A 67,773-nucleotide genomic window follows, 5' to 3' on the forward strand; every position below is an offset into this window, starting at 1 on the left:
AAAAAAAAAGATCCTGCTTTCATGGTGTTTTGCGGTAAAATGGGCTCCTTAGATTAGCCCTCCTTAGGTTAGCATGTAAAGCCTTTCATCACCCACATTACATAACCTCACCCAACTCATTTTTCTCATCTTTTCTGTTGCACACTCCCTTTCCAACATTTAGTCGCACCAAACTTCTGGCCATCCCTTAAATCCACTAGACTTTTTCAAGACTTTGTACCTTTATACAGGCTATTTTCTTTATTTAGAAAGCCTTCCTTTCCCTCATCTTTCGGGATTTCAATCAAATACTACCAAAAACTGTGAAACAGTCTGATTCCTCTAGGCTGATAGTCCTTTCTATTGCTTCTACTGAGCTATTATAAAAACACGTTTATTCACTTTAAATATATTTATCTGTTCATCTCTCTTATTAATCTGTGACTTCCTTGAGGGCAAATGCCCATGCCTTATTTATTTTTGTATTCCTAGCACCTACCCTAGTGCCTGACATATGGATTGTGAATAAAAGCTTGTGACATAGCCTGAGTATTTTATTCACAAGTCACATTTTGGTGACTCAAGATGAATATGCATGGTACATAAGCTTATAATTTTGACAGGAATTTTAAATTAAATCTATGAATGGTTTTTCAAATAAAATATGGATTGCATACATTTTTAACTACACAATACTCAATTCAATTATTAATAAATAGCCATTCTCCAAACGCAACTGAAAAACTAATCCTGGTTTGCACAGCGTTCTTGATTTTGTGTGTGCTCAGATGTGATTCGAGTTTCTTGGTTTTGGCTCAGTCACAGGTGACCTTGACTGAAGTTGGTGTTCTGTGAAATTGCTTATTTTAAGCAAGGGAACATTGCTGTCCATCTATTAATGCCAAATTTGTTACCAGCTGACAGCTGTCAGGCTACTTGTTTCTTTCTTATCTAGTTACAGTCATGACTGCCTGGATTGAAATCCCAGCTTCCTCACTAGCTGACTTTGGGCAGTCTACTTGTCTGAGACTGTTTCCTCATCTATAACGTGAAGATAATTATAGTACCTTCTTTAGAGGGCTGTTCTGAGGATTAAATGAGTTAGTACACTTGAAATGCTTGCAACAGTGCCTGGCATAGGGTGAGTGATCAAATGTATTGCTGTATTAACAACACCCTATCTCATACATTCATTCACTAGGCTTATTTTTGCACTGTGAGATTGTATAAATGCATTCTCTTGGGATTACTGGGATCTGAATTTAAAACTCTGGCTGAAGAGTACTTACAAATGTTCTAACAGTGGTTGACATTTCAGCACAAATTAATTTTAATTTTTAAGTAATCAATATACAACCTTTCATCCAATCACACCCTTTTCTCTTAACTGGGGTCACATTGAGATGAAACAACGTCAAACAAAACAAAATCGTATTAAAATTATACCAGAACCCGCCCCCTCCCCTCCCCGCCCCAATTTACGCCTCTCGTTGCTCTTTTACCCCCCCCCTCTTAAAAAATAAGGGAGTGCTGTCTACTCCCCATGGATATTTTTAGCTTCTAACTTTAGGCTGTGGGATTAAAATACCAAACAAACTAGTAATCCTCATCTGTTTCATAAAAGTGTATCGGGATGATGAAATAAACTAACGAGTGTGAAGAAAAAAAAAAAAAAACACCTCTGCGTTTCATAAAGTCTCAGAAACGATTGATAGTAGCAGCGGTTGGCCGAGGAATAAAAGTGTCGTAAAAAGCGACCGCAGGGCGTTAAGGCTGTGAAAGTAATTTGACCCTCGGAGGTTCCCGTAGTCTAGCTCCTGGCTGTGCGTCCCACGTGCTGCTTCCGGTCCTACCCTGAAGCACGATTCCCGGCAGGATCTGGGACGGGTGGTGATTGTCATCGTTGTAGGTTTTTTTTGTTTTTTCTTTAAAACTGCCCGCCGCGGAGCTCGTCAGCAGCCAAAATGTCCAGCAGAAACAACAACAAACTGCCCAGCAACCTGCCGCAGTTACAGAACCTGATCAAGCGGGACCCGCCGGCCTACGTGGAGGAGGTGGGAGTGCGCCGCGGCGACGCTGGAGGCCGAGGCGCGCCTGGTTGAAACACGCGTGGGGTTGGGGGGGGCGTGCCGTGGAGTTGGGGTCCCTGGCTGGCCGCGTGTGCTCCTGAAAGGGACACGCCTTCAGGCTCGTTGTCCACCTCTTGGAAATCTGTCCCTTCGGATTTTTCTACCTGCTCTGTAGACCTCGCTGCCACGGACCTTTAAATACCTCATTTTGCTTTAGAGAGACAGATGGCGCGCTTCCAACCTCCAACTTCCTGTAGGTTTCTCTGCCTTTTCAGAAACTCCTAACTTGAATTAACTGGTAACACTTCATGTGTCATTTCTCAGGATGCTTTCACCCTACGTCTGTTTGCCCCGAGAGAGCCCGCGCTCTGCGGTAGGTTGTGTTGGGAAGGAGGTGACATTCTCAAGTATAAGGGATAGACACAGGAGCTTAGTATCGTTTGTTAAATCAGGATTCAGTCGTATCGGAAGCTGCCATGACCTGGATATCAGAATTTGCTTCGGAAAAAGATGAGGTTAAAAACTAAGGTTAGGTTCAGATTGCGAGGGACTTTGTATACTGATTTCATACAAATTGTGAACCTTGAGGGTGTTTGAGCCGAGGAGCGACAAATTGAAAGTGGTGATTTTGATACTATATTAATTTGGCAGATGTGTTCTTCAGGCACCCATTGTCTGCGGGGCGTTAATGAGACATCTGCTAGGCATCTGCTGCCATTGTTGGTGCTTCTTCCTCACTAGATTGTAATTTGTTCAATGGCTAACCCAATTACTCATCTTTTGCTCTTCTCATTTTTCTCCTCCCCCAACTTTTCACTTAGAAATATTTAATTGAATGCTTTTTGCCAAATAGCAGTTTCAGTGGTTTAGGTCACCAATATATATAGAAAGCCTTTCCAAGGAAAATAAAGAGTAAGAAACAAATTCAAGAAATTTAAGTAACAGGTGAGACGCTCAGATGTGTAAAGGACAACCATTGATGAAGTAATAGCTGTAGCTGTACAGTGCTGTATTTAAGAACATTGTTTTCAGAGCTAACTAATCCTGACCCTGCTGTTGAGCAATTGTGTTGCTTGGGAGCATTAATCACTGAGCCTTTTTAATATGTAAGAAAGACATAATTCTTCAGAGAATTGCTCTTTCATTCACTTGGTGAAGGCATATGCAAATCCACACATACTGGTATTATACTTACTGTGTGTCAGTATAATTCTAGGCACTGGGGATACAATGATAAATAAGACAGATATGAGAGCCTTCTTCTCTTGGACTTATGTTCTAGATGGCAGACATAGAGTAGTAAGGATTCTGAAGGAAGTAAAGTTGTGTATGAATATGCCTTGATAGTGGTGGCTGGGCTGGGGTGGGATTGGGGAAGAAGTGGGACAAGTATCTGGCCGGAAGCACACTGAGTTCTGGGGTACTCTTCTCACTCTTGTCAATGGCAGTAGGGAGTCAAGAGAGATAGGGTCTTATCTGAAGCATGTAGAGGCTGCATGCAGGTCTCTATCTTAAGTCCTATTCTTGGAGAAAGCTGAAGGCCTACCAGTTTTGTTGGGGAATCAAGAGTTAGTATGTTTTTTAACCATGTTAAGTTTGAAATGTCTGGTAGACATCCAAACAGATATATCAGACAATTAATTGGATATATGGATTTGGAGTTCACTAATCATTTAGGGCTTGCAATATTAAGAAATATTCATTCTCATAGTGTCTGTCTCTTGCTCTCTCACTCTCTTCGTTCACGCACACACTCAAAGCTGTGGTCTATGGGTGAAGAGTAGATACATGGAACTAATTGATGTCTGGTGTTTCAACATTGTTAGGTTGTTGTTAGGATTAAACATAATTAAATGAGAATGGACACAGTGAGCTTGGCATATAGCAAGTGATGAACAAATGGAAGCTATTATCATTATTTCTGTGTGTCTATTGCTTTTGGCTGTTAATACATCCTATCTATAACTCCAGGATAAAATCTTAATCGGTATTTAAAAGAAGGAGGGAATTTTGACTGGAGTGCTTCATGTACATAAGAAATACATAATTTACATTTTCTGACATGGTGTTTTTCTGCTGATATAAGTGCTCTGTATGCGCAGACAATGTAATAGGGGTCATTTGGATAGTAAATGTCAGAATAGGGCCAGAACCTGAGTTTTTGCCTCTTGGCTTCACTCTTTACACCACACCACCTACATTTCTAATGATAAAGGAAGGGATCTTTGGATTACCTGTGATGTACATAAAGTTTTCAACACTTATTTTGAAAATGCAGGTAAGGAGTTTCTACATACTTTTGCCACATTTTCTCCATATCACTATCAAAGACTTAAATAATTTTTCATTCTGTACTGAGCAAGTCATATAATAAAAGGTGACTAACTTAAATTTTATTTTTCTACAGTTTCTACAGCAGTATAATCACTACAAATCCAATGTGGAGATTTTCAGATTACAACCAAATAAACCCAGCAAAGAACTGGCAGAGCTGGTGATGTTTATGGCACAGGTAAGAAGATAATTTCTGTGTAAAACCAAGACCAGTTATTACACATAGTTTGCAGGATATTTTTCCAGTAATACCCAACCTTATTCCATTCAGGAATGAAAGCTTCATTTAAAAGAATTTTCCCCTTTTTAAAAAAAAAAAAAAAATTGTTTTTATTATTTTTTAAATTTTTACTTTATTAAATATTTATTTTTATTGATTTCAGAGAGGAAGGGCTGAGGTAGAGAGAGAAAAATATCAATGATCAGAGAAAATCATTGATCAGCTGCCTCCCACACACCCACACTGGGATCAATCCCACAACCTGGGCATGTGCCCTGACCGGAAATCGAATGGTGATCTTCTGGTTCATAGGTCGAGGCTCAACCATTGAGCTACCACGGCCAGGCAATTTTCCCTCTTGGCAAATTTATTTTCTCTGTGTGGTGAGTTGGAAGATTTTGCTAGAGCTTTTCACAAACCCATCCAGAACAAAACTTTCAGACTATTTGTTTTCTTCAAAATCATTATAAAATCAGATTCTAAATCATGTCACACATATTTTAATAAGACTAAGGAAATATGAAAGGAGTTGGAGAAATTTACATGTAGAAGAAAAGGATATGATTTGGAACCATCTACCTCTATGAAATAGCCTTTATTCCCCTTTTGCAGAATTTTGCAGAAAATCTGAAATATATGCACATGAATTATAGGAGAGAAAGACAGACTTCAGAAGAGTCTTTGTTTTGTTACAGATTGGTCACTGCTACCCAGAACATTTAAGTAACTTTCCTCAAGAGGTGAAAGATCTTCTTTCCTACAATCACACTGTCTTGGATCCAGATCTTCGAATGGTAGAGCCAGTATTTGGATTGATAACTTGTGCTGTTTTGTGTGTATTCTTATAATATGTGTGTAAATGAAAATAGCCTCTCAGCTAAAATCTTTTTAAATTGTATAACAAAATGTGTCACCCCTTCCTTAAAATCCTTCTGTGGCTTATTTATACTTAGAACTAGAGGCCCGATGCACGAAATTCGTGCAAGGGCTTTGGCCCCGACCCCCGCCTGCTGCCACCACCACCACCACCACCACCATGGCCGGGGGGCCTCTGCCTCAGCCCCCGCCTGCTGTGGCTTTGGAAGGAAGGAAGGAAGGAAGGACATCCAGAAGGACGTCCAGTCTAATTAGCATATTATGCTTTTATTATTATAGATAAAACTCAAACGTATTATCGTAGCCTGTAAGTTCTTACATGATCTGCTTCCTGCTTGTATGTGCGTGCATGCGTGTGTGTGTGTGTGTGTGTGTGTGTGTGTGTGTGTGTGTCTATAATCTCATTGTCTCTTCAGTTATATTCTTTCTGATCTTTCAGCATGCTAACCCTCCCAGGATGTTCTTTTCCCTCTTGAATAGGTGATTCCTTCTAGTCATTCAAATCTCATATGTCTGAAGAACTTTAATTTCAACTTATGGTTTGTGAAATGCTTAATTTAACAAATTTATCCATTAAATAGCCAGTTTGAACATTTAAATATTGTTACTCTAGTGGTTGACATTGGGTCCTGGCCAAGATCCCCTTTATCAAGCCAGTGCATCCATTTCCCCTACCTAATGGCCCTCAGCTGCCTGTTCTCTGGAGCATTGTTGTCAGCTAAATGGGAGACCTAGTACCTGAGAGGTTGACCTTGCAGCTCACAGCTGGTACCTGACCAACCCAGTGGTATAAAACCTTGACCCTGTCCCTCAAGGTGGGTCCCACTCTCTGTTGCAGTTTGTACTCCAGGGCTTGTGATCTGACTAGAGCTAGTCTCAGCCAGGGACACATCCTTGCTCAGCTTTTCTCTGCCTTATTTTGCTGCCTTACTTCCCTTCTAGACAAACCACTGTGATGAATCGGGCTCTACTTCTAGGGAACTCAACGTTAGGCATTTTAAAATTGTATACATCAGCTTTCCAAACTCCTTTACAGCAAGTAGAACTTACATAAATATTATGATCACAAAACATTGATATCTTATACAAAAATTTATAAAAATGTTAAGTCCATATATTTAACTCTGTTTATACTTCTCTAAGATTTTATTAATTTGATTAGGCCCAAACAGAAAAGATTGTCATTTCAGACAAACCAGGGTTGCAGGTTTAGGGTTGTCAACTGGTTAACCCTTAGGGTTATAGGACCTGACAGCACAGCCCAGGAGGCTTCAAACTCCAACCATTAAGTCAGAAGCCTTTTACTTATGTCATGGAGCTTTTCAAGTTCCTCTGGGTTGTACAGATTTGAGATTTTGAGCATGGAGACTCAGTGTCTTTCCAAGTAATTAGGTTTTCTTTCTTTAAGTTTTGTGTGGTACCAAACCAAACTGGTCTGCAAGCATCCTATATAATAAAAGGCTAATATGCAAATTGTCCCCTTGACCGGGAGTTCGACCAGGGGGTGGGGCCGGCCAGCCAACTGCCTGTGGCCCCTCCACCCCCCCACCCCCGCCCTCATTGGGGTGGGCCGGCTGGACTCCACCCATGCACGAATTCGTGCACCAGGCCTCTAGTTATTAAATAAACAAATGTGTGTGTATGTTTCTTTATAGTATTTTATGATGATTAGTAGGTTTTTAAAACACTAATTAAAATTTCTCTTTGCTAGGAAAGAAGGGATTGAATCTGTAATTAGCATTTCTTTTTAGAAGAATCATTTAGAACATACTGATGGATCCTCTTTTTTATTTTTTTTAATGTATTTTTATTGATTTCAGAGAAGAAGGGAGAGGGAGAGAGAGCTGAAAACATCAATGATGAAAGAGAATCATTGATTGGCTGCCTCCTGCACACCCCCCACTGGGGATGGAGCCTGAAACCTGGGCATAAGCCCTTGACTGGAATCGAACCTGGGACCTCCAATCCGCCGGCCAACACTCTATCCACTGAGCCAAACCAGCCAGGACGATCCTCTTTTTAATTGGCTATTGTGATGGCCACCTTCACACTGTCACCACCTGTCGGGTGGGAGCTTCTTCTTTCAGCAATACCCATGATGTTTTTAAAGCATCCTTGCATTCTGGCAGAAATAGTTCCAAACCCTTTCTTACTGTTTGTCCTGCCTCGAGACTTATAGTCAGCTATTCTCCAAGGATTATTTGTTCCATCGAATGGAGAAGAGAATTAGAGGAAAAATTTTGAGTGATAAGCGTACTCATAAAAGTTGGTGGTAAGCAAGAGTACTACAACTTGTTGTAGTACTAACAATACTTCAAAAAGAATGCCTTGTAAGGTCACAAATTCAGATTGATTATTCCAGTTTAGTGTATTATGTTATTATTGTTAACCCACCTTTCTTATCTTTGTGGATTCATTGATTACTGGGGTTTTGTCAGATGCTGACCTCCCTGTGTAAAGTAGCCACAATGTATAAATTATATCACCTTGTTTTACTTCCTTTGTGACATTTATTATCTGAGATACTCCTGTTTATGTGCTTACTTGCTTGTCTGTCCTCTCTTTGCTATACTCCCCAGTGTGTAAGGCCCATGAGGGCAGAGACTCTGTTCTGATGCCTGATTAAGAGGCTCTTTTGTGATATACATGCTTCATTTTCTTAACTTAATCATTATCTTATAGTATATTTTCTTTTCCTTCCTGAGACATTTTGCAAAGCTTTGATCTTGCTGAGAAATAAGAATCTCATCAATCCATCAAGTTTACTAGAACTCTTCTTTGAACTTCTGCGTTGCCATGATAAGCTTCTGCGAAAGGTAAAGAGCAAAATTGCTTTTTTCATATATCTCATTTTCCCTTGTAGTAACATAAAACTTGTAGAGTGAAGTTTTGATGCTTCACATTATTGGATATAGTTAAGAATAATTTTAATAGGAAAAAAATCGACCATTTTTTGCTGCAATATGGTGGTAATAGTTAAATATTTATTGAATGCTTACTTTTTGCCAGGTACCATTCTCAGAGCTTTTAAATATTTATTTGTTTACTCGTTTAATGATATAGGATTTAGTAGTAGTAGTATTTTACAGATGAAAAGGTTGAGGTAGAGTAACATGCCCAGAGTCACACAGATTCTGAGTGGTGGGGCAAGAATATAAACCCAGGCAGTCTGGCTCAGAACCCAAGTCCTTTTCGCTGCACTGTACTGACTAACTAAATCAGAGCATGGACTGGACACTCATAGCTATAACTGCCCCAACCTCAGCCCCCAAGAAACTAGTAACTTTTTTTGTTATTACTGTTTTCCTATGACTTTGAATTTGCTTATATAAAATCAGAAGCTGAAGGTTTATAAAAGAAATTTAAGCAAAAAAAATTTAAGTTCACATTTTCAAAGTGTTTAGAGACTGCCACCATTTGATTTTAGCAATTGTACTTCTTGGTCTAACTTGTGGGATAAAAGTTGTTTATAGGAACATGTTTTGGGCACCAGTGATACATGTATTGCCAATATGATCTTGCATGAAGTTAGGGGCTCAGAAAATGGAGCAACTTTTCTTTTTTTAAAATAGCAATTTATGGAGATATAATTCATACACAATTTATCCATTTAAATGTACAATTCAGTGGTTTTTAGTATACTCACAGAGTTTGCAAGTATCACAACAATCAATTTTAGAACATTTTTATCACCCTCAAAAGAAATCCCATTCCCATTAGCAATCATTCCCCATCTTCCCATCTCTCCCAATCCCTAGGCAGCCACCCATCTATTTTTGGTCATTATAAATTTGCCTACTCTGGATATTTCATATAAACGGACTCATACAGTATATAGCTTTTTGTGTCCGGCTTCTTAGCATAAAGTTTTCAAGGTTTATCCATGTTGTAGCATATATCAGTATTTCTTCATTCTTTTTTGTTGCCAAATACTATTCCATTGTATGATTATACCACATTCATAGGTTATTGGACATTTGGGTTGTTTTCACTTTTTGACTATTTCAGAGTGGAATTATTGGGTTATATGGTAACTCCATAATTAACCTTTTCAGGGCAGTTTTCCTTTTGCATTTTAGCTGCTGCTTTTTATTTTGTTTTTGGTCTTTTTGTGATAAAATGTAAAGTAGATAATATTAAATCCTCTTGTACATTTGTACTTATCTCCAAATTAAGCAAAGTTTGAAATGTTGGTTAATATTTGTATATATGTTTTTGTTTCTTTTCCTCAGACTTTATACACGCACATTGTGACTGATATCAAGAATATAAATGCAAAACACAAGAACAATAAAGTGAATGTAGTAAGTATCCTTTTGTTTTCCATGTTGCAGCATTGTACCATCAGTATATTAAAGCTTCTTTCTCCTCTTTTTCTTTAGGTGTTGCAGAATTTCATGTACACCATTCTAAGAGACAGCAATGCAACTGCAGCTAAGATATCCTTGGATGTGATGATTGAACTCTACAGAAGAAACATCTGGTAATATATATGTATTTGTCGCTTGAGAAATAGAATCTTTGGTTTATTTGTAATTACTACAGAGCACATGCACAATTATTTTTCTTGATCTTGAGTAAGAATGGAAGTAAAAATGCAGAGGCATCAACACTGGATACCATTTGTTGAGCACATACACCTTATATTACATTGTTCTCCCTTCAAAACAAAGTAATGCAGCTTGTCTGGAATTATTCACATTTGATAGGTATTGACGCTAAAGTTCATAGAGTTTAAGTTTAGTAACTAATAAAGGGAAGAGCTAAAATTCAAGCCCAGATTTGTCTTGACTCTGAAATCTGTGCTCTTTCTACTTTGCCACTCTGGCAGTTTTCAAGTCAATTTATCCTATTTTTGTAAAATGTCATGTTTTATGAACTTTGGTTTGTTGGTATAGTGCCGCCAACTCATGTCTTTTGCTTTTCTTATTTATTTATTTATTTATTTACGTACTATAAAAGTAGTAATATTCATTGCAACAGAAAATTTGAAGAAGCCAGAAAAGTTTTTTTTTATTATTATTATTGATTTTTTACAGAGAGGAAGGGAGAAGGATGGAGAGTTAGAAACATCGATGAGAGAGAAACATCGATTAGCTGTCTCCTGCACACCTCCTACTGGGGATGTGCCCAAAACCAAGGTACATGCCCTTGACCGGAATCGAACCCAGGACCCCTCAGTCCGCAGGCTGACGCTCCATCCACTGAGCCAAACCAGTCAGGCCAGAAAAGTCTTTTTAAAATATTATTGATAGTCTCACCACCCAGAGACAATCACTGTTAATAATTTATAATTCCTCCTGTCTTTAGCATGAATTTTTACTGTTAGAATGTTGCTATATTAATAGATTTTTATTTGTTTCACTTCTCTTCAATAGGCTCCTATACCATTAAAATTTTCCGAAGGGCATCTTTTTGTTTTTTGGGGGGTTTTTTAGAGAGGAAAGGGAAGAGAGACAAGCATCGATTTGTTCCACTTTTTATGCTTTCATTAGTTGATTCTTGTATGTCAAACTCAAAGGCTAACACGGGCCAAGTAAACAAGGTTTAAGTTTATGTGGGCTGCAAACAAACAAAAGCTTCAATTTTCATAGAAATGTAGGTTGATTTCAATAGAAACATGCTGAATACAAAGGGCTGAAATAAATGAGTAATCGTTAACATAAAATAATAGAATATTTTAATAAAAATTAATATTTTTTTCTTGAACATTAACTTACCAGACATTGAGTAACTATACAAATTAATAAGCGTAATGCAAATAAACCTATTTTTCTTGTTTTCCGAAAGCGAAATATTTCCTGTTGCGCAAACCAATCAAGTCAGTCCAAGACTAATAACATGGCAGTTGGCTGCTAAAATATTTGCTGCTAGTATTAGTGGAGAAAAATGGTGCGTCTGTGCATAAGGCGCATAAGGGAAATGAATGCAATGCGATTATAGTAATCAGTCAGTAGCGAATGTTGTAGTTTGTTATTAATAATTATGTATGACAGGATATTGTAAAAATTAAGTTACGAAATTTTTATTAAACGTTTCTTACATGCCGTTATATTGGCTGGGCTGCCAAAATATGCATTGTGGGCTGCATGTGGCCCGTGGGCCACGAGTTTGACATGCTTGATGTATGTGCCCTGCCCAGGGATCCAACTCGCAATCTTGGTGTATCGGGATGACGCTCTAACCAACTGAGCTACCCAGCCAGGGCCATCAGTGCGTCTTAATGACTGCGTAATTTTCTGAAGTAAGACTGAGCTTAAATTTAATTAGTATTAAATTAAGTAATCAAACTGTGGTTGACCAGCAACTTATAACTTTTTAAAATTATTATATCTATGAATTCTAACATGTCAGAAATATTTATTATATTATTTATTTTGTGGCATTGTCTGTGCTGACAAATACAATAGAATGAAAACTTACTTTATAACATTCATTTGTCTTCCCCCAGGAATGATGCCAAAACTGTCAATGTGATAACAACTGCGTGTTTCTCTAAGGTCACCAAGGTGAGCACCTGTATGGCTGTGTGAAGGCACTGTCTGTGAGTGGTCTGCTTCTCCACAGAGAGTGACGGAGAATGGTATATGAGGAAGAGGGAGTCTGTAGTTTATTTTACTGGTGCTCTGTGTATACGCCATTTCCTGGTTCATCAACCTGTGCTTTAGAGGAGTCAAACAAAATTATCATGAAGGGTTTTCCCCCTTTTTATTGAATTTATTGGGATCACACTGGTTAATTATAATGGTTTCAGGTGCACAATTCTACATATCATGAGTGTTTTAAAATGCTGTGTATTAAACAATAGTTGATTTTATGTTTTTCCTATAATTGTTGACTATTTTATTGGGCTCAGACACAGCTGAAAGATATTTAAGGATATGTTTGACTTTCTATTAAAAGGACTGTAATGTCACTTATTTGTAGGGGGAAGTAGAAATTTTTTTTAATTGATTTTTTTTTATTTTTAGGGAGAGACACATTGATTTGTTGTTCCACATATTTATGCATTCATTGGTTGATTCTTGTATGTGCCCTGACCAAGAATCAAACCCACAACTGACAGGTATCAGGATGAGGCTCTAACCAACTGAGCCACCCAGCCATGGCATGGAAATTCTTGACAGTCTACTTGAAGGATAACTATGTAGAGCCTAGATGTTTTTATCTAAGATTTTTTTAATTATACATTTTTGGACAAGTAATGTTATAAAAGCTTGTTTTAATTGAGAAAATGAGCCCAAATCCCATTATTTTTAATTTTTTCTTTAGATCCTTTTGTGTACACTTATATAAAGAGTAGACAGAAGTATTTATTCTTTGTTGTAAGGTGGGATGAGTAATTTTTTGTTCTGATTGGTCTTTAGATATTAGTTGCTGCTTTAACATTCTTCCTTGGGAAAGATGAAGAGGAAAAGCAGGACAGTGACTCAGAATCAGAGGTTAGTTTAACCTTTTGCACTCGGATGTCGAGTGTGACTCGACACGGTTAGCATTAAATCCCGAGTAGAATAAAGGAATCGAGAAAAAAGCAAGCTAGTGCAAAGGGTTAACATAGATGCTTCTGAATTTTACAGCTTATGAGATTTCATTATTGCTCTCAGGGAAAATGGTAAAAATCCATGACTGCTTACGTTAGAAAGGAACTTAATGTTACCTTTATCCTTTATTGAGTTCTGCCATGAGGAGATTTTATAGTTTAGAGTTTGTCACTTAACTTCCGTAAGATTGGTTAAGTAACTAATAAAACTTAGATTCATTCACCCTTGTTATTAGTTCTAAAGCAGTTACTATACTTCACTATATAAACTTAGAATGAAAATTGCTGCCTATACATTTTTGAGGTGAGCATCGACATCATAGAACTTCAAAGTGGGGGAATGGAGAGGAATAATATCCTGGCATCTTTAAAAGGAAAAATCAAGATATATGATGTTATGAAATTTTATTAATTAAAAAGTACTTTTAATTAAATTTAAAAGGAGAAAAAATTTCACTTCCCATTTTAGCATTTTTATAAGAATACTGGAATCCTATATAATCCTATATAATAAAAGGCTAATATGCAAATTCTGCCGACTGGGAATTCGACTGCTTGCTATGATGTGCGCTGACCACCAGGGAGTGGCACAAAAGGAAAGAAGGAAGGGAAGGAGGGAGGGAGGGAGGGAGGGAGGAAGGGAGGGAGGAAGCCAGCCAGGCCTAGGGACCCTACTCGTGCGCGAGTTTCGTGCACCGGGCCTCTAGTATATAATAATATCTTGAAATTCATGTTATCTTATTAGTGTATGAGTAATACATTTTTATTGTAAAAAGTTTCAGATACTATAGATAAAATAGAAATTTGCTTGACCCTGTCTTATTTCCACTTCCCCATCCCTTCTTCACAGATAACCATTTTGTTTCACCTTGCAGTTACATATGTAGGTGTGTATATGATTGTCTTATATGCGCAGTAGGTTTTTATTTTTTAATTTTATTTTTTAATATTTTTTATTTATTTCAGAGAGGAAGGGAGATGGATAGAGAGATAGAAACATCAATGATGAGAGAGAATCATTGATCAGCTGCCTCTTATACACCTCACACTGGGGATTGAGCCTGCAATCCACGCATGTGCCCTGACCGAAAATCAAACCGTGACCTCCTGGTTCATAGGTTGATGTTCAACCACTGAGCTATGCCAGCCGGGCCACAGAAGGTTTTTAAAATATATGTAAATAATGCCAAACCAATTTGACTCAATGGATAGAGCGTCGGTCTGCGGACTGAAAGGTCCCAGGTTCGATTCCGGTCAAGGGCATGTACCTTGGTTGCGGGCACATCCCCAGTAGGGGGTGTGCAGGAGGCAGCTGGTCGATGTTTCTCTCTCATCGATGTTTCTAGCTCTCTGTCCCTCTCCCTTCCTCTCTGTAAAAAATTAATAAAATGTATTTAAAAAAAAAAATAAAATATATGTAAATAATATACATATTATTCTGCAGATTGCTTTCTTTGTGTCGATATATACTATGTACCAATGCATTTAGAGCTTATTCTGTTAGTTCTGTTAGTACATGTAAATCTACCCTATGCTTTTTTTTTTTTTAATTGTTGACATTATTACAGAGGTCCTCTATTTCCCCCTTCCCTTTGCCCCCACCTCCCCCCATCCCATACTGTCTGTGTCTGTGGGTTATGCATATATGTTCTTTGGCTAATCTCTTCACCTTCTTTCCAGTCTCCCCCACCTCCACCTCCACCTCCACCCCCTTCTCCTCTGGCCTTTATCAGTCTGTTCCATATATCCATTCCTCTGTTTCTATTTTGTTCCTCTCTGCCATATGCTTTTAACCTCCACATCATATTTCTGAATATGAATGTATTATAGTTTAAACATTTTCCTGTTCATAAATATTTGTTTCCAGTTCATTTTTCAAATTAGAGCAAAGTTGCAGTCTGTCAATATATTATACTTCAATAAAAATTAAAAGGAAAATAAAAATTAAAAGGAAAATTAAAAAAGAAGGATCTCTTATGCTTTGAGACAGCATAGAGGGACCTGGAGAGTATTATGCTAAGTAAAATAAGCTAAAGAAAGACAAGTATCACATGATCTCATATGTGGAATCTAATGAACAAAATCAACTGATGAACAAAATAGATCCAGAGACATAGAAGCATGGAACAGACTGATGAATCTCAGAGGGAAGGCAGGGGTGGGTGGGGAGAGATTAACCAAAAAATTTATATGCATAAACCATGGACACAGACAATAGTGTGATGAAGTCTGGGCAGGGGAGAGGTACGGGGGGTGGAGGAGGTCAATGGGGAAAAAGAGGGACATCTGTAATACTTTCAACAATAAAGATACATTTTTAAAATATTGATATTAAAAAAAAGAAAATACAAAGGTAAAAATCAGTGCTGCAGTCAAATTCTTTGTTTATGCCTGTTTGTGCACATGGGAAATATTTTTTATTGAATTTTAGAAATTCTGTTCATTTTTAATGGCTGTGTTCAAAGAGTGTAATAAGTACAAAGAAGTGGTTGAAAGGATTACTCTTAGCTTCTATGCAGACTTTCCTTATTTACAGTTTTACAAAGTAGGTTTTTATTTAGGATGAAGGACCAACAGCAAGAGACCTGCTAGTGCAATATGCCACAGGGAAGAAAAGCTCCAAGCACAAGAAAAGGTTGGAAAAGGCTATGAAAGTGCTCAAGGTGAGATTTGTACCTGGGAAATGAGGGTAGGAATCATTAGAATGTAGAAAAGGTTTTTAGCAAAAGCTTTTAAGAACTTGAAATAAAGCACATTTCTGAAAGACTTAGAAATGTGTAATGAGTTTTTAAGCACTAATTTGGGATGAATTTAATTTTCAGCTCTAGCAAAATCTGTGACTTGAATAAATTAGATTAAATTTACTTTTCACTTGTTCTGATTGAGATGACTTGTATTAGTATATCTTTGGTAGGCATATCATCTCAAGAGTACACGAATAAAGTACATTTTATATTTTGTAATGATTATTCTGAAAATCATTAATTTGGCCTTTATGTGGTTAATTTTTATATTGCCAAATTCCTTTAAGTTTTACCAGTGAATCTTAAAAGACAAAAACCATCTATACTCTTTTTATGAAAGATTTTTGTCTTCTTTTTAAATAGTGTGGTGGACTTGATGACAGCTTTTAGCACATTAGCACATTTAACCCCAAGGGCCTCATTACTGTAACTCAGAAGGTAAATGTTTTTCCTTTTCCTTTGTTTCAGAAACAAAAGAAGAAGAAAAAACCAGAGGTGTTTAACTTTTCAGCTATTCACTTGATTCATGATCCTCAAGGTACTATAATTATGACTTAACAATTTCTTGTATTGGCCTGATCTCTGCCTAGTTAGTTTCCTACCTTCAGAGTTACCTGGGAATATAAGATCTCTCCTCGGGGCTTAATATACAATCAGTAAATACTTAATTGTTACTAGTTGGTGGTAGCTGTTACTAGTTTATGTTCTGAAATAGTGATTCTCAGTCATAGCAAAATAAGAAAAACATGGAAGAACAGCTCTCTCTGAAATTTTTATTTTAACACAATAATGGTAGGACAGACATTATGCTTGACCAAATGAAAAATTGATGATCTTTTGTCCTTTTTAAAAAAAACTGATCTGTGGAAACCTAAAGTTTGAGAAACCATATTCTATAACACCAGTTCTCAAACTGGAATGCAAATTGGACTCACTTAGAGAATTTGTAAACTATACTGGTAGTTGGGTCCTATTATCCCCCACAGACTTGATTAGTTGGTATTGGGTGCAGTTGGACATTGAGGCTTTTATTTTATTTTTTTAATTAGTATTAATTTCATAGAGGAAGGGAGAAGGAGAGAGAGACAGAAACATCAGTGTTGAGAGAGAATCATTTATTGGTTGCCTCCTACACACCCCACACTGGGGATTGAGCCTGCAACCTGGGCATATGCCGTGACCAGGAATCAAACTGAGATCTCCTGGTTCATAGGTCAATGCTCAACCATTGAACCACACTGGCTGGGCAACATTGGGGCTTTTAAATGCTCTGTACAGTAGTGTTTGCTGGCTCCTCCTCTAGATCAGTGTTTCTCAAACTTGAAGGTGCATATAGAATCACCTGGGGACCCTGTTAAAGTGCAGATTGATTCAGTAGGTGTGGGTTGGGACCTGAGATTCTGTATTTCTAAGAAACTACCATGTGGACCAGCTGCTGGTGCTCTGTGGACCACATGTTGAGAAACTGAAGTTGAAGAACAACTGTTAAATGGAGCACCTATTAAACAGTCACTCAGCATGTTAATGCTAAAAACCTTGAGTGTCCTTAAGACATAACTTGGGGCATTATTGAAGCTGTATTGACCTGTGTGTGAATCTTTTCACCTTCTGTCATACTGCTATTTTTACCATCCTGGTTCAGCAGAGTGATTTCAGGTACAGCCATACCAGAGTCGCTGATCTAACTTTCTCTACATCTGTAAGATAATGTACAGACCATGGACCCATAATGTACTTTTCTGATACTTTCTTTTAGATTTTGCAGAAAAACTACTAAAGCAGCTAGAGAGCTCTAAGGAGAGGTTTGAAGTGAAGATGATGCTTATGAACCTCATTTCCAGATTGGTGGGAATTCACGAGGTTTGAATTACATTGTTTCTCTTGGTGGATATTGGAAATAGAATTATTCTTGCTAAAAAAAAAAAAAAAAAGCCTCTAAGGTAGAAGAGTGGCTTAATTTATACCCCCCAAAACATTTAAATTCATACAATTTAGAGAAGAATAAAACCTTTTACATTAAATTAGACTGCAAGAGCTCCGTGGTGATATAATGTATATATACGGTATATGGTATATACTAGGCGTCCTCAAACTTTTTAAACAGGGGGCCAGTTCACTGTCCCTCAGACCGTTGGAGGGCCGGACTATAGTTTAAAAAGAACTATGAACAAATTCCTATGCACACTGCACATATCTTATTTTGAAGTAAAGAAACAAAATGGCTAAAACACTCGCATGTGGCCCGCGGGCTGTAGTTTGAGGATGCCTGGTATATACGTATGGAAACTTCACACATATTCTTGGACCAAATGGCATTGTAGAACAGATTCCCAAAAATTTAGGCCATGAAGAAATGACCATTGAGGTTGTTCCCCATCATTTTGCTCTTGTGATTAGTGCCACTATTCTGAAAATCATTGAATATGTTGCTTTCTTCAAAAAAATTTTTAATTAAAAAAGTAAAACAGGTTTGGCTTATTTATTGAAAATTAAACAATATAGACATAGATCAACTTAAAAATGAAAGCACTCATTCTCTTTCTCTAAGAAAAACAACAACTTTAGTGAATAAATTTATTTTTCTCTATGGTCTGCAGACTTAAGGCAGGATTACCAAGTCAATTCTTGATATATTTGTGTGGTAATTTTATGTCCTACCTGAATTTGAGTTTGAACCAAAAGTGATTTGTAATTTAAGCATGGTTGATGGAAATACAGAGTTTCACAACTGAATACAATTGGACATCCATCTTTATATTGAATACAAGCCTTCCCTGTTTTCTGGCCATGGTTTTGTTCTGTGGCTAAAATAGAAAAAAATTAATTTATTTTCACATGATGAACTTTGATAAAGACTAGTCCATCTCCAAATTTCCTCTTCTTAAAGTAAAAAATTGCAGTTGCTTACCCTGGCCGGTGTGGCTCAGTTGGTTGGAGCATTGTCCTGTACACCAAAAGGTGGAAGGTTTGATTTCTGGTCAGGGCACATACCCAGGTTGTTGGTTCAACCCCAGATGGGAGGCAACCAATGCATGTTTCTCACATTGATGTTTTTCTTTCTCCCTCCCTCTCTCCTCCTCTCCCTTTCTCTAAAATCAATTTTTAAAATGGCAATTGCTTTAATAACTGGACCCATGTCACCTTGATTAGGTATACTCCAGAGTGGTAGTGTTTATTCTCTAAAATAGAGCTCAGAGTAATTCCTCCAAAGTGGTTGGTCTGGTATCTAATAATAAAACCAGAATTGTGGCATTTTTGGTGATTGGATTATACTAGATGCTATTTAGATTTGAATTTAGTGATATAATTGGATTTGGAAAAGTGAACCTATAGTTTAGCTTTAGTTACAGAAGTTTTAAAGTTTGCATTTTCCCCCCACAGCTTTTTCTTTTCAACTTCTACCCCTTTGTGCAAAGGTTTCTGCAGCCCCACCAAAGAGGTAAGTCACCCACTCACATGTTCCTTTGGTGGTCTAGGGGTTAAAATAAGTTCCATAATTTTTTCTTCTATAATTTGTAAAGATAAAGAGTGAGGAGTGAAATGTGTTCTGTTTCAGAGAAGGGGAGAGAAACTCTTAGGTTTTCTTTCCAGAATCTTCCCTGGGTTAATTGTTCTGCTCATCAACTTTAAAAAACAATTATGGGTGGTGGGGGTGGATAGAGGAATAAATTCTTAAAGCAAGTCTTTTTTTAAAGTAGTCTTCCACCATCGGCAGTTTTGCTTTTCACAGTTTCAGTTACCCGTGGTCCAAAAAAAAATAATTAAATGGAAAATTCTAGAAATAGTTCATAAGTTTATATTGCACACCATTTTGAGTAGCTCCTTCAAAAGTATAACATTAGCACAATATAGCCAATTTCTTCCTTGAAACTTAGGGTGGTCACAATGGAATAAAGTACTCAGATCCTGTATATGCCCAGGTGAAAATAAGAGTTTTAAGGAAAGAGGAAGCAAAATAAGGACAGTAGGGGGTGGTGGGACAGGTTCTATTTTAGATTCTCTCTCTATATAAAAGCCTAAGTGACCGAATGACTGAACGACCAAATGACTGAATGACTGGAGGATCGGACGACCAGTTGCTATGACGAGTACTGACCACCAGGGGGCAGGTGCTCAATGAAGGAGCTACCCTCTGGTGGTCAGTGCGCTCCCACAGCAGGAGTGCCACTCAGCTGACGGACCCATCCCGATGACCCACCAGCCTACTGGCAGCCACTCACTCCCTCAGTAGTCCTGCAGGTCTGATCTCCAGAGAATGGGCCAGACATTGACAGACCAGCGCCGCCGCTGGTGCCACTGGCATGATCCCGACAGTGCCACCGGCCTCCTGGAAGTCAGCCTCAGGCACTGCAGCCACATTCCGCAAGGAAGAAATGATATAAAAGCGGCTGCAGGTGGCTCCCAACAACTGGTGTGAATGTCAGCAGGATGGATTCCGGGCCCACAAGGGTGTTCCCCCACGCCCCCCCCCCCCCAAGAAGGCCGATTGTGTCCTGGCCCCCTCTCCACCCCCCTCTGGATGGGTGACAGACACAGGCTCACAGCTGGCAAGCACCGCTGTGGCAGGGCGAGCCTTTCCCGATGAAGACTGACTGGGCGCAAGCCCGTGGCAGGCACAGTGGGGCCAGGATGAGTGGGAGCTGCAGGTGGCGTTGGACTGCTGGTTTCAGCCCAATTCCCGCAGGCCACGCCGAGGGACCCCACCCGTGCACGAATTCGTGCACCAGGCCTCTAGTGTGGTTAGAAAAGACATTTTGATAAGGCAGCAGTTGAGTAGGGACTTAACGGAAGCACGGGGGCGGAGTGTTCCATGTGGAGTAAGCAGCAGCGTTAGGGCCAGAATGTCCTTGCCATGTTTGCTATAGTCTAGAGAACAGCAATAAACCAACTATGACCTTTCTAACCTCTTGCATTTTTAGAAGTAACAAAGATCCTTCTGTTTGCTGCACAAGCATCTCATCACCTAGTACCCCCAGAGGTGAGAAGTTTTAAACCTTATTTCTGTCTGGATCTAGTGCATAGCAGTGTTACCATTAAGTATATCATGTGACTTTTCCCACAGGGATTGCTGTCCCTCCCACCCACCCCCCCCCCTTTTTTTTTTAAGTGAGTAGAAACGATTTTAACTCTTAGGGAGATATACACAGAAGTTTAGTTATAGAAACTGAAAAAAAAAATTACTATAGAAGTAAGCTTTGTTTTGAACAAGTTGTTGAGAATTCTGATTTTAATTGCCAAGTTTTATGATGGGAGGTCAAGAATATCAGTAAATTTGTAGTGATTATTTTTCAAAGCTGATAATTCCTTTCTTTGATTAAAACAGTATTTGGATTGGATTATCCTGGGTCAAAGCAATTTCTTTAATCCATATTGAAAACTAACATTAATGGAGAGCAAAATTTAATCTGAAGTTAGCCACAGAGACTAAAACCCAAAGTAGAGTATTTTTATCTGTCTTCCTCAGTCTTAATTTTATCAAACTCCCAAACTGAAGGTGGAATGCTGTTTTCCTACTGTGAATAATCTATTGTTTGTCATTCTCAAATATTTGAGTAGGTGCAGATATTTTACCAGCACTCTCCTTTTATTCCCAATTCAGGTCATTCAATCCTTGCTCATGACTGTGGCCAACAATTTTGTTACCGACAAGAACTCTGGGGAAGTCATGACAGTAGGGTATGTAGAATGTGGCTGGAGGCACTGGCTATGTTTTTAATGTGCTAGGTTAGCTTTACATGACCAGGATGGAAGATTTCAGCGGGCAGTGTGGCCTCAAATATACTTTAGTCTTCTCAGGAGGCTTGATATTTTTACTTTATTGGTCAGAATTTTGAGGAGGGAGTCAAGAGAAAAAATATTTGTCTTTCTAATCAACATTTTGTTTTTTTACTAGCTTTACTTTTTCAAATGAATGATTGTTTAGCAATCAGCATTTTTCTCCTGTCTCTACCCTGAATTCAGATCTTTCCCTGGAAAAAATGATTTATTGTCAAATCACTCTTTAATTCCTAGACAGTTCAGTAGCCCTTTTGATTCATTAAAAATGCTTACTGAGTTTGAGTACTCGTTTAACAGTTATCTAATCTGTCCTGATAACTAAGCAGTATGTTAAGAGCTACATTTTATGGACTTATTGCTGGGATAACAGCTCTAAAGATCTTTAGCTTTTCTTACTTGACTTAATCCTCTTTCCCCTTAGAGTTAGCGAGTGAATGCTGGCTTTATTTACTTTATAAAGAAGATACTATTCCTTATACCACTGGTGGGGAAATGGTAGTAAGCTGTCTGGAACAAAGCCCTCTAAGGCTGCCCACTCTCACATTCTCTCCTACGCTGCAGTTTTAGAGACCTAAGCTCTGTAAAACCCAACTTCTATCCCTTTTTAGTCCTTTAGGACACCTTCTTAAATTGAACCATATGAAATTGCTTTTTGGGGTTTTTTAATTGTTTCTTCTTTTTCTAGAATTAATGCTATAAAGGAGATAACAGCTCGATGTCCTCTAGCCATGACTGAAGAACTTCTCCAAGACCTGGCTCAGTATAAAACACACAAAGATAAGAGTAAGTTGCATGTTAGTCTCTGTAGACCAAAGAATATAGGATGATTCATTTTTGTCTCAAAAGACACTTAGCTCTGGAGTTTCTAAATTAAAGGAATTATTTTACAGATGTAATGATGTCTGCTAGAACTTTGATTCAACTCTTCCGAACACTGAATCCTCAGATGTTACAGAAGAAATTCCGGGTAGGTGAAGCATGCATATGTTAATCTAAAGGTTATGGTCTCAGAAGGTGAGAGTGATCCTACAGTTTGAGTTTTAGTTTTTGTGAGGCTTACATTATGAGTATTGGTGATATGCCTGGTTTTATTCTTTAAGCTCAGAATACAATTGATTGAATACCATTGCCTTACATATTTGATGACAACTGAGTCTTATAGGTCAGTCAGGCTGTTTAATCGTTAATCGATTGGAATCCCAAAGATCAATCAGTAGCTGATGCCAGTATTGAATGGGCAATCCCTCTTTGGAGCTGCGAGGGAAGAGAGATGGGTGTATATGACAGAAAAAGAGATGGTGATCTCAAGACTTAAGAATCAGAACGGAGCCCTGGCCAGTGTGGTTAGAGCATCAGCCTGCACATGGAAGGGTCTCGGGTCTGATTCTGGTCAAGGTTGTGGACCTGGGTTGCAGGTTTGATCCTGCCCCCGGTCAGGGTGCATGCAGGAGGCAACCAATCAATCGATGTCTCTTTCTCACATCAATGTCTCCCCCTCCCCCCCCTTTCTCAAAAAACACACAAAAGGAATCCTAATGGATGTTCTCTAATAACTTCCAGTTTCCTGATCTGGATCAGAAGAAAGCAGGAAAATGGTGGACAGAGTTCTGGCTGGGAAATTTACATTGACCTAAGGCATATATGGACTGATCTTTGTCATTTGATTACTTCATTTTTTTGTGATTCTCCCTTCTAAATTCATAATCCTAGGAAATCGTTTTCATGAATAATATTTTACAATCTCTGGACCATATTAAAAACAATTTCTCTTTCCTTTAGGGTAAACCTACAGAGGCCTCCGTAGAAGCAAGAGTACAAGAATATGGAGAATTAGATGCTAAAGATTACATCCCAGGAGCAGAAATTCTAGAAATTGAAAAAGGAGAAGAGAATGCGGAAAACGATGAAGGTTCATTTTTATTTCACCATTATTCAGGACATAGTCACTCCTATATCTGTACTGACCTTGAAATCTTTATACTACTGAACATTCAGCCATGACTATATGCCAGGCACTGTTACAAGCATTGGGGATCAAATGGGCATGGCTCCTGCTCTTAGGGAACTTAATTCTAGTGTAGATGTCTTTTCATGTTCTTCAGGGTGGCTGCCCCTTAATGGTATGCTGGTCACTTGGGAAAGATAATGGTTTTCATTTGTTGCCTGGAAAAAAGAAATGATGAGGTATTTTTTAGTCCTTAGCAATCTTTCAAAATTCTCCTGTTGAAAAAGAATGCTTGTTGAATTTGTTAAAGAATGTTTGAAGATCTCCATTCTGACTTCTAGGATTAGCCTTTCTTATATTGGTTGCTAAAAGTTCTGTCTTTTTCCTGTTCATTCATTCATGATTTCAAAGCTTTTTAAAGCATTAGTTGTGGGCTGGCCACTCTCAATACATAGATGAATGATATGGTTCCTGCCCTGCAGGCATGAAAAAAAGAGCTGACAATAAAGTATTACTAGGGTTTATAATTGGAGTGAGGCATAAGGGCAGGAGAGAGGTCAGGTCAACCTCCTAGGTTCAAAAAAGGCCTCAAGGAGATGGTGACCCATGAGCTGTATTTTGAATTATAAGTGAGGAATGGTAGAACAATGGAGACTTTCCAGGCAAACTGAGCAAAGTCCTGAAGGATTTGGGAAACTTACAGTACAGAATACAAGGTGGACAATAGTTAAATAGTAGACTAGAGTCTGAGTTGGGCCTTATCATGACTGGTTGTGTATTTGCCATACCAAAGAGCTGGGACACTATTATATAGAACACTAGAGGCCCGGTGCACAAATTTGTGCACCAATGGGGTCCCTCGGCCTGGTCTGCGGGATCAGGCTGAAACCCGCTCTCTGACATCCCCTATGAGGTCCCGGATTGCTAGAGGGCACAGGCTAGGCTGAGGGACCCCACAGGTGCATGATCAGGGCCGGCGAGGGACGCGTGAGGTTGGCCAACCAGGGAGGGACAACAGGAAGGCTCCAGGGCATTCCCGGCCCATCTTAATCCTGATTGGACGGACCCCAGCAGCAAGCTAACCTACCAGTCGGAGCGTCTGCCCCCTGGTGGTCAGTGCACGTCATAGCAAGCGGTTGAGTGGCCTTAGCATATCATTAGCATATTATGCTTTGATTGGTTGAATGGACGACCAGACACTTAGCATATTAGGCTTTTATTATATAGGATGAGGAACCACTGAGATTTTAAGTGTCTGATTTTGAAAGCATACTGTGATGTCTCCATTAAGAACACTAATACCCCTTTATTGTGGTGTCTGCAAGGTGTTTTTTGTTTGTTTGTTTTTAATATGTTTTTTATTGATTTTCTAGAGCAAAAGAAAGGGAAAGGGGGAGAGAGAGAAACACATTGATAGGCTGCCTCCTACATGTGCCCTCCTGGGGATCGGGATCACATCCTGGCATGTTCCCTGACTGGGAATAAAACCAGTGACCTTTTAGTGCACAGGATGATGCCCAACCAACTGAGCCACACTAGCCAGGGCTGCAAGGTTTTTTAACATCCAGAATCTTCTACCTCAGTTCTCTGAATGACTGTTCTAACTAGTTTCTAAAAACATTTATTAATGTGCTTAGAAGAGTTGAGTACTTCCTGTGTAGCCAAGATAACTATAAAGTGAAGTTTTGACGTACATGGTTTGGTGGGAAGAATGTGGCCTCTGGAGTCAGACATGATTTTCAGAATTTCAGTGTAGGCTGCATTTTCTGACTGGCCTGGAAGGTGCCTTAACTCAATATTCTGTTCCTTTTCTGTTGAGTCTTGAGGGTTAGAGAAAGTGTAAGATTTCGGCTGAGGGTAGATACTTGGTCATTGCTTAATTCCCATTCCTACAATGAATTAAATTGATGTGGCTTATTTAACAATAAATATTGCTCAGATCTTGGTTTGTAGAGCATCTATTTGAGGTTCATAACCTTACTTTCACTGGATTTATCTCCAGTTGCCATGAGTACTCAACACAAAGCGATAGACTACCTGTGCTCTCTTTCGCACAGATGGGTGGGAAAGTGCCAGTCTCAGTGAGGAGTCGGATGACGACGGGGAGTGGGTTGACGTGCACCACTCTTCTGATGAAGAACAGCAAGAAATCGTAAGTTCAACATTTCCTTCTATCAGTGCATGACTCCGATGTTCATTAAGACTTAATTTATGCTGGGCCTTGCTGGGGGACTGAGCTCTCACCTGAGCTCGTAGCCTTGAAAGCCTTTGTGTCCTTAAAGGCTAAGAAGCTGAGCAGCATGCCTGCGGAGGAGCGGAAAGCCAAAGCTGCAGCCGTCAGCACCAGCCGAGTTTTAACTCAGGAAGACTTCCAGAAAATCCGCCTGGCCCAGATGAGGAAGGAACTCGACGCTGCCCCCGGGAAAGCCCAGAAGAGGAAATATATCGAAATAGACAGTGATGAAGATTCCAGGTACAGCAGCACCTGCCCTAGGTCTTTAGGCAGCTCCATGGTAATGAAAGTATTAGAGAGAGGAATTCCACCCTTGTTTCATGTTATATTTTTTCCTTCATTCCAGGGGCGAGTTGCTTTCCCTTCGGGACATTGAACGCCTTCATAAAAAGCCAAAGTCTGACAAGGAGACAAGACTAGCAACTGCAATGGTGAGTGAGGCATACTGGTCCCTCGACCTTTAAACAGAAAACAAAGAAATGAAATATGACCCAGAACTTGTATAGGCACAGAATGGTAGTATTTTACGTTAATGTTTTGAATAAAGCTGTACTGAACATAGAATAAAATGCACAGGCATGAGGTGCTCAGTTAGATGAGCTTAACAACTAGGCAGACATGTAACTACCATCCAAAACATGATGTAGATAACAGGAAGCACCATTACATGTTCATGGTATCAGAGAGGCTCAGAACACTTACCAAAGCTGTTAGGAAAGCAGGGGAATGTTTGCAGTCATTAATGAAAAGGTAGACAGTTGGAGTCTGCCTCTGGTAGGTATGGTGTGATTGCACCCTGCCCACATTTCCATCTTTATTTTCTGTGCCTTCGCTTGTCTTAGGCATCAGGCCATCCTGGCTCCACATCACCCTCCATTCTGTTTGTACTGAAATCTATTTAGCTAAGTTTAAAAACCCATGTTCTTTCTCCACACCTTTCCATATGCTATTACTCCTATTTCCTGACATGCTCTACCCCTCTCTCTCCTTTCCCCTTACCATGAATGCCTTCATCCTGCAAAAAACAGCTCACAGGTCTCCCTTTCTAAGAAGTTCCTCAGACCTCACCAAGCTGAATTATGACCTTTTTTTTTTCTCTCTTTATTGACTAAGGTTTTACATATGTGTCCTTATCCCCCCATTCTTCCCTCCCCCCACCCCTCCGCCCCACCCACACTCAGGCCCTCACCCCCCTGGTGTCTGTGTCCACTGGTTAGGCTTATATGCATGCATACAAGTCTTTTGGTTGATCTCTCCCCCTCACCCTCACCCTACCCTACCTTCCCTCTGAGGTTTGAGCATCTGATTGATGCTTCTCTGTCTCTGGATCTGTTTTTGTTCATCAGTTTATGTTGTTCAGTTATGACCTTTTTTCCCGCTGAGCTCCTTGCCCCATTACAGTTCATCACGGTCCATTTCCCCTGGACTGAGTCACTGAGGAGCAAGGACTGTGTTCCATTCATCTTTGTGTCCTTGGCATCCAGTAGAGCACCTGGCACAGAGGAGATGTGTATATTGATTAGATAACTCCTGAAGTGTTTTTTGTGTGTGTGCTGATAGGCTGGAAAAACAGACCGAAAAGAATTTATGAGGAAGAAAACCAAAATGAATCCATTTTCCAGTTCCACAAATAAAGAGAAGAAAAAACAGAAGAACTTCATGATGATGCGGTATAGCCATAATGTCCGCTCAAAAAATAAGCGTTCCTTCCGAGAAAAGCAGGTGAGTTCAACTTGAAGCTTGGAATTGTCATTCCAAGACACCTTTACTTTTGGGATGGACTTGTGTCTCCTAAAGACCTTGCATTGTGTGTGTCTTAGGATTAATGGGAGTGTTATTGGAGAGGTGGAAGATAGGGTGTGTCAATCCTAGACCTGACTTGGTTGGGATTCATCTGTCCAAAGGGGAGTCTGTTTTTCTCCTCTAAGTAAAAGGGTGCAGATCGTGCCCTTGCTAAAATTCTCTGACATTTATGTGAGCTATAGTATAAAAATTAATTGAGTAAGAATTTTTGAGTGCTTATTATATGTCTGGTACTTTTTTAAAAGCAATAATTATATGTGGTTAGCTCAGAAACAGTTTTAGTGAAGCACACAAACTAAATGGTTCGGTTGTTGGTATGTGCCCTTTTGCAAAGCCTTTATGCTTACAGGCCTTTGGGATTTCATTTTATCTATTTTTGATCTTTTATGGTTAGTTTTATGCTGGGCTTACTTATTTCAGTAATTCACTGTAGTAAAACAAATTTATATTTTAATGTATGTTTCTACTGGGGGTATACCAGAGTGTATCAAACTGTATTCTGAAGAATCTCCAGGATATCCAGTCAAGGGTAAACTAGTCCCACATTCCGAACCAGTGTTCCAAAATGCTCGGCCTGAATGTAATGACCAGCTCTCCAGGCCAGTGCTCTGTGTGGGAACCAAGCCAGTATTAACTTAATTGAGGCACCATTTGTCTGTTTACTTAATTTTTCTAGTTCTAAACTATGTTATGTAAATAGTAAAGTGACAGCATTTTTAATAGAAGTTGTTGAAATTGAGGTAAAAGGAAAGCTGCCATTTAATATTTACAATTTCCCAGTTCAATTTAAATTCATAGTCGAATTTATTCCATTAGTTTATCCGTCACCAGCCCTTTGTAAGAGCTTAGGGTTGAGGAAATAGTAATAGTTTATAGGCCTTGCTTCATTACAAGGTTTTTGTGGCTTTGCTACATTTTAGCTACTTCCTCTCCTTTTTAGCATGCCTTTTTTGGCATAATAACAGAAGCTTGGCCTTGTTCCTTGTCAGCATGTTTGTTTAATCAGCATACAGCAATATGAGCAGGTACTGTGATTAAACCTATTTTACAGATGAGAAAATAATTCATAGATAGATGAGTCTGAGAAATACCTTCTTAGCTATGGAAATTAAGTTAAAATAAACTTGATTTTTTCTGCCTCAAGTGTGCTAGCTATTCTGCCTATCTAACAAAGAAATACCAACACACAGATAAGAGCTAAAGGCAAGGAGCCAATAACTTAAAATCATAAAATTTAAAAACTTAGAACATTTAGATGTAGAGCCAGGCAGCTTCCTCTTCTCCCTCCCCCCAAATGAACACGTATCCTTGAAAATTCAAAAACTACAGATCTTCAAAAGTTTCTGGGAATCCAAGAGCAGTACTTGGGAATTAATGGAATAGTATTCATTACACACTTAAGATGTGTACATTGACCTTGGTTGTCTTTTTTTCAACTTTGGGTTATTCTTAATGCTCCATCTCTGCATTCTGTAGCTGCTCCTGTTTTGAGCTTTTGTCCCATGGGGTGGGAACAGTATTCAAAGAGCTTTGCCTATTTCCTAGCAGTAAGGAGGCCCTAGCTTGGTTACAGATCTGATCTGTTATGGAATATTTCACTATTTGTAGTTTTGGGGAATGACTTATTGACTTAGTGATTCCATTTTGGTACACTTTCATATAACTACCTTAGTATAATTGGGTACCCAAGACTTACCATGTATAGTTGTCTTTTTCTTATCTTCCAGTTGGCCCTACGAGATGCACTTTTGAAAAAGAGAAAAAGAATGAAGTAACCTGGACAAGCAACTTTGCCACTCCAAAGAGAATGCTAAATTTGTGTCATTACTCTGAAAATTAATAAACTGAGAATGTTTACATTAAAAAGTCCAGAAACACTGTACTGTGAAAACCAAAGTAAATTTGGTAGCAATTTGGTGTTTTTATTTTGGAGATGGATAATGGTGGGAATATTTGAAATGTAAACAGTAGTGATGTTGTAAAATCATTTTCATTTAGCACTCATGTAAGAATAAACTATTCAGTGCCTATTATCCTTATCGATGTAAAAATGACCATAATCCCTCATTAAAGGCATCCACAGCCTTTTGGAGGATGTGGGGGACAGAGGTGTATATATGTATTTATGTGCAGTGTAAATGGTTCTCTGGTAGAGATAGGTCCATCTTCCTGTGGGGTCATGGAGATCTTGTAGACGAGCTCTGCAGGGGGCGGGGATTACGTATTCTCTTCCAATGAAACAGGACAGTGTTACAAGAGTAAGAGGTTCTTACTTGTAAATAGGCTTACCTGCTGAAAACAGGTCCCTGCTGTACAGATTTTGGGTAGACTATTTAGCTCTTTTAGTCCATCCAAAAGATTTAAATATTTTTGGAATGCCAGGTTAAAACCTTGCTTTTTATATTGCCTTAAGTATAAATAGTAATCTTGGAGTGTCTTTATCATTTGGGCAGCTCACGTCTCCATAGAGGAAAAAAAATCAAATTAGTTTCCTTAGCCTTTTTTCACCTTTAATATTTTCAGCCTTGTGTCCAAAGAAAGGTTTCTAATATCAAATAGATCTTCTTGTATGTGCCGAGCGGCTGCATTGGTCTCCCTTCCCTAGGTGTGCTTGAGTAGATTTCAGGGGCATGAAAGCAGGTCAGTCTCTCTGTTTGCAAGTTGTTGCATTTGGAAAGTTTGTTGCCTTTTACCTCAGATTTCTTAGATAATGTAGATGATAAAATTACTCTATATTGCTTTCAAGTAAACAATTTTCTGCCCACTCTGAATCAGGGAGCAGCTTCTAAAACTACTTCTCTCCTTCCCTTTCAGTATCTTCTGTTCACTTTCTAAATTCACTTGAGTTTTATTTGAAGGAAACTGATTTTCCCCAAAATACTGGGGATTAGTTGTGAAGACCTGGAGGTTTAATGACTCATTGCACTGGCCTAGTGAGGGGAGCTGTCAGAATCAGCCTGGGCACCTGCAGTATTTCATAGAACGTGTCCCATGCGAATTTGAATGGTTCAGACTGGAAACTGCTCTCTTTGCATTTTTGAACTGAGTGTCTTGTGTGTCCAGCTCCAGAGAGGGGTAAGTAAAACCAAAATGGCATAGCAGCCAGGATCCACCGCTTTGCTGCCTGAATTGTGATGGTACCTGAAAATGTCTGCCTTCCGCTAGACTTTCCCACCCACCTAGGGCCGAGCCACCAAAGTCCATGTGTTCTGTCTTCTGGTCTAATGTGGCTTCACCCTGCTCTCAACTGAAATTTATATGCAAAATAGAAAACTAGCTGGCTTACAAAGGTGCAGTCTTAACTCTTTTATTTCTTCATTCCCATAGTATCTTACCTCGCTATGGTTCCTTTTATTATTTTATAAATCTCGAGAATATTTTGTTGGTTTACTGTAAATTTGAAGATCAGGCCCTCACAAGGGTGGCTGCTGCCAGCAAAGGCAGAGTAGCTTTTCAGGGTGACTTTTACCTTGAAGAAGCCACCAGGGTCTCAGTTTCAGCTTTTCAGTCTCACCTTTTTGTCAGCACTGAGAATGGATCCATTTCTGGGATGAACTCATATTGTCCAAGCTCATATATATTTACATAAAGTGATGTATAAGTCTGGAATGCTAATGTATTATGTCCGTGATCTTAGCAAATTCCATTGGAAAATACGCTCCCCAAAAGGCAGAGGCTGTTCCTGCTCTATCCCCAGGCTCAGTAAATATTTGAAACATGACCTACCTCATTGATTGTTTTGAGGTTCTGAGAACTAATAGCTATTTATAAGAACTTAGCACAGTTTTTGCACAAAGTAAGCATTCAGTAAATTTCTCATCAAAGGTTAGATATCGATTAAGTTTTTATTTTATCTTTTGCTTAATTTATTATTGAAATGACAATTGCAGTTGCTACAAGTTTTTGTTTTATCCCTCATCCATTTTGGGGGGAACTAGTTTGAAATACAATGATATATATTGAATGCTCACTATATGCAAAGCACCCTGCTAGATGCTGTGTGGGTTGCAAACACAATGTTTGTGTCATACAGAAACTTTGAAACCCATGAAGGAAATAGACTTTAAAAATGACTATGTAATACAGAGCTATCAAAAAAGGCCCACAGCTTAGGGCGGGGCATCCTGACGAAGGGGCAGTTCAGCTGGCAGGAGGGTTTGCTGACAGGCATGCTTAGGATGAACAGGGCAGCAGTAGGAAATGGGTTCTTGAATCATCAAAGAAAAAAGGTTTAAAAATTGGTACAACTTTTTAAAGGTTATTGTTAATTAAATTTTGTTTTTGTTACTTCATATTCTAATTCTTTGAAAATGTATAATGTATGTAGAGTGTTGTATGGCAGCTCTGTATTAACCAGACTGTTTAATCAGTTGGAATGCTCTGTTCTTCAAACTATATTAAAACTGTTTTAAAACTATTTTAAACACTTTAAACCTGTTCTACTAAGTGACATCCTTTCATTGTATTAAAACTAAAAATTAACTCTTGCTTACATATTTTTAGAATGTATAATGAGATTTTTAGAAGATATTGAATAGGAATAGGAAGGTAAATTGCTGACATGGATTGTTTTCTCTTAGTACAGTTTTTGGTCTGTACATCTTTAAAATGGAGCAAGAATGGAAAGCATAGGTCATTCTGTACTATTTAATACCACATATATTAGAACACTCCTTATGGGATCATTTTATTTCCTCCTGCAAATTCTGCTTTTATTTGTCAGTTTGATCTCAATATGGAAATGATTAAACTGGTTTATCCACACGGTGGAATATTATGTAGCCTTTAAAATGTTTACAATAGGTAATGCTTATAAATGAAATGAACAAAACACAAAGTATTTGTAATATAATCCAATTACACATGAGAGAATAGGGACTAATAAAAGTCCAAGAAACATACCAAATATTAAACATGGTTTTCTTTGATGTTGATTGGAATCGTGTGAGGGTTTTTTTCTTTCTACTTTACTTTCTGAATCTTTTACAGTGTACATGTTTTTATGTTGTATAAGAAACAACTTTATTTGAGGCCAGAGAATAAAGGTGCCTTAAGACACTCCTGTGATTTTTTATTTTTTTTGGACCATTTGGAGGGGAATGTACTTAAACCAAGGCCAGGATTAATGTGCAGATAACGCCAGAGGAGTTGTGTTCTCCCCTTCTTAGCCACTCTTCCTCTTGTTTACTCACAGGGTGCTAGATGGGACCCTTTTTCTCCATCTGCCAATCCCCAATGTTAGCGAAAGTGCTATCCTATCCTATATAATAAAAGCCTAATATGCAAATCAACCAAACGGCAGGACAACCGGTCGCTATGATGTCGCCCCCTCCTGATCACCCTGCTGGTCACCCCACAGAGGGAGGCAACCTGTGGTGGCAGTTGGGAGCGGGGCCAGCAAGCGGGCGGTGCCAGGCCGGCCAAGGCGGATGCCAGTGGGGGCCCCTGGTCACCCCACAGATCAGCCCTGATCGCCTGCCAAGCCTAGGGACCCTACCCATGCATGAACTTCATGCACTGGGCCTCTAGTGTTAGTATAATTCTCAGGGAAAATAATTTGTAGTATGTGCCAAGACCTAAAAAATAGTCATAACTGTTGACTGAAACCTACATCTGAAAGTCTAGTCTAAGAAAATGTTCCAAAATATGGCAAGAGATGTATTTGGGGCTGTTCTGCTGCAAGTAACTGAATACACATCTAAAAATAGTATAACCAAGTTTTGGAGAATCACATGAGAAGTCTGGAGGTAGACAGTTGCTGGTCTGAGCTGTCATGCCCTCAGGATCTTAGGCTCTGATTTGTCATTCTTGGCGTGTTGAAACCAGACTCTGGATTCAAATGCTGACTGGCTTAACTGTAGGACCACATTTTAATCTACATTTCTGTGCTGCAGTGTCCTTATCTGTAAAAATGGAGATAATGGTAATACCTTAACCTTCATAGATATTTCTCCTGTATTTAAGGCAACAAGAAAGGGTGTTCTTAAGATATATTCCCTTAAGTGGAACCACTGGGTCATAAGGCATTTTTAATTTTTGAAGAATCTCCATACTGTTTTCCACAGTGGCTGCACCAGTCTACAACTTAAGAATTTTATAAATATAGTACGCACATGAAAATAGTTGCTGGGTTTGTGTGGTAGTAATATAGCTGATTCGGTTTTCTCTTTCTGTACATATTAAGCATGTATAACTGTTCTCCAGAGAAACAGGACCAGTAGGAGGGAGACAGAGAAATAGATACAAAATAGGAATTGACTCATGAGATTATGAGGCCGAGACATCCCATGATCTGCGGTCACAGCTGGAGAACCAGGGAAAGTGGTGGTGCAATGCAGTCTGAGTCTGAGGCCCGAGAGCCAGGACTGCCAATGTCCCAGGCGAGAGGAGATGAAAGTCCCAGCTCAAGCACAAAGAGCACGTTTGCCCTCCCGCTGCCTTTTTGCTCTGTTGAGGCCCTCAAAGGCTTGGATGATGCCCACTGCATTCGTGAGAGTGATCTTCCTTACTCAGTCTGTCCTTCAAGCGCTCTCTCTTGGAAAGTCCCTCACACACACATTGGAGGCTGAGATGGCCCGTGATCTGCTGTCACAAGCAGATCATGTAGCTGGGCATTTCTTAGCCCCGTCACTCTGACACATAAAATTAACCATCACAAAACATTTTGTAATGTTGCTGTAAAACATTTATAATAAACACTTAAAAAAATAATCTAAAACATGACTTCCAGTTCCATTCTTAGTAAGATCCAATTGTGGAATACCTGCTATGCCTAATATCTAAGTTAACATCAGATACAGGAATACTTTAAAAGGAAATTTGACCAAGTGGCAAGGTAAATTGTGGACAAAATAGAAACCTAATTCTAGAAAATGTTACAAAAGAGGAAGTTTAAAATAATTACATGGAAACTAAACTAAGAATAAATTGTATTTCACAACTTCTTGCTTTAAGGATACTTGAATCTTTCCCTTTAGAAAAATTTTATAAACATTTTACCATTTAATTGTGATTCAGAAAATATAGAATATAAACATCAATCTCCCAGATTTATTCAATTTTAATTTTTGCCATAGTCTTTTTTAAAGAAATAGAACTTAAGAATACTATAACTAACGCCCCACTCAGTCATTTTTCCTCCTTTCTCAGGAATAACCACTATCTTCTCCATGCCTATAATTCCTTTAGTTATATTTTACTATATTTGTGCATGTATTTGTATAAGTGTGTGTATATAGCAGACAGTATCATTTAGTATCTTTTAAAATTTAACAAATATAATTGTTTATATTGTTTTGCTGACTATGTAACAATATTAGATTCTTTCTTTTTAACTTTTGTAAAGTTTTCCATCCATTTATTACCCTACTGCAGAGCAGTTAGATTGTGTCCACCTTTTCACTATTTAAAAAATCTTGCCCCATAAATGTCTTTGTAAATATCTCCTTGGGCATATGTCTTAGAGTCTTTAAAAAGAATTTTTAATCCTTACCAGAGGATATGCTCATTGATTTTAGAGAGAGGAGAAGGGAGAAACAGAGAGAGAAACATTGATGTGAGAGAGAACATCTATTGGTTGACTTCTGTATGTGCCCCAACTGGGGATTGAACCCACAACCTAGGTATGTGCCCAGACTAACTAGGAATTGAACCCACAACCTTTTGGTATACAGGATGACACTCCACAACCAACTGAGCTACACCGGCCAGGGTTAGAATCTTTTCTTTATCCAGTTTTCATAGAAACCTAGAAATGGAATTCTGGGTTGTAGGGTCCATGATTCTCCAACTTCCCTAGGTAATACTAAAATGCACAACGTTAAGCGGTGCATGATTGTATTAGTAAAAAGACTCAGTTCCTCTCTGGCTCTTGGTCGAGGTCTCAGTTCCTCAGGTTAGGAACTTTTTCATAGGACTTCTTTAGTGTGCTTAGAACATGACAGGTGGCTTCCTTCAGCGTGAGCTGGAATCAAACCATGACCTCCTGATTCACAGGTTCACGCTCAACCACTGGGCCACACCAGCCAAGGCCACATCTATAACTGTTTAATAGTAGAGGAGTAGATTATATAAAATTATATTTAGTTCAGCCTAATTATGAATAACACCTTTTTTACTGTGCTGTAGATTTGTTCACTCAATACATTTTATCATGGGTTGTTTTCAAAACCTTGTATTAGTTTTTAATTTTTATCCTTTTAGTATCAATTGGAAGCCATTTTTTTTTTTTTTTTTTAATGCAAGCACACCTCTTTGAACTCAGATAATCTGCTCCCTTAGTGATTCTCTCAATGCACCTGAGTAACTGCTGTTACTCAGGCTTTGCAAATAAACAAATCAAGACCTGGGTCTTGGCTTAGATTTTAAGCAGACTAGGAAGAAGCAGGAACAAAGATGTGAACTTTAGCCCAGAGACATGCAGGTCATAAAAATAGGAAGGAAATCAGTGGTGATATTTCCTAGTTTTCTCTACACATTTACTCTATTTTACCCACAGACGATCCCGCTAACCATTAAAATTGGCGTGGCTCAGTGGTTATAGAGTCGGCCTGTACACCGAAGGGTCACGGGCTCGATTATGGTCAGGGAGGTCAAGGGCATGCATCTGGGTTGCAGGTTCGATCCCAGACTCGTGTCGTGGCCTGCGGGAAGCCTGTCACATGGATATTTCTCTCTCTCCTCTCTCCCTTCCCCCCTTCTTTCCACTCTCTCTGAAAAATCAACAGGAAAAAATATCCTCGGTGAGGATTTAAAAAAAAAAAAAAAGTCTGATCCTTACTAAGTCAGGTGATTTTCCCAAGACAAGTTTTCTGTCTCCCAGATACTGGAGACGCAGAGTTGGTAAGGACCCTTCAGGCTAAAGACTATGAAGGTGAGTTGGGATTCTGACAGCCTGGCTCCTAAGGCAAAGGCTCACCAGTGGTGTGACCTTGGGCAAATTACCTAACCACTGCAAGCCTCAAATTCCTCACAAGAAAAGCGGGGGTGTATTTGGGCTTTTAAAATATATATATATATTTTATTGATTTTTTACAGAGAGGAAGGGAGAGGGACAGAGAGCTAGAAACATCCATGAGAGAGAAACATCGACCAGCTGCCTCCTGCACAACCCCTACCCGGGATGTGCCCGCAACCACGGTACATGCCCTTGACCGGAATCGAACCTGGGACCTTTCAGTCCGCAGGCCGATGCTCTATCCACTGAGCCAAACCGGTTTCGGCTGGGCTTAATTTGATGGTTAAATGAGAAAGAGTAGGCAAAAACACTTGGCACATAAATATTGGCAACTTTTAAGCTTTTTTTTTTTTTTTAAGTTAAAGGAGGGGGCTCTGTTGGACAGGAAAGGCTCTCCTTCCCCTTATACAATCCAGATAAACCTTTTTAGAATTTAAATATGAGCAAAAGCGGCGGAGGGGGAGGGCCTGATCCCTTTCCACCAATGAGGGGTCTCCTGCTGCCCCTCCGCCACTGAAAATCACTTCCTTGCTCCTCTCGCGGGCTGACCCAGTGAGTGAGACGGGTGGGGAGTGGGGTGAGCAGCCTCGGGCCGCACAATCAGCGCCCCCGCGGGCGGGAGAGCGCCGCGGGACTCGGGGCTGCGGCCGCGGCGGGAGCGCCCGACTGAGCTGTTCCGGGTCCCGGGTGACCCAGCGGGCCGGGCCCCTCGCGGGCTCCGCCTCCAGCCCTCCCGGCTCCGCTCGGCCCTCCTCCTCCGCCTCCTCCTTCAGCGCTTCCCGGGCGCCCGCCGTGACAGCAGCGATCGGGCTGTGGCCGTCCGAGCCCGAGCCATGCACCCTGCGCGCCCGGGTCCGCGCCCGGCGCTGGCGCTGCTGCTCCTTTGGGCCGGGGCCGGGGTGCCCGCCGCCGCCGCGCCCCCCGCGCCGCCGCTCTTCAACGTGAGCCTGGACGCGGCGCCCGAGCTGCGCTGGCTGCCGGTGCTGCAGCACTTCGACCTGGACTTCGTGCGCGCCGCGATGGCGCACATCCTCGGGTGAGCGCGGCGCCGGGCCGGGGCTGCGGGGACGGGCTGCCGGGTCCGGGTGCGGGAAAGCCCGCAGGCGCGTGTCCGAACCGAGACTCAGCCCCCTCCCCTCCCTCGGCTACCGCCTTGCCGTCCCCCCGTCCCCCGCACCCCGGCCTCCGGAACGTGAAGGGGTGGGCGAGGACCAGAACTGGTATTTGCTGCTGCTCTGGGCGGCGTCGAGGTTGGGGATGATCCGGCGCGGCTGGTTCGGCTTTCAGGTTCGGTGTCACCAGCGGCACGCCCGTCCTCGAGACGTTCCAGGTCGGGGTGGTGCTGGAGACGCCGCCCCGGCCACCCGGCTACCGAGCCCGGGGACGCAGCCCACGCCCTCCTGGCGGGCCCTCCAAGCCCGCCCCTTTGGGGTCCACGCTCGCTCGTCCTCTCTCCAGTGGAAGTTTCCCTTTTCTCTCCGGGAGGCTGCGGATCGGATGATGCGTAACCCGAACTGTCCGCTCTCTGGGGAGGGGAGGCAACAGCATCACTCCTACGAATGGGAGCCTTAGGTCCCCCCCTCCCCCCACCCACCACACAAACTCGCACCCCTGCACCCTCTGAGCTCAATCAACCTCGTGGCTTTTCTTTTCTAGGGATAAGGTCCCCAAGTGGGTGCACGCAGTGCTGCGAACGGCGGTGGGGGAGCTGGAAGGCTCCCTGCCGCAGCCCTACGCCGATGAGATCCGCGGCATGTGCGAGGTCCTGGGCTTCAGCCTGGCCGACTGCGTCCTCATCAACATGGCCTACGAGGCCACCGCGTGAGTGCCCCGGCTTGCCAGCGGCTCTGGCCACGCGAGTGGGGGGAGACCTGTTTCCAGGGTGATAAAAACGGGGTGGTGCACGGGCTGCCCAGAACCCCCCAGCGCTGCGTCTTTGCTTCTCTGGGTAAATCTGAGCAGCAGGTCATGCCTGGGGTTCCCGAAGGTAAAGCGGCTTCTCTGACCTCAACACTGACCTTTCCCTCCACCTGATGCCCCCTTTCTCCCACCTCCTGTCTAGGTAGCATCCCACTTCTGAAACTCCGCTCAGCGTGTGCTTTCCAAGAAGTTTTAGGGACTAACCCCACTCTCACCCGGACCCTCTAGTTAACCCAGCGACCCTCGGGCCGCCCTAGCACTGATTGGTCCCTGCAGTCCTTCCTCCCCCATGTCTGGCATCGCTAGTGATCCGATTCCTCTCCCAGTCTGTTCCCTCCTGGGCTGGGGCCACAGGCCAGCCAATATTTGGGGTGCTGAGTGGGTATGATAAAATGCGGGGCACAGACCTGGAAGCAATGTGGAGTGCCTGGTTGATCCCAGGCAAAGTGCAGGGAAGCCTAAAGTCTCCGTGGGCTCAGTAACGGGTCCTGGAATTAAGAGGTTTCTGCCTTCAGGACTAAATTGTTTTGCTACCAGACCAGCCTCGTCTAGTAGCATCTTGCAGATACTTAAGACACATTGCGGACCAGTAGTTTTATTGCTAGCTTTACCCCGTGGCCAGGTAATTTTCTATTGAACGAGTACAAAAATCGTTTTACATAAATGTTAAAGGCACACTTTAACATGAAATACCCATTGCATTTTGAAGTTGTTTATTACATGTCCTTACAAGCTAATATCTTTTTAAAATATGATACTTTGTAAAACACTGTGCAATATGAAGCGAGAATTCTCGTGATTCGGCCGCAATGTGATAATGGCTTCTGGCTACCAAAAGATGATGAAACAAGTTATTGGGATAATGAAACTTTACTGCCCGCCCCCCTCCTCCCCTGGCATCTTTCAAGAAGACCTAGGCAGAGCAGGTTAACATGCATTGTGACTGCGTTTCTCCTCAGGAAAATGTTTTAAGACACAAACTTGTTCACATGCTTTTCAATTGGACTAAGTTAATTTTGCCATTCCTTATCTCCTGTCCCCATTGTTTCCCTGTTCTGGCATGTGGCTTTCTCACTGAGAAAAAAAAAATCAATTTTCACATTCACTTTCACCTTCTTTCATTGGAGTCACTGATTGAAGCAAAAGTTCCAGGAAGAATATTCTAACTTTGGGAGGTGATGTTAAGGTGTAGATTGAATTGCCTAACAACACAAAACACAGGCAGACTCCACTAACCTTAACAAAGGAAATGTTTTATTCTCATTTCTGATGTAAGTTTAAGGCTTTTCAAATCAGGATAAGACTAGCTACCCCATACTGAGCCCGCTGGGTGCCAGGCACTGAAGATGGCATCCCCTGCTGTGATGCCTTTCCCAAAGCAGACCCTCGCCCCCCAACCCCCGTGCGTATGGGCTCCCTCCTTTGGGCATGACATGGAAGTAGTGTTGTCTTGCTAATTTTGAAAAATCAAACTTTGCTTTAGCCACTTGCAATGTTTTATCAGTCCCCTCCTTGACATGAACTCTTTAAAGTTAAGATCGGAAACCTTGGGAAAACCCAAAACCTTACCAAGCTTCCTTCTTTAAACAAACATAAAAATTAAGTAACAGCCCTGGCTGGTTTGGCTCAATGGATAGAGTGTCGGCCTGCGGACTGAAGGGTCCCAGGTTCGATTCCGGCCAAGGGCACATGCCTCGGTTGTGGGCTCGATCCCCAGTAGGGGACGTGCAGGAGGCAGCCAATCAATGATTCTCTCTCATCATTGATGTTTCTATCTCTCTCTCCCTCTCCCTTCCTCTCTAAAATCAATAAAATATATTTTTAAAAAATTAAGTAACATTTCTTTTCTCCTGACGATAAAAGTAATATGTAATCATTCTAGAAAATAAATGCAGAGAAGTGAAAAGAAATTAATGATATCCTATTACTCAGAAATGACCATCAGTTCTTCAAGGTGTTTCCTCTCAGTTTTGTGTGGATAAACATATCTTCTTCCCCATTCCCCAGAATTGGACATGCTGTACGTAAATATGTTTTCCACATAACATTTCATATCCTCAAAGAATTTACATACCTTACCACACCTCTTCCTTCTTCCTCAATCTACTTCTCTCTGGCTCCTTCTCTATTAGCTCTGTGCAAAGAGTTCTAAAGGGGACAGGAAAAGTGCAAGCCCCTAAAGAGTTGACCATTTTTCCAAGGAGATGAAATGAAACATTTGTGGAACAGAACGGTGTAGTGCCAATCTACTTGCTCTGAGAAGTTCATGGAATAGGGAGGTGACCTTGAGCAAGCTTTGAACAATGCGTTAAATAGGCTACACACTGCCATGCAGAGGAATATGCAAAGTTCCGTTCCAGCGGAGCCCACAATGGGTCAATTTCAGATTTAGATTTAGGATGAATTCTCTTCCCATATGTTTTCAATGCTGTGTGTGCTGAGGGCAAAGATCTAGTAACACGGAACGCTGATGCGCTGTGTCCAGCGTGTTTTCACCTTGAATTGTGAATCCATAGTTTTGTACAAGGATTCTATAGCATATGTGTCCATTGTAATGAATAATAATTGTGTTTTACTTTAAGGATTTATCTTAAAAATGAAAACCTCATTTTCCTTTTTCTTATTTTTCTCATTCATTCTTTTTGAACTTTCCCCCTTTTCTCAGATTCTGCACCAGTATTGTGGCTCAAGACTCCAGAGGCCACATTTACCATGGCCGGAATCTCGATTATCCATTTGGGGATTTCTTACGCAAAATGACTATGGATGTACAATTCTTAAAGAACGGGCAGGTATAGTCCATACAGCATAAGATTCAGAAATCCGAGACTTGATGACCCAAGTTAGCAATCATGGCCTGCTACTTAAATGTGTTATCAGTTTAAGATGTAAAAAACATCAAACTCCTGGACAAACAAAACCAGAAGAGAGGTTTACATCTATTACGCTTATAGAAAGAAGAGTCATCTGTTATTATTAGCATAAATAGGTCAATCCATATTCCTTGGGGAAATCTCTATGAGGGTATGGTCTGTCGTCCATTTATGACGCCACGCCAGCTCTTTCCTCTGCTTTCCCATGTTCGGGGGGAGGAGGAGCTGTGTAGTGTAATGGCTAGAAACACCCAGCTTTGAGGTCTGACAGTCCTGACGTTGAATCCTGCTTTTGTCACTTATTTCCTTTATGAACCTGGGAAATCACTTAAACCCATTTTGTAGGCCATAGCTCAGAGAGGTTGATAATTACTTTATGGTGATAGTTATTTTCATCATAGTAAGGTCTAGTAACACTGAAAAGAAAACTACTGCTGAGCTGTATTCTGTGGTGTTACTTATTTAAAAGTATAGTCTAATAGGTACTATTGTCACATTTCTGTGTAAACTTTTAGGGAGATGGCATTCATCAATATTCATTGATTATACATAGCAGGCTATTATTATGAAACAGAACAGAGCATGCCAAAGCCAGATTTTGGCTTTGGGGGACATTGTTTAAGGACAAGGACTATATTTTGTTTGTTCTTTGCATTTAGAGATTGAGTCACAAATATGAAAAACTCATTTACTCACTTACTCATTTGGTCATCTGCTTTTACAAACAAAATCTCTTATTAAAAGTTCGAACAGCACAGGGTTTCCCACATAGTGCCACTTCTGGGATGGAGCTTCTTAACCTTTGTGCGGGAACCCCTTGGTGAAGCCTGCTGATCCCTTCTTAGAATTATGTTTATAATACATAAACTAAGAGGCAGGGGATTGAAAAGAAAACCATTAAGTTGAAATACAGCCATTTCATTATTTTATTATTTTTTTAAAAATTTTATTTTTTATTGATCTCAGAGAGGAAGGAAGAGGGAAAGAAAGATAGAAACATCAGTGATGAGAGAGAATCATAGATAGGCTGCCTCCTGCACACCCCCTCCTAGGGTTCCAGCCTGCAAACTGGGCCCTGGAATTAAACCATGACCTCCTGGTTCATAGGTCAATACTCAACCACTGAGCCACACAAACTGGGCACTTTTAATGTATTCTTAACACATTAAATAGTAAAATTTGGCAGTGGCTTTAATAACTACCATAATTTTCAGGGTAGTGATAAGTGTGAATGATATTTCAAGATATGTGTGCATAGCATAGCAAGATAGGTATGATTCCATTATGTATGTGAAAATACCTGTAATTTCTGCTGGTGACAGAATCACAGGCACTGCTATGATGACATGGTTTATTGCATGTATTCATTACCAAAGAAATTAAATTTCAGTTAGAAGTTAGTGAAAATAAAGATGTACTTTTGTTTTTTTTCCCATCCAAGGTCATAGGTCCACTGAATTCTATCCAAGGTTAAATCTTTTACAAGGCTATTTCAGAGTTTTTATTCTATTATGTTGGAACCTTAGAAGAAGAAAAAAATCCATGAAATTGTGGGGCAAAATAAGGTGATTTCAAAGTATATTTGGTTGGAATGGTAAAATGGTACCTTATCTCTTGATTTCAGGTTGCATACACAGGAACCACTTTTATTGGCTATGTAGGATTGTGGACTGGCCAGAGTCCTTACAAGTTTACAGTTTCTGGCGACGAACGAGGTAATAAAAATGAACGTCCAAGCACTTTTAGCCACATCCTTGTTCATTTTTATCCAAGTACTTCACCCACTCACCCAACAGAACATGTAGAATAACTATTACACTCGAGGGCAGGGACTTGCATTCTGGTGAGGTTAGACGGGCAGTGGGCACATCAGCAAGGAAGACGACTGCAGGTAGCTAAAAGTGCAAGGAAGTAAAGCAGGGTGATGTGATGGAGAATGAAGGAGGGGCAGGACGGTCACTATAGCTAGAGGGTCAGGGAGGGCCTGACTCACGGGATTCTGCCAGGCTCCTGCCAGGCTCCATGCACCCTGATGGAGTCAGTAGTGTGGTTACAGAAGGGAGTAAGGACGGTGGGGGGTGGGAGGGGCGAGGGGTGGAGAGGAGGGCTGAGGCCATGGTGCGGGTCATGAGGAGGAGTTTGGAATTTAAGCGCAATGGAAGCCCTTAAGGATTTTAGGCCAGGGAGTGAACAGATATTATTTACATTTTAGCTATCACTTTGGCAGCTCTGAAGAGACTGAATTGTGTTGGATAAGTGGAAGCAGAGACTGTTAGGAAGCTATTGTGGTGATCTGGAGGCTGTATGATGGCCTTCCACAGGCAACATCTGTAAAGCACTTTACAGTTTACTGTGCACTTTCTCATAAGTTTTCTCCTTAGAGCCTTACAACAGTCCTTCTACATAGGCAGGGCTGATATTATTAACCCATTCACTATGCAGAGGAGGAAACTGAGGCTCAGAAGAAATGAGAGCTAGCAGGTGGGAGAGGTAGTTCTCAAGTTGATTTCACAGGTCCAGGCACAAAGCTCTGTTTGTTATACAGCTGCTGCCATTCCCCAAATCTCAGGGACATCATTCAGTTCCACAATATGTGGGAAACCCAGAGATAACCTCTGGTCTCTGTCCTCAGAACTTACAGCTGAGTGAAGGAGACATACACAGGAGTCTCTTCAAGTTCAGTGTTCGTCATTGATGAACCCCATTGACTTCCTGTTATTGTTTCTTCTGATTAGGTTTATTCTTTTTTTAAATAATCCCCACCCAAGGATATGTTGAGAGAGAGAAACAGAGAGACAGAGAGAGAAATAGAGAGAGAGAGAGAAACATCGATCAGTTGCCTCCCACACGAGCACTGACCAGGGATCAAACACGCAACCTGGGTATGTGCCCTGACTGGGAATTGAACCCTCAACCTTTTGGTGTATGGGATGATGCTCCAACCAACTGAGCCACACTGGCGAGGGCTATCGTAGTCAGTTCTTTATCCTAATGTATTTCTTCAACATTTTCTCAAATGTCAGCTATGTGTGAGCCTGTTTCTCAAATGGTACTCCAACCACAGCATGACATTTATTCAGATTTTACACAGAATGTCTGTAAACACATGCATATTTATTAAAAAGTGGGCTTTGTTTCCATCATTTTGCAACTCAGATTGTTTAACAAACTGATTAGTAGAACCTAAGGTCTGAGCAGTTTACAGATAATGCAGTTACTCTATAACATACACATTTAATTAAATCCTGACAAACTGCGTTTTAAAACCTTATTTGAATGAAAACTATCTTTTAATCTGCTAAGATTGAGTTGAAATGCCTGAACAATAAGGTAACACCTCTTGGTTAATGGAGATAAGATATTCAGTTACGCTTCTGGGCATTATGGAGAGTGCCAGCAGTGCCTCTAACCACCGTGGGAACGGGTAAGGATAGGAGGACTAACTAATGGCATAGAGATGAGGAGCCTTAACTAACCCCCTGGTGGTTAAGATCTCAGACTCCAGAGCCAGCTGCCTTGGTTTATATCTTAGTGCTGTCACTTGCTAGCTGGGTGACCAGGACCAAGGTGCTTAACCTGTCTGTCTGGACTTCAGTGTCCTCATCTGGAAAGCAGGGATGATCATCACTGTGTGAGGATGAAATGAGTTCCTGAACGTGAAGGGCGCAGAGCAGTGCCTGGCACACAGTCAGGGCCGGAGGAGCCTTTGTTGGTATTGCCACATCCCCAAGCCTGACCTCTGAAACCCAGATTGGAGTACCCATCCCCATCTCAGCATCTCCACCTTGACGTCTACCAAGTATCTCAAACTTCAGGGGCTTAAGCAGATCTCTTGACTTTTTCTTTCCTTCTTTTCTCGCCCTCACTCTGCCTCCACCCAAATCTGTTCCTCTCTTGGTTTTGTGTGTCTTAGGAAATGGCACTGCTAATCAACTGATGTACCAGGAGATTCTTTGATCCCTAACTCCCCGAGTCTAGCCAGCTCTACCACCAAAACGAGACTGTCGTTGTCCATTCTGTCTACCGTCAGTGCTAGGCTACCTGCATCACACCAGTACTGCTGCCGTCCCTGTTCACCCGGTCTCTGCTTCTCATCCTTCTATAGTTCCTTTTTAACCAGCAGCTGGCACGATCAGGTTGTTCCTCTGTTTAAAACCTACAGTGATGTCCCATTTCACTTATAACAAATCCAAAGTCCTGACTCTGACCTTAGAACTCTACACGGTCAGGTCCTGTACCTCATTTCACACCTGTCTCCCTCTCCCTCACTCCACCTGCACCTCTCCAGCATGCTTTCTTTTCCTGACATCTGCCAAGCTTGTTCCTGTCTTAGGCCCCTCAGCCCATCTTAACGCAAATGTCTGCAACTCAGAGAGGCTGTCCTTATGCTCTTCTTGAAAGGAATCTTCCCTTGTCACTCATGATTATATTATCCTGTCTCATTTTCTTTATTACAGTTATCCAGGTCTTGTTTATGTAATGGTATGGCCAGCTGAGCACCAGGTGTCAGGAGGCTTTGCTAGAAATAAACGGCAAAAATTTATTCAAGGGTTTTAGGGTTTGCATACCATAGACACAACTAGGCAATACCCAGGGTGTTCTGAAGAAGAAAGAAAAGCGAAGAGTTTTTATAGTAAAAAGTACATTCTTCAGAAGGATGAGTCCTGCATTCTTAGCCTCTGGCTATCATAGCAGATGGCGATCTTCCAGATGTCAGGGGTCTGGATAATGGATGCCAGGCTGTTCGGACATGTGAATATTCTTTCCTAAGATCGTCACAGGGTTATCTGTAGGATACAGCTACAGCTATCTATCTACCTCCCCAGGCATTAATACACTACTGAAAAGTTCAAAAGTTCAAGTTCCCTGGCTAATTAAAGCAGGAATAGAATTGTTTCCTTATGCCTCAGCCTACTTGATTTTAGTAATTGCTCAGCTTGACTATTGTGACTCCGTTTTAGTTCTTCACTCTTTCCTCAGTATACTAGTTTCTTCTGTTCACTGTTCAATTCCAAGGGTCTGGACCAAGTCAGGATGTGCCAGTGTTTCGTGAAAAGGCCGTATGAGCAGGGTGGCCCCCAAATGTCCAAGGAGCTGAGAGGCCAGAGAAAGAAGCGGACAAGTCCAGCTTGTCAGTGTAAAGAGTTTTAACGGGGAACTTACAGAAACACAGTCCTGGGCAGCAACAGTAAAACAGTGGATTACCCCATAGACCACCTGTTTTATCCCCCTAAGGAAAGGACCTGTATTTCCAAGAGGCATATGGGGGTGAACAGGGAAAAGTATTCTTTGAAAATAAATCCCCTGTAGAAAATTTTCAAGATGTTAAAAAGTAATTTTGGGAAATGATTGTAAATTTGTTTTGTTTTTTAAAGAGAGCCCCCTTCAAACTTAAAGTCAGGGAAGATATACTCTTTACAGTCTTCCTAATACTTACTGAGCCACTTCTGATCGTTCTATAACATTATTTTGCCTGAGGTAATTCATAGAGTGATTTCCTTTAAGATAATTATCATTGCTTCCTGGCACCGGAAATTCTGTGTATAGATGTGATACACACACACACACACACGTTTACACAGAACACAGAATCTTTGGTGCCTGAAAACAATGCTTTTAGCTTCATCTTTGAAAACTTGATGCTAATAAAATCACTCTTCATCTACCAACCTTCCCTCCACCCCCTAAACAACCTGCTTGTACTATGGGAAGGAAACAAGACTTAAGGAATTTTAAAAAGTGGCAGCAAGCCCTAACCGGTTTGGCTCAGTGGATAGAGCATCGGCCTGTGGACTGAAGGGTCCCAGGTTCGATTCCGGTCAAGGGCATGTACCTTGGTTGGGGGCACATTCCCAGTAGGGGGTGTGCAGGAGGCAGCTGATCGATGTTTCTAACTCTCTCTCCCTCTCCCTTCCTCTCTGTAAAAAATCAATAAAATATATATATATATTTTAAAATCAATAAAATATATATATATATTTTATACACTTACTGTTCCTTTACCTCGGCAGATAAAGGCTGGTGGTGGGAGAATGCGATTGCTGCCTTTTTACAGAGACACTCTCCGATCAGCTGGCTAATCCGCACTGTGAGTATATTGACTGTGGAGCCCACCTCACCCTGACTTCATCTTCTGTGATGCTCTGTGTCATTTAACAATGTTGTTTTTAACATAAGAAGCTCCTGCAAGAATAAGCATTTAAAGGTTTGCAAAGTGCATATCAACCTGTTGATAATAAGTTAAAGTGGTAAGGACATATTTTAATCAGTAGTATAATACTGCAATGGGAGAAAGTGTCCAGCGTGACTTGCACTCAGCTTTGATTGGTACAGAGGTACCTGGGTGTTTTAAAGGGAGAGTGGGTAATGGAGGAGGTGAGGGGGAACACAGGAGAGTCAGAGAGTTAACAAATTACAAAAAACCGAAAAGAGGGGTTGTTCGTGTAAAACCCGAGTTTGTTAACTGTTAGGCTCCTTCCCTCCAGCAGACTGGGAGACAAGGGCCCTACCTTCAGGTGCTGGCTGAAACAGACAGTAAATTATTTTGTCAATGTTCAGGGAGGTCATTGGCTGGTCTAATAATCAAATTGACATGAGACAGATTAGCAGGAGAAAAAAAAATTTAATAACGTCTATACCTCCAAGAAAACTCTCTTACCAAAATGGTGGAAGCCATCACCTTAAATACATTCACTGAAGACAAAAGGAGATGTTGAGGGTAGGGAGTGAGTTATGGGAAATAACCAGGAAAAAGTATAGCAAGAGTATGATTTTTGTTTGTTTGTTTTTATTGACTTCAGAGAAAGGAAGATAGAGGGAGAGAGGGGTAGAAACATCAGTGATGAGAGAAAATCATCACTGATGATTTTCTGTACACACCCTACTGGGGATCAAGCTCACAACCCAGGCATGTGCCCTGACCGGGAATTGAACTATGACCTCCTGGTTCATAGATCAATGCTCAACCCCTGAACCACATCAGCTGGGCAAGAGTAAGATTTTTAACAGATTAGTAGCTACAAAATAGTTATGGGGATATAAAGTACAGCATAGCAATATAGTCAATAATCCTATATAATAAAAAGCTATAATATGCAAATCGACTGAACGACCGGTCGCTATGATGCTCACTGACCACCAGGGGGCAGACACGTAATGCAGGAGCTGCCCCCTGGTGGTCAGTGCACTCCCACAGGGGGAGCACTGCTCAGCCAGAAGCCCTGAGCCAGGCTCACAGCTGTTGAGTGCAGCGGCGGTGGCGGGAGCCTCTCCCGCCACCGTAGCAGCACTAAGGATGTCTAACTGCCGGCTTAGGCCCGCTTCCTAAGCTGTCAGTTGGACATCCCCCGAGGGCTCCCAGACTACAAGAGGGTGCAGGCTGGGCTGAGGGACCCCCCTCAAGTGCATGAATTTCATGCACCGGGCCTCTAGTATTGTAATAACTATGTATATTGCCAGGTGGGTACTGGAAATATCAGGGAACACTTTGTAAAGTATATTATTGTCTAACCAGTATGCTATATGCCTGAAACCAATCCTATATAATAAAAGGGTAATATGCAAATAGACCAAATGGCAGAACAACCGGACAACCAATCAAAGTGTAATATGCTAATGATATGCTAAGGCCGCTCAACTGCTTGCTATGATGTGCATTGACCACCAGGGGGCAGATGCTCTGACCAGTAGCTGCTGGGGTCTGGCCAATTGGGACTGAGCGAGATGGGCTGGACATGCCCTGGAGCCCTCCCACGGTGGGGTCTCTCAGCCTGGCCTGCACCCTCTTGCAATCCGGATCCCTTGGGAGATGTCAGAGAGCTGGTTTCAGCCTGATCCTGCAGGCCACTCCCCTTGGGAGGGCGCCAGACGCAGGGCTCATGGCTGGCGAGCACTGCTGCGACACCCTGAGCCTCTCCCAATCAGGACTGATTGGGCATGAGCCCACAGCAGGCACAATGGGGCCGAGATAAGTGGGAGTGGCAGGTAGGAGCTGCAGGCGGTGTTGGACTGTGGGTTTCAGCCCGATCCCTGCAGGCCACCCAGAGGGACACCACCCATGCATAAATTCATGCACCAGGCCTCTAGTATAAAATAATATTGAATGTAAACTATAATTGAAAAACTTTTTTTGAAAAGTAAGATTTCTATGCAGATTTGAGTCTAAGCCTTCTCCATTGATAATAGTTCCTAGAGATTCAGATACCCTCATCCTGGTACAGTTAGGGAGACACCCTCACAAATGGAGATTTCTCTGATGAATGGAAATGTCTTTTATAAAGGGTAACTTCTACCTGGTTTTCAGAGCTTCTGCCATGTCTGCTGTTTCTTAAAGATAACCAGCTTAAAATAATCCTTATGCCACAGAGACATATTTGGGGAGGCAAATTCGGCTCCCCTAGAACAGCCTTGAGTTTTCTCAGGCAGTCACTATAAGGGGGGGGGGGGGGGGGGGGTGTAGCGTCATTGTAGGGATGTGGCCTTGAGCTGTTGGAAACGGTTAGTGTTTGTTCCAGTCTTTGTAGGCCGAAGTTAAGGCCTGATCAAGAGGAGGGCTCAGAGGAGGCTGGCCGGAGTTTGGTCAAGGAGAGAATCTTGGTCTTAGGCTCTACTTTTCCAAAATAGCTGACTGAAATAAGAGATAATATTACGCTTTTCTACAGATATAGACGGGCCTCCCCTTTAGAAATCCCAGTGGCAAATATTCGAATTAGCAAAACAAATACATTAGAAGGTAGCTCTACACAAAACAAAAGGAGCATCTGCATTACAGGACCTACCAGACAGCAGGGTTCCAGGCGGCATGTAAGTTGTCCTTCGACCACAGAAGGCTAGTGTGGCTCAGTGGTAGAGCATCAGCCCGTGCACCAAAGGGTCCAGGGTTTGGTTCTTGGTCAAGGGCATGGACCTGGGTTGCAGGTTCATCCAGACCCAGTTGGGGGTGCATGTGGGAGGCAACCAATTGATGTGTCTCTCTCACATCCATGTTTCTCTCTCCCCCTTCCCTCCCTTCCACTCTTTCTAAAAAATCAATGGGAAAAATATCCTCTGGTAAGGATTAAAAAACATTTTTAATGTAATTTACATAAAGTGAAATGCATAGATATTAAGAGTTTAGTTCAATGTGTTTTGACAGTTGGACACACTCATATAGCCACGCCTGTAACCACAAACAAAATAAGACACAGAACATTTTTAAGTTCCTGGAAATTTCCCTAGAGTCCTTTCTAATCAGTTCCCAGCCTCCTCTGACACCCAGACTCCCCCCAGGAAACCACTGTTTGACTTCTATCACTACAGAGAACTTTTGCCTGTTCTAGAATTCATATAAATGAAATCATAGTATATGGACTCTGTTTCTTTCACTCAGCATAATGTTTTTCAGATTTATCCATGTTATTTGTGTTACCAGCTCATCCCTTTTATTATTGAAGAATATTCAATTCTATGAATATACCACAGTTTATCCATTTTCTTGTTTATAGGCATTGATTGGGTTGTTTCCAGTTTGGGGCTATTATGAATAACCTGCCATAGAAATTCTTGTACAAGTCTTTTTGTAAACGTCTGTATCCATTTCAGTTGGGTCAGTGCTTAAGGATGGAATTGGTGGGTCATAAGGTAGATGCATAATTAATTGAGGTATATAAATAAGTGCCATACAATTAATCTATTTAAAGCATGCAACTCACTGTTTTTTTATATACTCGCAGAGTTGTACAACTGTCACTACAATCAATTTTAGAACATGTTCATTCCCCTTAAAAGAAACCCTGTACTCATTCGCAGTCACTGTCTATTTCCTCCATTTCCTGAGATAAACATAAGGTACATGTCCTCACCCACAATTTACCTCTGAGTGAAACAAGTCAGCACTGCCTCCACTATTCCTTATTGATGTTCTTTTGCTTTTTTCTCATGCAATTCTGTTAGAGGAATGCATGCTTTAATAGTAGTTGGGGGATGGTTTAGGCAACAAATAAAAAAAATGAAAATGTTTCATCACTCCTGTTGCCTCACTTTATAATTTTGCTGAGTTCAGAACACATTAACTCAAGTCTGAATACCTCCCCCCTAACAGCAATATGTATAAGGCAGGGAAACGTCCACATGTCCCTGCCGTGGGATGGTGGGTTATGGTGCCTTTGCAGACACGGATATTTTGAGTTGTTCTTTGGTTTGACCCTATCCTCACCCTGCCCTTGACTGCCTCAGCGGTGTTCAGGGTGGGTGAGCAGAATATGCACTGCTTTCGCACAGTGGGAGAAGGTTGATTGTGAAGGTGCGGGTGGCACGGGCAGGCCGTCCACTGCAGGACATTCCTGTGCGATCAGCTTGAGGAGGGTCATACTTGGAAGCTGAAGATCAGGAAAGTGATTCCCTAGCAGTCCATGCCACAGAGAATGGGAAGTCTTCATGAAGTCCCAGGGGTCACTGAGCACCAGCTCAGCTCACTACTCTCATGTAGCAGCTCTGAGCCTTTGCCAAACCCTTCCATGGAGCTAAAACTCTCTTCCCCATCCCCACTCCCAGCCCCGCAGCTACCACTCTCACCAGTATAACTTCTTTGTCTCTTTGGCTCAGCTCACGTGATACCTTCCTGAGATGCCTCCTCGATGCTCTGGGAAGGATGGGTACTTGCTCTGACTTCCATAGCGTCTTTTCCTTGTTGACACTCATTACATTGCATCACCATTTTCTGTTGATTTTCCTTAGAAGTTTGGGGAGAACAAGGCTGGGTCGGTCATATTCACTGCTGTCTCCATACCAGCATGGTGTCTAGCACATAGTAGGTACTCAAGAAATACCTGTGGAGCCCAGCCAGTGTGGTGCAGTGTTTGGGCATTGACCCATGAACCAAGAGGTTACCCGTTCGATTCCTGGTCAGGTTACGTGCCCGGGGTACAGGTTCAATCCCCAGTGTGAGGCGTGCAGGAGGCAGCCAATAGATGATTTATCACTGATGTTTCTATCCCTTTCTCCCTCTCACTTCCTCTCTGAAATCAATTCAAGTATATTTTAAAATACCTGTTGAAAGAGAAAATGAATGAAGAAACATGGGGAGTGGTCTGCCTAGAAAAAACGCAGCCCATGTTTTCTGAGCTGGGCCTAGAACTTGTCAGCCGTTCTTCCCTTTTTTGAGAAAAATCCTGCTGCAGTTGGCTCCCTGCTGAGGTTTCTTCCATTTCATGAGTCCTGATGACAAGAGGATGAAGTCAGAGCAGTTCAAGGTTGTGATCATGGGTTCATATATCAGGAGGATGTGCTTTGGACCCCTTGGCCATCGATTGGTATGACTGATGATGCTAATGCAGGTTTGTCTCTGTTCAGACCCTGAGCGAATCAGAAAGCTTTGAAGCAGCTGTTGACAAACTGGCCAAGACTCCGCTTATTGCTGATGTGTACTACATTGTTGGTGGCATGTCCCCCCGGGAAGGAGTGGTCATCACGAGGAACAGAAGTGGCCCGGCAGACATTTGGCCTCTAGATCCTTTAAATGGAGCGTAAGTAGAATTAAAGGCTCTGATCATTTTGCATTAATAACCTATATTTAATTGATGAAACTGAGGTACTTTTCATTTTTATATATTTCTTCTTTACTTAATGTCTCCAATGACCTTGATAAGATAAGATGATGTGCTGTGTTGTAGGTGGTTCCGAGTGGAGACAAATTATGACCACTGGAAGCCAGCGCCCGAGAGGGATGACCGAAGGTGGGCCTCTCTCTGCTTCCCAGTATATTCTTGTGGTCAGGAGAACGTACCCCTCCTTTTACAGGAACGGAAGAGAACTACAGGTGCCATCCCCTCCCAGAAAATATACCTGGGCCCCCTTGCCAGTGCCAGGTGGCGGTGAGATAGAGTGTCATGGGGAACACGGGGGGAGAGCCTTTTAGCAGTCGGTCGGGTATTGGGAGAGTAAGGTTGGCTCTGGCTGGTGGTGGGGGAAAAAGATTATTTCAGTTCTCTTGAGTCTCTGTTCAGCCATCTGTAAAAGGAAAAGGTAGAGCAAGATTCGTGGTTTCTATGTAAGACTTTTTTTTTTTGGAAGGAAAATATTTTTCATACTGAGGTAAATAAATAACTAAACCAGTTGGGGGTGTTTATGGTCCCTGCTAATTTTGCAACTTCTGTGGTTATAAGTCCGTGCGTCCCCAAAGAGCAGATATTCCCCCTTGTCTTTCCTGCCTCTCGGGGTTTGGTGGCAGCTGTTCAGTCTGCAGCCACACGTTTCCCCAGCCCAGCTTCCCTGAGCCCGGCTGTTGGATTCATTCCACCGAGGGGGTCTGGGACTAGGGAGAAACATGCTTGGGGGACAAATCTGTTTTGAGGAAAGGGAGATCAGGAGGCTGGGCCTCCCATTGAGTCTCCCAAAATGAGAACTGGTGGGATTCAGGGTTTCCTGAAGTGCCAAGTGACCTTTGACCATTGTCCTTACAGAACACCTGCCATCAAAGCCCTTAATGCCACCGGCCAGGCAAACCTCAGCCTGGAGGCCCTCTTCCAGGTAACTCTATTGGGATGCCCAGTTTCCGCTCAGGATGTTTGGTGTCTTTGTTAATAGCGATTTAAGAACATTTTCTCCTCTGAAGTCAAGCAAATGTGGTAGAAGCAAATGCTAGAATAAAAGTTTTACCTGGTTGAAAACTTTTTTTTAAAAGTCAGATGACATTTTCTGAATTTGCTTCTGTGGGTTCAAGTATCCGTCTTCACCTACATTTTTCTGCATGTTAGAAACAGGTACAGGTGTAATATATATGGTCATTGTTTCAGAGGAGAAAGGATGCCGGAGTCTGTAACTGTCACTCTGAGACAGGCGGAAGTGTTAAGGGTTTTTTTTGTGTTTGTTTTTTAAAAAAATATATTTTATTGATTTTTTACAGAGAGGAAGGGAGAGAGATAGAAACATCAATGAGAGAGAAACATCGATCAGCTGCCTCCTGCACACCCCCTACTGGGGACGTGCCCGCCACCAAGGTACATGCCCTTGACCGGAATCAAACCTGGGACCCTTGAGTCCGAAGGCCGACACTCTATCCACTGAGCCAAACCGGTTTCGGCTGTTAAGGGGTTTTATTCTTCCTACTTGTATTTCTTCTCCACTCTGATAGTTTTTATAATATGATTTCCTCCTGTGCAGGTCTTGTCGGTGTTTCCGGTGTATAACAAGTAAGTGGCATCTGTTCACCTCTGTCCTCACGTCCCCCCGGAAGGTGGACTCACGTGCTCTTAGGCTCAGCAGGGACCCGAGGGCTCCTGTGGAGCAGGCGTTCTAGGTTCTGTGGAAACCGCAGTGAACAAAGCAAAGTCTGCTCTCATGGGACTGGCATTCTGGCCCAGGAGAGGTGGATAAACAAGTATGTCATAAGTCAGGTGATAAGTCCACCGAGAAAAACAAAGGTTAAGAAAAACAGAGTCGTTTCCATCCTACATCTGTGTGGTAGCCGGGGCCTGCCTTCACTGGTTGGGAGCCCCCTCATTTCACTGTTAGATCTGAACGTGAGACAGCTTTGGCCTCCCTTTGTCTTCCGGGGAGGTCCTGCTCCCCTGTGCTCATTCCGCAGGTAACTCAGTATCTAAGTTCCCATGCCCTTGACAGTCCACAGCCTGGGGTTTCACCCACATAGTTTTCTGACGTGAACCGCTGGGCTGTCACCACCCCTGCCACAGGAAGCTCTTGGTTAAATTTGAGAGGCAGCCACCTCCAACTTGTAGGAGGACCTGAACTTCACCATCGCAGCGCAGCAAGGCTGGACGGCTCAGCCTGCCGGTGATTGTCCCCCGCCGGGTGTTACCCACGCCTGCGGCCAGCTCCTGAGGCGCGCTGACACCTTCTTCTGCTTCTGTGGTAGGACTTAACTGACTAAAACAAAGAGGAAGCAGCTGCAAGTCCATACAGAGGTTTAGCTTCTGCTCAATAAATTCCAGAGCCCAGCATTGCCTACTGACTCATCATTCTCACTTCCGCTTTCTCCAAGACAGGGATATCAAAATAGTATTCTTCAAGAAATAGCTAATGCAGATAAAACCTGTAAAGTGGTTTTTAGTTTCAAATACCCAATGGATTTTTTTTTTCTTTGAAACAATCGTCTTTTACACAAGCACACCATAGGAGTTTTCCTGATGGCCTCTAGAGTAACTCATATATGGTACTTTGAGGTTTGCTATGTGTAATGGCATTTTCAAAACTGGTGTTACTCTTTTTACTTTGTACAGTAGTAGGAATATATATCTCAAAATACCTGTTTGAAGTTATTTTTTAAATGGCCTGATGAAAAGATGAATGCTAAACAGTTTATTCCAGAAACAATATTCTAACAACCAAATACAGAAAAACCAAATCACCTAGTCAGTCAGTATTTTACCACTCTACCCAACTGAGCTACTTGGGTAACAAGTGGTACCCAGTGGTATGCTAGTAAACAAGCTATTTAGTGGGGAGCAAAAAACAAACAAAAGACCCCCCTGATTTGTAGTATTTATTAGCTCCCATGGTATAAGTGCTCCTACCTGGCCTATGTAAGCATACAATTGATTCATAAATGTCCTGCGTATTTAACAGCTGGCTCTCACCAGCCTGTAGGAACCGACTCCAAATGCAACACTGGCTGCACCCCTGCTGGAAGGGCACAATTTTGCCCTTTTAATATTCATTCAAAAGATAGGGGTTAAAAGCCTGTTTTTGTGTTCTTACAGTTTTGAAATAATTATATAAATTATGAATATATATTTCTAAATTAGTATTATAATAAACTACTTATGTTTACTTTAATGAAGCATTTCCATGCTGTGAGTAACCCTTATAATTTTAAATAGCTGCATAGCAGTAGAATGTAGTATAATTGAGTTAAGCATTTTCCAGTTGTTAGTTTTTCCTCTATTAAAGCTCTGAAACACGTTTGTGCAATTCTCTCTCCACCCTCCCCCATCGCCCCCCACTTTTGAATATTTGCCTTGCCTGGATTTTCAGATGTGGGGTTACTAAGTTAAAGGCTGTGAATGTTGAAATGACTCTGAAATGTTTTGTCAAAATAGAATGTTAGAAATTATAAACAGTTTACGGAGTAGCATTTTCCTCTATTGTATAATTGAAAGCCCAGGAGGAACTGCACTTAAAGAATAATCACCACCAAACTTTAGAAAATAAATAATTTTTTTTAAAAAAAAGGATAATCATCACTGAGCCAGAATTAATACAGATCCCTGCCTCTCGGGCCCTTTACTGGAAGAGGTTAATAGAAATAAGTCTGAACAGAAGTTAGCTCTATGCTGCCCCCTTGTGCTGTGCTATAAAATTACACTCACCTGCTGTAGAACATGCTCTGTTGTGGCTAAAAGCAGAGAAAATATAAATTTTAATTTAATTTTATTGTTTAAAGTATTACAAATAACAGTACCGTACTTTCCGGTGTATAAGACGACTGGGCGTATAAGATTTTCCTGGGTTAAAAAGTCGTTTTATACGCCGGAAAATACGGTATATTGGACTATATTGATGGGATTAGATATAATGGATTAGATATATTGGACTACCATATTTTCCGGCGTATAAAATGACTTTTTAACCCAGGAAAATCTTATACGCCCAGTCGTCTTATACGCTGGAAAATACGGTACATATGTCTCCTTTTTTCCCCCATTGACCTGCCCCCGGCCTCCCCTACCCCCCCACCCCGGCACATGCCCTCACCCCGTGATGGAGAATAGAATTATCACTAAGGTAAATAAGCAGCCAAGGTCCTTATTCAGGAAACATGCCCTTAGTGCTTTCTTTCGGTGGGTGTCTGATCCAGCTGTAGGGCCCAGGGCCACTAACTCTGCCTATTCCTGAGCAACCCAGCTCCAGGTGCTTTGAACATGCATCCCAGCTAGTGTCCAGCCCAAGTGGTAGGTGAAGGGGGTGAAGGGAAGAGGCCCTTGTGTGTGCACTGTGTGTGCACCTGGGCTCGTGTTCAGATCTCCTGCCATACAGAATGATGCAGAATGTTGAGTAAATGACATCATACTTTCATCTTTGTATTTGAGCAAGTGGGCCTCCCATCTCGATTCCTGAGCTCTGGCCATCCTCAGCCCTGTCTTGATATAAGAATTCCCCTGGACCAGGTGCATTGGCCCACCCAGTCTGGCTCCAAGTACTCAGGAATTCTTAGCTCATTTCTGTGTGTGTGGGGGGGTGGTCTCCTGATGGTGGTGTGCAGCCATTGTGGGCATCCTGTGGCCAAGGGATGTTTGCTGGGGGTCATGCATGAAGCCTAGATGCAAAGGCTGAGGTGTCCACATACATGTCTCCCCACTCCCCAGTGGGGTAGGGCAGAGCAAGGGGTGAGGGTCAAGGCTGGACCTTCCTCAGTGCCCAGCATGCAACTCTGGAGAGTCTGAGAATTTTAAAATTTGAACGTGGCCTTTCACAGTGTCATCAAAATAGGAGGAACGACCACCTTGAGTTATAAATTTTAAATATTCTGACATATGTGGGCCTCTGTTGGTATTCTTGTCCTAGGTCCCAAGTGTTAGGGAAGGGCTTAGTATTTTTTCTCTTCATTGGAATACTAGGGAAAATGATGCATACATTATAAACATTTCTTTCATTATTTTCAGCTTCACAGTTTATACTACAGTAATGAGCGCTGCCAACCCAGACAAGTACATGACGAGGGTCAGAAACCCGGGTTAAAAGGAAGTAAGCAGAAGAGTGAACTCACCTGCTATGAAAGGTTTGTTAAAGTTTATTTGGGGGGGAAGAGGTGTGTGTGTGCTGGTATTTCTCACAGAAGATGGTAACATATTTAACATTTATACATATATGATATTATTGGACAGGCATCTGGCATGTGATTATCATTTGTGTCAGATGAATATCACTATTAGGTATTTATTTTGAATTGTTTTTGTGAGAGTGAATTTCCTGGTGCCTGGTACCCTTTGCTTCCTTATTAAAACCTATGCTCAGGGCAAAGTGTTATCTCTTCATTTATATGGAGAGGAAAATAGCTGGTAGGACTTACGTGTCCCCAGAGTAATAGTGAGGTAGGCCCATCACCTTTGCAGTATAAGACAGGCACTGAGGTCACAGGATGCTTACAGAATTCATTTTAGGCATCAGTGAGCTCATGGATGAGAGGAAGGACCTGAGGAAGGAGTGGGAACCCTTTTTGCTGTCCCTGAGACCTTCTGGGCAGCCACCTACTGATAGAACACCTTTCCCTACTGCAAGGATCTTCTGGAGTTTGTGAACCTGGCCTTGGTTTTGGTCATTCACTGTTAAAAGTCAGATAGAAACAGACTCATAGATAGAAAGCAGGCAGACCGCTGGGGAGAGGGGGGAGGTGGTTAATGTAGGAGGCAGGCTGAGGGATTGAGCAAAAAGAAAACTCATGGACGTGGACAACAGTGTGGTAATTGCACAGGGGATGGGGAGGGTGGAGGTGGAAGAGGGCATAGAGGGATAAATGGTGATGGGAAAAGTTAAATTTTTAAAAAAAGTCAGATTTTGAATTAAGTGCATTTATTTCTCTTTTTTTTTCTTTCTTTGCAGGTGATTCTTTAAAAATGAAATTCTTGAAGAGCTGCACTTTAAAAAATAAAACAAAGTGAAAGGACTGTACTATTTTACTAGAGGCCCGGTGCACAGATTCGTGCACCAATGGGGTCCCTCGGCCTGGCCTGTGCCCTCTTACAATCCAGGACCCCTCAGGGGATGTCGGACTGCCAGTTTCGACCCGATCCCCCACAGGCCAGGCCAAGAGACCCCACAACAGGCCTCTAGTATGCATATAAGATCTTTGGTTAGTCTCTTCCTGCCATCTCTCCTCCCTGCTTCCCTCTGAAATTCATCAGTCTGTTCCATGTTTCCATGCCTGTGCTTTGAGCATCTGCTCCCTAGTGGTCAGTGTGCGTCATAGCTACCAGTTGGACAGTGAGACGGCCGCTTAGGCTTTTATATACATAGATGAGCAATACAGGCTCCTGCCTCATTAAACTCTTCTGTGTGAAGTGGGGTGCGGGGAGGGAGGGCAGGAGGATCACTTTGGAGCTTGTTTTGGTAAAATGGGTAGCAGGCTCCTTGCATTCCCTTCCCGTCACTGTTTGCCTTGCTCCTCCACAAGCTTCCTCTATCCTGCCTTGAATGACTAACTCAAAGATAATTGGTCTCAGAGGTCAAACCGTATCCCAGCTTCTCACTATAACATAGCTATGTTGTCATACCTCAGCGTACAAAGAAATAAGTTCTTTGTTCATTATGAAGTGTTTGTGGAAGAGTCTGAGGAAGAAAAATTCTTCTCAAAGGAAATGGAGCGTTCTCGTTTGAATAGAGCCTGTTTGGTTTGTTAGTCTAACCTTTGATTACGTATTTCCATGTGATGGGATTCTCATTTTGTATAATGTTTCTAACCTGATGTACCTCCTTTTTCTAAATAGCCACTTTCTTACTGCTTTTTGAAAGCAATGTACAGCCAAATAATTTCTGATGGTCACTTATCGTTAGTTAATAAAATGCTGGAAAAGATGTTGGCGAGGAAAATAAAAATTTCCCAGATGTTCAGTGCTGTGTTCTTCCTCCCTTCTGAGCAGCTGTCCTGAGGAAGCAGCTCTTGTAGATGTTAAGGGTCAGGATTCAAAGAAGCGCACAGCCGCTTTGTAGAATTGGATTTTTTCCACATGCATACGAAAGAAACGTCTTTGGGATGAAGTCAGAAAGGCTAAAAGCCTGAGCTGAGGAGTCGATGGTGTTCTTGTTCCGGCACCAGCCGAAGGAAGGGAAGTGGCATGTCTGGAGGGAAACGCTGGCCAGGCACCAGTCACCCGCCCCATCACGCTGCACGTCTCTCTAGTGGCCCGGAATATACATGTTTCTTCTTGGACACTGTTGGATCAACACCGTTAAGTTTCCATCATCCAATGCCCCTTTTAAAATCAAATATCAAGAGTAGTTTACTCTTGCCGGACACATCACACTGGGATTGAGACCAGAAATTTCTACTTATGGGTCACATTTCATTCTTCTCTTGAATATACGTATACTATGAGTTTTGGGTGGAAATTTGGGGACTACTCTAAGTTTAACCAGGGGAAATGAAGCCCTCGAGAGCTTTGAAGCAGGACAGTCATTGAAGCAATCTGAACCTCTGGCTGCTTCTAAGACCTTTGTCCTTTGAGCCATGTGGTTTCACTACAGTGTACCAGGATGTAGATTGTTTTAGTCTGCTTGGGATTTGTTGTGCTCGCCAAATTTCGATTTTATTTCTTTTATTCAATTTTGGAAAATGCTTGGTTATCATCTAAGAATTATTCTCCTTTCTTCTGCCTCCTCCTGAACTCTGAGTAGGTATGTGAGGGGCTATGTCTTAGCCCCTCTGGAATGTTTTGGGGGAGGGGAAAGTGAAAGGAGTGGATTTCTCTCTCAATGATATATTTCAGACATTTAAAGATTTCCCCCCTTTAAATCAGAAATATTTCTTCAATGGGTTTATTGAGTTTTTAATATCAAAGATAGTAGTTTTTAATGGACTATTTGGTACTTTTTTAAACCTACCAGGATCCTTTCTTTTTAAATAGCATCTATGCCTTATTTTGATATCTTTGGTAAGCTTCTTACCCCATACTTATTTATATCCTGTTTCTAAATTCCATCTTCAAGTCCTCAGGTATCCAATTTTGTTGTTTGTTTTTGCTGACTCATCATTTTAACCCCAGTTATGGCTGGGAGAAATCATCCCAGACCCTATGACCCATGAGGCTTGGCCTTCTTGAAGTGATGCTATAATGCAACCCACTTCATGGAATGCAGGCTCTTGTCATTCTTAGTTTCAGGCTTCCAAATTAACCACATAAGATTATTATTTGGCCACTACTCCTAATTCTTAAAGTTGTAATAGCTCATAGCAGATAACAAGATTTTTGAAACAATGGAACATAAGATCTCAGATTTTTAATTTGATTGTAAACAGTTAAATAGAATTCATTTATCCAGTCAGCATTTATAGAATTTCCACTATATGCCAAGCATTGATCTGTACACTGGGAGTCAGATGGGCAAGACAATTATCCTGCCCTCACAGCGCTTAGATGCATTCTTGTAGGAACAGAGGCACAAACAAACGTGTGGATAGTGATTAGTGTTATGAAGAGGATAAAGCAGTGTGCTAGGGTGGAGGCTGTTGGGCTACGGGGTGACAGCATTGTCCCCCATCCCTATCTCATTCCCACTTCACCTTGCCTCTGCTTTATTTCACTCTGCAGGGTGAACTTTCTCCACCTCTCTGTCCCATAACTGGTTGCTCCACAGCTCCCCAGTTCACATCTTCCTGGTTTAAGAAGCTGAAAAAGAAAACAAACAAGTTCATGGAGGGAGAATTTGGCCCATGTTGGGTGTGACCCCTAGTCCAATCAACTCTAGGCAAGACAGAAACATTTAGAAAAGGAAAAATAAAAGTTTACTTACAAAGAGTACAAGAGAACAGACTTCCCAAATTAAAACAAAAAACCCACAGCAGTACTTTTATTTATTTATTTTTTTTAAATATATTTTTATTGGTTTCAGAGAGGAAGGGAGAGGGAGAGATAGAAACATCAATGATGAGAGAGAATCATTGACCGGCTGCCTCCCACATGTCCCCTACTAGGGATGGAGCCTGCGACCCAGGCATGTGCCCTTGACTGGAATTGAACCCGGGACCTTTCAGTCCGCAGGCCTACGCTCTACCCACTGAGCCAAACCAGCTAGGGCAGTGGTTGGTAAACTGCGACCACTGGGATAGGGGCTTAATCACAGGAATAACAACAGCTTGTAATTATTGGAATCGAGAGTCTAGGTCAGTGGTCGGCAAACTCATTAGTCAACAGAGCGGCAAACTCGCGAGCCGCAGTTTGCCGACCACTGACTGGGCTAGGGCGTCACAGAAGTCCTTTTAAAATAGAACCTTAAATTACCAAGATTATGCCTGCTATGGTGGGAAGACAGGACTGTCAGTTTCGCAAAGGCCCTGGTGCGCCTGTGGATGTCAGCATAGCAAAACTCGGAGATAAAATTGTTTTGGTTAGCGCGCCCACGTTTGCAGGAAATACTCGGCTTTATTATTTCAGAGATTAGAACCGGTTAGGATGACGTCAGTCTCTTGTTTATCTCAGGGTGCAAAGTGCTCTGTCCTGCTGGAAGCAGGGCCAAGTGCCAGCTTTTGCTTCTGTAATTCACAAGCTACAGAAATAGCAGCCAGGGCCCATTCACACCTGAAGGAGGCATTGCAGAGGGTCACTCTGAACTGCACACACTTAAAAGTGTTTATTGCTGCCTAGTAATCTGATTAACCCTAATTACATAGCCATAGAAGTCTACACTGCAGATTCCTAAGTCCTCACACTTGACTAGTACATTATTTAAAGCACCTTCATGCCTATTTATACAATCCTCAAAGCCCTGCGAGGAAAGAATACTAGTGAAACTTACTAAGCACTTTATTATTATTATTATTTTTATTTTATTTTATTTAAAAAAATTTTTTTTATTGATTTCAGAGAGCAAAGGAGAGGGAGAGAGAGAGAGAAACATCAATGATGAGGGAGACTCATTGATCAGTTGCCTCCTGCATGCCCCCTACTGGGGATCCAGCCTACAACCTAGGCATGTGCCCTTGACCAGAATCGAACCTGGGACCTTTCAGTCCACAGGTGAATGCTCTATCCACCGAGCCAAACCAGCTAGGGCCTAAGCACTTTTTATGTGTGCCATCCAGTTACCGGTCATTTCCCCGGAGCCAGGCACTGTTCTAACACATTTACCTATATTAACCATTCATTTAACTCCCACAACATTCCTGTGAACACAAGGTGTGATTTTTATTCTGATTTTACAGGTAATACAATTGGAGCATACGGGGGTTAAGTAACTTGCCTCAACTCACACAGCTTGAGAGTGGTGTAGTTGGAATCTGATCCCAAGTAGCCCAGGTCCAGAGACCATGCCCTACACGGCCTCTCTAGAAATGAGTGCTATTCCAATTTTACAGATGAAAAAATAACCAGTACTCAGAAGTTAAGTGACTTGTTCAAGGTCATTAACAGAATGATAAGCTGGAATTTTAAATCAACGTTTGACTTCAAGCCAGGCTTCTTTCAATAATAACAGCAGCCGTAGCAGTAGTTAATTATATCGGGTTTACACTCTGCCATGCACTGTTCTAAACACCTTACATACATTAACTAACTTAATCCATAGCTCCATGGCATAGATACTATTATTATTGCTATTTTACAGAGGAGGAAACTGAGGCATGGAGGTTAAATAACTTGCCAAGAGTCACTCAGCTGGAAAATTGCAGAGTCCGGATTCAAACTCAGGCAGTCAGCTCCCGAATCTAGACTGCTAACCGTGGCTTTACACGGCCTCAGCATGCTCTCCCACTGTCTTCCTCAGCAGGCTCAGTAGGGAACAGAGGGAAGGGAAGGACACCAGCAGTTACTGGTTAGACTTTTATATGCTGTGCTGGATTGTATGATTGCTAAAATACTTATTTGGCCTGTCCCTAGGGAAGGATTGTACTTTGCATTCGCTTGCCATGACTTGCTTTGGCTGTTGAAATGTGAATGCAAGTGATGTCATTTCTAAGCAGTTCTGAGAGCCCCTGAGAGGTTCTGCTATCTCTCTTTTCCCTTTGCCATGAGACCTGCCTGTCCCAGACAGAAGCCACTTCTTCAGTATTGCTCTTGGAATAAAGATTTGGAGCAGAGCACAGCTGACATGCTGAGGATATGAACATGAACAAGTACCCTTGGATGTTGTAAGCCATTGAACTTTGGGAGTCATTGGTTTCCATAGCATAACTCAGCCTAAGCCGATTTATACATATACTGCACATTAAAATTTAATCCTCACAAAACCCTACTAGGCAGGTATAATGAGTTCCAGGAAGAAACTAAGATTCACAGTTTCACCAATTTGCTCAGTGGTGTGGACTGAATATCTGTATTCCCCAAAATTTATATGCTAAAGCCCTAACCTACAATGTAATGGGGGCCTTTGGGAGGTAATTAGGGTTAGATGCAGTCATGTGGGTGGGACCTCATGGTCGGATTAGTGCTCTTATAAAAGATACCAGAGAACTTCTCTCTCTTTTCCCCTACCCCCCAAGTGCAGAAGAGGTCATTATGGCCACATGGTTATATTCTCTTTCTAAAAAATATCCTTTAATGGCACAGAGTAAAATAAATCATAGATCCCTCTCTCTTTCTGATAGATGAGGAAGTAAGAGTTAAGGAGTAGAATTGGACAGTCCAGCATTGGCTGTTGCATGGATTCACCCACTGAACCCCTGCTAGTGTCAAGTCTGGGCGCAGCACTTCATTGTAGTCCCCGTGGGAGGATTCACTAGGAGGTGCTCAGCGGACACCACAGAGGGTCTAGGACATGGTGAGGACCAGGGTTGTCTGACATGCTCCGTGCCACTGTCTTCACCTCTTTTGGAGTCATCATCCCCCTTTGAGAATCCATGTGGATCTTCCACCCTCACATGAACATTTAGCGTAAAATTTCAATCTTCGAGGAACCGGCAGGTGGAAACTCTGCATGAAATATTCTTCATTCAGACCTGTGAGGAGGAGGGAGGGTGGGAGGGAGGGGAACAAAAGAAGCAGCAGTGGGGAGTGGGGCATTTGTTGATTTCTTGTTCTGATGATGCTGGGACATCAGGGCTAGGCCAATATGTTAAATACGGATACCTTTCCCCACTCCTGTGCACATACACAATTAATAAAATTGTTTTCCTTTCTTCCTGTTAATCTGTCTTTTGTCCAGTTAAATACACAAACCAGATTCACTAAACTTAAAGAGGGAGAAGTAGAGTTTTCCTTCTCCACACATTAAGGGTAGGTAACTTAGTGGACTTTTAAAGGTTACATAAGGCTTTACTGTCCTGACTTGATGGCGGATGCACAGCCATCACTAATAACCATTCTTTTTCCATAGCGGACATCCCTAATTGAGCAGGATACCTTTTGCCACTGAGCAAAATGTGGTCTCAAGATCTCAACCCAGTGTACCAAGTTGTCACACAAGGTGAAACCTACTAGCCAATTCTGACTGAGGCAAGTCATCAAGAAGACCTTGAATAAATGAAGATCTACCCCCCTCAAAAAAAAAAAAAAAAAAAAAAAAAAAACAACACAACCCAACAACCTGAACAAAAATTTCACATGGTTATAATAAATCATCTAATTTACTACTGGAAGAAGTAATCAGCTGCTTAAAGTCAAACTTATGGCTGCAGGGACATTAAAACCAAAGCTACTGCTGTACTAATTGCAAAAAAACTAATCTAATACCGAAGGATTTGGAAAAGATCCTAATGGCTATTTTATCTCCATTAAGGGCAATTGAATGAGCAGGCTCAGCTTCTGTGCTTGTGCCCAACAGGAAACATTTATATTTCAAGCCTTTAAAAAAATTACAATTATTTAGTTATAGTCAATAGGTAATTTGTGAGGCTAATGCAGTAATAATATAGGGGTGGGCAAAAATAGGTTTATAGTTGTGAGTACATGAAATACTTTATGCTTGTATTATTATTCATTAATTATTATATTATTAGAGGCCCGGTGCATGAAATTCGTGCATGGGTAGGGTCCCTAGGCCTGGCAGGTGATCAGAGCCAATTGGAGCCTTCTGGCTGCCAGCCAGGGCCTTCCTTCCCAGGCTGCCAGCTGCTGGCCAGGGCCTTCCTTTGTTCCACACCGCCCTCTGGTGGGCAGCACACATCATAGCGAGTGATCAAACTCCCGGTCAAACTCCTGAGGGAACAATTTGCATGTTAGCCTTTTATATATATAGATTTGTATTACAACTGTAAACCTGCTATTGCCCACCCTTATATTTCAGCAGCTTGCCTTTTCACTTAAAAAACACAAGCATCTTTTCATGACAGAGCATACTGATCTGCTTTTTTTTTTCCTTTTTTCCTCAACTGAGGATATGTTTTTATTGATTTTAGAGAGAGAGGGAGAAATATAGAGAGCAAGAGAGAAAAACATAGAAGTGAGAGAAATATCAATTGCCTCCCTTAGGCACCCCAAATGGGGATTGAACTTGCAACCTAGGTATGTGCCCAGACTGGAACTGAACCCACAACCTTGTGGTGCACGCGATGACACTTCAATCAACTGAGCCACCTGGCGGGGGCACTGATCTGCTTAAAAAAAAAAAAAAAAGATTCTGTAGTAGTCTCCTGTATGTATATACAATAACTTATTTAACCATTCTACAATTTTTTAACTTTTTAAAAGTTGTTCCTAATATTTCATGATCACAGACTATGTTAATGAACATTTTTGTGTGGGTATATAGTTTTATCAGATACTTCCAAGTGGGATTTCTGGACCAAGAGTTTACATATTACAAATTTATAATTTAGTAAAGTAAAAATTATAATTTTGTAAGTCACAATTAAAAGTTAACCTAGTTTAATTCCAAAAAAATGTGAGATAATCCACATTCCCACCAGTAGTGAATGGAGAGGGCCCTTTTTCTCATACTCTCAATAATAGAGCATTGTATCAGTCTTAACTTTTAGTTAATTTGGAGAAAAAATGTTAGCAGTCAACCACTCACAAGCATTAAGACAATGTGAAAATACTAATATTAGACAAAAGAGAAATCAAGGCAAAAAGGCTTCCTAAGGGTTTCATTTTATTTTATTTTATTTATTATTATTTTTTTATTTTATTTATTTTTTGGGGGGGTTTCATTTTATTTTGATAGGTCACACTCTACCAAGAAAATAAAACAACCATAAACCTTCATGTATTATAATGATATAATTGCCAATGGTGATTTTATATGGTTTAATCTAATTATTCAATTACATATCGTCAAAATACATAATGCAAAGATTCAGAACTCCACGGATAAATTGTTAAATCTGTATGAATAGAAACCTTTAAAACATGTTTTTCAAAGATGGGCAGATCAGGAAGAATAAGGATAAAGAGGATTAGAGTAACGTGATTAACAAGCTTGACCTACTAACTCTATGTTAGTAAGCAGAGTATAGGTTTCTTTGCAAATTCCCAAGGAATATTTAGTACCTACCAGGACATACATGGGCACCTTAAGATTTATTTTAAAACTACGTTGTCTGGGAATAGTTATTTACAGTGGTTTTGGTTATATCTTAGGGAAAAAGTGTCTATGACAGGAGTAAATGAGGAAGGACAGGGTGTTTTAATCAAGTTTTGCAAACAGAAAAAAGCCAGCCACAAGGAAGAATGCGTTAGTCTCCAGCTTGGCTTCAGCATGGACCCCTCCAGGCTCCCTGCCTCGTCAGCACTCTTCTATTTCTGGGTTAAGGAGCTCAGGCTTCTCAGACAGGGCTTGAGAGACACAGCCTCCTAATCCAGGAGAGTAAGAAGGTCTCAAAGTCTGGACGGGCGGGAGTGAGCGGTGGAGAAACTGTCTTCAGGAGTTGGCCTGAGTATGAGGGAGGTACCCGACTGTGCAGTCTCCCCTTTCAACTCCTCCT

The 67,773-nt window shown here is 41.5% G+C and overlaps 2 protein-coding genes across 2 annotated transcripts; both read left to right on the top strand.

Annotated features, from left to right (window-relative positions):
- Positions 1 to 1,817: 1,817 nt before the first annotated feature.
- Positions 1,818 to 32,580, top strand: SDAD1 (SDA1 domain containing 1). The gene is made up of 22 exons (XM_079767260.1): positions 1,818 to 2,033; positions 4,456 to 4,560; positions 5,298 to 5,396; positions 8,184 to 8,294; positions 9,711 to 9,782; positions 9,861 to 9,961; positions 11,930 to 11,987; positions 12,846 to 12,920; positions 15,580 to 15,681; positions 16,231 to 16,300; positions 17,519 to 17,622; positions 19,144 to 19,201; positions 20,682 to 20,740; positions 21,362 to 21,438; positions 22,226 to 22,323; positions 22,431 to 22,507; positions 23,320 to 23,449; positions 25,543 to 25,637; positions 25,768 to 25,958; positions 26,065 to 26,149; positions 27,279 to 27,440; positions 29,249 to 32,580. Exons 1-22 carry the CDS (start codon positions 1,944 to 1,946, stop codon positions 29,294 to 29,296), a joined length of 2,067 nt encoding a protein of 688 aa, XP_079623386.1. The 5' UTR covers positions 1,818 to 1,943; the 3' UTR covers positions 29,297 to 32,580.
- Positions 32,581 to 37,028: 4,448 nt separating this feature from the next.
- On the top strand, positions 37,029 to 59,817 carry NAAA (N-acylethanolamine acid amidase). Its single transcript, XM_079771082.1, has 11 exons — positions 37,029 to 37,513; positions 38,134 to 38,298; positions 41,063 to 41,189; positions 42,895 to 42,985; positions 47,282 to 47,358; positions 52,599 to 52,771; positions 52,919 to 52,981; positions 53,708 to 53,774; positions 54,408 to 54,436; positions 57,866 to 57,981; positions 58,803 to 59,817. The coding sequence occupies exons 1-10, from the start codon at positions 37,311 to 37,313 to the stop codon at positions 57,939 to 57,941; spliced, it is 1,071 nt and encodes a 356-aa protein (XP_079627208.1). The 5' UTR covers positions 37,029 to 37,310; the 3' UTR covers positions 57,942 to 57,981; positions 58,803 to 59,817.
- The last annotated feature ends 7,956 nt before the right edge of the window (positions 59,818 to 67,773 follow it).

The sequence above is a fragment of the Cnephaeus nilssonii genome, assembly GCF_951640355.1.
Source record: "Cnephaeus nilssonii genome assembly, chromosome: 1".
NCBI lineage: Eukaryota > Metazoa > Chordata > Mammalia > Chiroptera > Vespertilionidae > Cnephaeus > Cnephaeus nilssonii.

What these genes read in the sequence shown, in the direction of transcription:
- NAAA (XM_079771082.1), top strand. Translation starts at nt 37,311, where the DNA reads ATGCACCCTGCGCGCCCGGGTCCGCGCCCGGCGCTGGCGCTGCTGCTC. An exon ending in TCAGCTGGCTAATCCGCACT is followed by an intron (nt 47,359 to 52,598) that starts GTGAGTATATTG and finishes GTCTCTGTTCAG; the next exon opens with ACCCTGAGCGAATCAGAAAG. An exon ending in GTGTTTCCGGTGTATAACAA is followed by an intron (nt 54,437 to 57,865) that starts GTAAGTGGCATC and finishes CATTATTTTCAG; the next exon opens with CTTCACAGTTTATACTACAG.
- SDAD1 (XM_079767260.1), top strand. Translation starts at nt 1,944, where the DNA reads ATGTCCAGCAGAAACAACAACAAACTGCCCAGCAACCTGCCGCAGTTA. An exon ending in GTTTCTCTAAGGTCACCAAG is followed by an intron (nt 11,988 to 12,845) that starts GTGAGCACCTGT and finishes ATTGGTCTTTAG; the next exon opens with ATATTAGTTGCTGCTTTAAC. An exon ending in CTTGATTCATGATCCTCAAG is followed by an intron (nt 16,301 to 17,518) that starts GTACTATAATTA and finishes ACTTTCTTTTAG; the next exon opens with ATTTTGCAGAAAAACTACTA.